At 38.0% G+C, this 72089-nt stretch overlaps 4 protein-coding genes and 1 pseudogene across 6 annotated transcripts in view; 3 read left to right on the forward strand and 2 right to left on the reverse strand.

The window, feature by feature from the left end:
• Positions 1 to 16814: 16814 nt before the first annotated feature.
• On the reverse strand, positions 16815 to 18945 carry fmodb (fibromodulin b). Its single transcript, XM_057357375.1, has 2 exons — positions 18015 to 18945; positions 16815 to 17010 (listed from the first exon to the last, which is right to left on the reverse strand). The coding sequence occupies exons 1-2, from the start codon at positions 18943 to 18945 to the stop codon at positions 16859 to 16861; spliced, it is 1083 nt and encodes a 360-aa protein (XP_057213358.1). The 3' UTR covers positions 16815 to 16858.
• A 4272-nt stretch (positions 18946 to 23217) lies between these two features.
• Positions 23218 to 30639, reverse strand: mapkapk2b (MAPK activated protein kinase 2b). The gene is made up of 10 exons (XM_057357208.1): positions 30382 to 30639; positions 28633 to 28772; positions 28196 to 28260; positions 28012 to 28091; positions 24868 to 24994; positions 24712 to 24787; positions 24500 to 24624; positions 24301 to 24386; positions 24134 to 24214; positions 23218 to 24000 (listed from the first exon to the last, which is right to left on the reverse strand). The coding sequence occupies exons 1-10, from the start codon at positions 30622 to 30624 to the stop codon at positions 23860 to 23862; spliced, it is 1164 nt and encodes a 387-aa protein (XP_057213191.1). The 5' UTR covers positions 30625 to 30639; the 3' UTR covers positions 23218 to 23859.
• Positions 30640 to 31318: 679 nt separating this feature from the next.
• On the forward strand, positions 31319 to 39009 carry eif2d (eukaryotic translation initiation factor 2D). Of its 2 annotated transcripts, XM_057356976.1 has the most exons (15): positions 31319 to 31543; positions 32089 to 32279; positions 32362 to 32445; positions 32526 to 32616; positions 32979 to 33086; positions 33239 to 33516; positions 33593 to 33710; positions 34312 to 34357; positions 34472 to 34578; positions 34735 to 34890; positions 37037 to 37126; positions 37304 to 37399; positions 38434 to 38554; positions 38649 to 38823; positions 38896 to 39009. In XM_057356976.1, exons 1-15 carry the CDS (start codon positions 31488 to 31490, stop codon positions 38964 to 38966), a joined length of 1788 nt encoding a protein of 595 aa, XP_057212959.1. In that variant the 5' UTR covers positions 31319 to 31487; the 3' UTR covers positions 38967 to 39009. The 2 variants fall into 2 exon arrangements, with proteins under 2 accessions (XP_057212959.1, XP_057212960.1); XM_057356977.1 differs by lacking the exons at positions 38649 to 38823; positions 38896 to 39009 and adding an exon at positions 38027 to 38083 and having other exon boundaries at positions 38434 to 38534.
• Positions 39010 to 39593: 584 nt separating this feature from the next.
• Positions 39594 to 42610, forward strand: LOC130568240 (H-2 class II histocompatibility antigen, A-U alpha chain-like; annotated as a pseudogene).
• A 27881-nt stretch (positions 42611 to 70491) lies between these two features.
• Positions 70492 to 72089, forward strand: part of slc12a5b (solute carrier family 12 member 5b) — a 59117-nt gene continuing 57519 nt past the window's right edge. Inside the window, exon 1 of one of the 2 annotated variants that reach the window (XM_057356633.1) lies at positions 70492 to 70886. In XM_057356633.1, coding sequence (XP_057212616.1) covers positions 70832 to 70886 — 55 coding nt within the window. In that variant the 5' untranslated portion in view covers positions 70492 to 70831. The remainder of the gene's footprint in view (positions 70887 to 72089) is intronic. The other variant, XM_057356634.1, reaches the window with a different exon arrangement.

Here is a 72089-nt window from a genome sequence, read left to right on the forward strand (position 1 = left end):
ACTCAATACTTAGTTGGGGCTCCTTTTGCCTGAATTACTGCAGCAACGCGGCGTGGCATGGTGTCGATCAGTCTGTGACACTGCTCAGGTGTTATGAGAGCCCAGGTTGCTCTGATAGTGGCCTTCAGCTCTTCTGCATTGTTGGGTCTGGCATATCGCATCTTCCTCTTCACAATACCCCATAGATTTTCTATGGGGTTAAGGTCAGGCGAGTTTGCTGGCCAATTAAGAACAGGGATACCATGGTCCTTAAACCAGGTACTGGTAGCTTTGGCACTGTGTGCAGGTGCCAAGTCCTGTTGGAAAATGAAATCTGCATCTCCAAAGCCCTAACGGGGAAACACGAGGGCGGGGCAAGTGACGCAGACAGAGCGCGTGGCGAACCGTCAAAACAACGAAGCGCACGCGCTCGACAAAAAACAAAACACCCCCGTGTCAGACAGCACCAAGACCTGACCGGGATCATGACAACTAATTTGTTTCCTTTTTAGAACAATTAAAGTTTTAATGCTGAAATTGCATACATTAATATCTGTGAAAATTAAACCCATTTAGTACATTCCATTGCCATATTAAATTCAAAATGCAATAGAATACAAATATATAAATAAGAAACATGAATAAAAATAGAAATAATAATTTCAAAGGTAAACTAACTTCAGCTTATGCATGATGCATTTGGTTTATATAAATTAGTCTTTTTTTACTATTAAATAGTAATATATAGCCTATGACTTTTAATTTGTTGTCGGAAGACGTAGTATGTCTGTTTCTTCACTCAAATAACATGTTCGTGAAATAAACTCAGAGCAACTCTGGGTGTGAAGTTCATGTCCTCATTCAGCGCAGACGCAGACAAATCCATGATCCATACATTTTGCTGCCTGTCTTTGTATCTTGCATTTTCACTTTAATTAAAGTGATTACAATAAAACAACTGTATCACTAAACAATAAAAAAATCATATATATATTTTACCTCTTTCCCTGTCCTCGGTGCTCTTTTTGTGTTGTTCAAACCACCCTCAAAACCAGGTTAAGTTTTATCACTCCGTGTATTTAAAATATATGATAAAGAGTCTAAAAAAATTCTTGTAAATAGTTATTTTTATTAATGTCTTACACACTTGTTTTAGTTTTAAAATTACACTTTACATACACATTTCTTGTTTTGCATTTTACGATTTCTTTTAACTTAACAGCTTCAATAACATTAACAAAGGAAACTTAACAATATCTTATTGTATTAAGAAATATGCACGTTCCATTAAAAGAATAATAAAAACATTTACAAAAGGCTAATATCCTCTGTTCTGTTTATCATTTGCATATTTCCCAACAAACAACAACAATGTACTAAAATTAGAACCAATAATTAGGGGAATGTATAAGGCTTTAAAAAGACATATAATATTAATAAAATAAGTGAATTTACAAATGTTATATAAAGCCATATAGAATTATCATAATAAAACTGAATTTACATGGAACTTAAAGGGGAAATAATTTAATAGAACAAGAGCAATAAGAAATAACTTTTTACAAGAGCTTTGTATGACATAATGCATGTGGCATAATAAGAACAAGTCAAATAACTATTTACAAGAGGGCAAATAGACCATGTTCTGCAATATGAATGCATTATGCATGCTATATACAGAAAACAAGAGCATAAGACAAAAAAAAGAGCAATAAGAAATAACTTTTTACAAGAGTTTGCTATTTTTGCTATATACATATTTACAATGTACATATATTCACAATAAAATTATTTACATTGGCGGAGGAGGAGGATTTCCTTCATTTCTCCTCTCTTTAAGCCAGTCCTCCACAGTCTTCCCCTCTGATGTGGCACAGAAGAATGTCCCTCCAATCCTGGTGTGCCCAAACTCTCTTCTGCGTAGTTGCCCACACTGACGGCACGTGTAGTCTTTGCGGGCTTGTTGCTCGGGCACGGGCAGTCCCTGTTCACGAGCCAAACTCTCTGTTGCCTTCCTTTTTCTCCAAAGCGTTGTCCTGCTCAAGGCTTTACTGGGAGATGCCCCTGTAGCAGAAAGGGGCGCTGCTGCTGGAGAAAAGTGGGGCGCTGCTGGTGGAGGAAAGAGGGGCGCTGCTGGTGGAGCAGAGAGGGGCGCTGCTGGTGGAGCAGAGAGGGGCGCTGCTGGTGGAGGAGAGACGGGCGCTGCTGGTGGAGCAGAGAGGGGCTCTGCTGGTGGAGCAGAGAGGGGCTCTGCTGGTGGAGCAGAGAGGGGCTCTGCTGGTGGAGCAGAGAGGGGCTCTGCTGGTGGAGCAGAGAGGGGCTCTGCTGGTGGAGCAGAGAGGGGCTCTGCTGGTGGAGCAGAGAGGGGCTCTGCTGGTGGAGCAGAGAGGGGCTCTGCTGGTGGAGCAGAGAGGGGCTCTGCTGGTGGAGCAGAGAGGGGCTCTGCTGGTGGAGCAGAGAGGGGCTCTGCTGGTGGAGCAGAGAGGGGCTCTGCTGGTGGAGCAGAGAGGGGCTCTGCTGGTGGAGCAGAGAGGGGCTCTGCTGGTGGAGCAGAGAGGGGCTCTGCTGGTGGAGCAGAGAGGGGCTCTGCTGGTGGAGCAGAGAGGGGCTCTGCTGGTGGAGCAGAGAGGGGCTCTGCTGGTGGAGCAGAGAGGGGCTCTGCTGGTGGAGCAGAGAGGGGCTCTGCTGGTGGAGCAGAGAGGGGCTCTGCTGGTGGAGCAGAGAGGGGCTCTGCTGGTGGAGCAGAGAGGGGCTCTGCTGGTGGAGCAGAGAGGGGCTCTGCTGGTGGAGCAGAGAGGGGCTCTGCTGGTGGAGCAGAGAGGGGCTCTGCTGGTGGAGCAGAGAGGGGCTCTGCTGGTGGAGCAGAGAGGGGCTCTGCTGGTGGAGGAGAGAGAGGCGCTGCTGGTGGAGCAGAGAAGGAAGCTGGTGCAGTGTGAGGTGGGCGTTGTCCCCGCCGTGTGGCCTGATTTGACATGTCCGGGTTCACAACGAAGTGGTAGGGTGGAATTGCTGTTTCAGCCCATAATGGCCCTGAAGGCTTCTGTCTGGCCACTGGAAGAAGGGTGTGGGACACCATGCTCACCTGAGGTAGGGGCACACTCAGTGACAAGATATCTGCCTCCATCCTCTTCCTGTAGTGGTTGTACCTATTTAAAATTGTACACAATTAAACCAAATCTAAGAATTGATATACTGAAATAAACTACTTACTAATTATCTCAGTGATGCTGTGTTTTACAGTGATGTTAAAACAGCTAAGGGGCTGTACTCCCTAATCTGTCATAAAATCACTGTAAAGCAAGACTTCTCAGGGCTTATTGCTTTTATAAAATGTATTGATATTAATAAAAAATACAATTTCCTCAGAACAAACCGTTTTATGAGAATTGGCATAACTGAAAGAAAATACATACCAAACAGAAAGTGTCCGTTGATTGACATCGAACAGCTGAATTCGTGTCTTTCCCTTCAGTGTAGGACAATTCCCCACCAGCCTCCTGATGGCCTGGTAGTCATGCAGAATGGCTGACCAGCGGTTCATAGTAACGCCCCACTTTATTTTACCCGCTGGATTTATGGAGCAGAGCTCCACACATACAGCCTCTACAATTCCACTGATGTTAGGCCATTGTGCATGGCCTGATCCCTGCCCTAGGACACACCTGTAAAATAAGGCAAGGATTTATTAAATATAAGATGTGTACTTTCTTGTCACAGCTTTAAGTGCAAATGTTTTACTTACTGCTTTAGGCTCTCTTTTTCATGGCAGGTGGAGGTTTTAAACCTGCCCTTGTGCCTGGGTGCATAGGAACCCCCCTGTTTGACGCTGTCCGGGAGTCTGTCCCACAGCTGGATAATAACAGAGGCTTCCCTATCCGAGAGACAGGGTTTTTCCCTGAGCTCGACCAGGTACCTTGCCAGCTCCACCACCCGATCACACCCCGGAGCCCCATCCGGTCCTCTGCACACCTACAAGCAGAAAGAAGAACATTCAAAATTAACTATGAAATACTCAAGTGAAAAAGTCAATGCAAATCAGGAAATGCTAAATATAAAAGATATATTTTTAATTATTAGTTATGCATGTAGTTCTGCTCCATTGATATCTTTTTATTATTTGTAAAATGGAAGGCATAAAACGGTTAGGGTTGAAAAAGACTTCCCTAAACTATTAGCATGGCGAAAGATGCCTGTACACTTACATCTCGTCTTTGAGGATCAAGTGGTGGATCCTGGGAGGATTGCTGTGGATCCAGAGACACCTTGGTGGACACCAAAGAAAGAGGGGAGACAGTGAGGTCCTGCTCCTCTTCCTCATCTGCAAATTCCTCATCTTCTTCTTCCTCTAATGTGTTTGGGATACTGTCTGGGTCCCGGCCAAAGTTTTCCCTGAACTCCCAAGACTGCTGAGAGCACAGGTATTCCACCCCCATGAGCTCACCTGATAAAACAATAATATAGAACACAAGTGTTTGAAAACAGAAGTCTGTAACTTACATTACACAAAGACAATAAGGAATGACATTATTGACATACCCGTGTACTCTCTCGGCTTGGAATAGTCTTTAACCAGACTGCAGCCGAGAAGACGCTGACTGAGCTCATTGAGACAGTGCTGGTAGGAAGCACTGTAACAGCGCAGGGACTGGGGGGCGTCACTTAAAGCAGCAGCCGCACGATCTTCATTCCACCGCTCCAAACCCTCGAGCAAATAAGCCTGGAAATTTTCCAGGTTAGTGCTTCTTCCTAAAAAAAATTGTCATAATAATTGTAATAATAATTAAAAATAAAATTTGTGTATTACTGGAAACAACATAAAAATCAATTATCCTAAAAATTCATGTCGGGGTAGATGCATGTAATCTTACCAGGTATGAAGCGGTTCAGGTGGTTGTGAAAGGACTCCAGAGAAGTGGAGCCCCGAGCACAGCGGTATACAGGAAGAGTCACCCCACCCTTGGAAAGACTTCCTGTCTGGGTGTACATCTGCACTCCTGGAGGGTCCTGGATGCAGGGAAGATGGCGTCGCTGGGTCTCCCAGACAGCGCTCATCCTCTCTTGATCCACCAAGGGAATGCCCATGGTTTCCTTGGCATCCTTGAAGGCCTCCAATGTCTCCGTAATCAGCTGCTCTGTCACTTCTGCGCCACGTGTGCGACGGCGACAGTGCTGCGCCAGCTGCTTTGGGTTAAGCTTGCTCATTAGCAGCTCATCTGTAAGGCCTGTGACGTCCTGGCGTTGCTCAAGCTCCCTCCTTTTTGCCTCCCTCAGCAGGGCCACATCTCCCTCATCCCACTCAAAGATGCAGGCAGAGAGCTTTGCCATAAATAGCCCGTATAGTGGGTGACTGACCGTGTGGAGACCTGCTGCAAAGCGCCGCACAAAGTGACACACATCTAGGCGCACCACCAGGTCATCCCAGCCAACAAACATGGCACCTGCTCTCGATGTTCCCATTGACGAGCAGCAGTCTCTGTCCACATAAAGCATGTGGGGAGGAGGCACCCCAGCCGACTTGTACCTGTTGACCAGGCCTGTAGTCATTGGGAGCAGCCCCTGACCCTCATGTGAGGTGAGCACGGACATTAGGATCTGTCCGTGCTCGTTACCCACATTGGTTACCCAGGCTGCAGTCCCAGCTGCGGCTCCTGCCAGTTTTTTGGTCACCTATTTTAAAACAGTAGATACAGTAAGCTTCAAATGTATCTTGGCATAAAATGTATATGCACATGTAAATGTATGTATGTAAATGTCACCTTTTTTGTGGAATCCATCTTTAGGATGGACCCAAAGACAGAAGTGACCCTGGCTTTGAGTTCCCCATACCGGGACCGGACATCCTCCGCGTGGACATATAGGAGCCACCTGGCGGATGGCACAGGCGGCATAGGTGGTGGAGGGGTGACGGGCCGTGCGCTCCCCTGAAACTGGTCGCACACAGTGAGGTATTGCATGCTCCTCTGCATCCAGTCCTCGCTGTGTTGTTCACATAGTTTTTTGTACAGCATAGTGACACTGTTTCCAAGAGAGCGCTCCCTCATCAATTTCACCACATGCATGTCACAAGACATCCTGTTAAAACACACAGACATACCAAAATAATTGAAAAGTTTCCCTGTAGATCTTTGATGTGAGGCACATCCTAAAATCTGACAAATTCACCATTTCAATTTGAAAGTACGTTATTTATTGGCATGATGTGTGTACAATTACAATTTTGCCAAAACATTTTACACAAAACATCAGGGTGGAATTAGAATAAGGGCTAAGTGACTGACTCTGCTGTGAGAGATTGTCATATTGAACTATCACACATTAGTGTGGAAGAGGTACAAAATAAGAATATTCTAAATCTGTTTTGTACTAGAAAAAATACAACACAGTAGAGTATTAGAAACAATGTTTGGATCAGTGCTTCCCAAACTGACCCTTAACAATAAATTGTATTGCAGTAGATTAATGATCTGACTATATAGATTTTGTTACACACATTTTCAAGTATACTTACAGTGTTAAGGATTTACAAAGTATTTGTTAAACATTATTATACATTTTTTATTAACTTATTAATATATTTTTTAATGAATTATAAATTACTTTATCAACATGTACACCATTTCAGTATAATATCAAAAGTATGTGACTCACCTGTAAGTGAGGATGGCTGGGAACATCCCGCGGTGAGCATGATCCAGCTGGTCCAGGACATCATATGACCACGCAGCCACCTTCTTATGGCAGCGTCGACACTCCAGATATTCCGTCGCGAGGTAATACCAGCCGTGCAAATTCAGCACCTGCCTCACCGTTTTGTAAAGCCCACAGGATGTTAGTCGGTGGCCAAAGCGTTTGCAGTTTGGCAAACTGCAGGTGAGCCTGTAGTTCCACATCTTGTAGGGCATCCACAGACATAGAGGCCAGGTGAAGAATGCGTCTGGTGATGCTGGCGGCTGATGATACTGCAGATGTGGCTGGGGAGGATACCACCACATCTGCAGGTCCTCGGTGAGCACCGCTTTTCCACCCCGCTGCCGGAAGAGGGCTTGACCGATCCAGCTGTGCTGCTCTTTAGGAAGCGACTGCTTCCAAGACTCAGGGAGAACAACCTAAACACACACACAAACCAAATACGTAAATATTAATTTCTGCATATTTATTGAGTCATGATAGCACAAATGTTTGATGTGAAAATCATACTTCAGAAGGCGCTGATGCCTGCCTCTGAGCGGTCCTCTGCGCCAGTCGAGCAGAAGAGATCGGTCTGGGCGTTTAAGGCTGAGGTACTGTGAATAACACAACAGAACTTTTAGATTCAAGCTGAAGGATGAAAATTTGAAGAAGGTTATGGCTACACAGCATCACAATATGATGTTAGTGAATGTACTTCTGATCACAAATACACAGCACAAGCCAAAGCAGAATGTGGTTTTAAAGCGTGAAATAAAAGCAGTCTAAATAGACAGCACATGCTTACTACTCTACAAAACAAATGATTTGCTTGTTTAACACTTACCTCATACATATAAACATAGTTAATAATGCTAGCAAACACAAAAAAGACCATAACAATTCTATTATTATAGAATATTATCATTTTTGTAGCCATACTAAACAAAACACCCAACACTCACCTTGGTGCTCCACCTCTATTGCTGAGGACTCCGGAACTTCATCTGCTGGCTCTTCATCTGTAGGCACCAAATTAAAATTGTTTATATATAATGACACTTAAACAAACAAAGATAAATTAGAACTAGATCTAAAAACTCACCTTGTGCTTCACAGCCAGATGAAGTGCCATCTCTCTGTCTGCGTTCTTTAATGGCGCCTGCGACGTCCTTAAATGTGCAGGCGTACCGGAGAAACGCCTCCTTGTTGGCCGCAACAGCACCTCTGTTCAGTCTGCCAGCTTCACTGTCTCGCTGATGCCCAGAAAGGACCATGAGGGCGTAACTGAGGTCGTTCTCCAGCAACCACCTGAATGTTTTTCTCCTGTACTGACCAAACTGGACAGAGCTTTGACTGGCCAGCAGCAGGTCATCTAAGGGATCCCCTCCACCATTGATAACTGTGACCTTGGCCTTCTTCAGCACCGCCTCTGGGTTCTTTGGCACAAATGGCACTTCCTTAACCACTTGGCCCAGGTGGACTTTCTGCACAGCGAGTGCCCTTTTAGATGGTCTCAGCACCAGTTTTCCAGCCTCGTAGCGCAGGTTGGGTTTGCTGTCCATTCTGTGAAAGTAAAATGCACATATGCATTGCAAAAAAAATAAAAAAAATAAAACCCATATAAATACACATTTCAAAATGGAAAATATACAGTGTTAAAGGAAATGATCTATCAAATTTTCTAAAATCATCAAATCACTGACTTTTAGCTGATTTCAAGTCAAGAGCTAGGTCTTATTATGCATGCATTTGACTTCATCTTTTCAAATGATTTGTAAACATTTGTTTTTTCTTAAACAACAATCCATTTAAACATAATTTCCCCCACTGTTTTTTTAAATAACGTTACAGAACTGAATAAAATCTGAAAAAAACAGAGAAAGAACATAATTTAAAATCGACTAAGTATTTTCCCCTCGCCAATGACACTAGGCCTGATTCTATGCAAACACTTGTAGCGGCAAAATGAGTCCGTCTGACAACATTATCAACTAAAAAATACACAATTATTCACATCACAACTGGAATCTAACTTCACAGTATTAAAATATAGCAATTATTAAACAGAAACATTACGAGTTAACTAAGGTTATTTACTTTCCTACACTTTAGTCAAACAGTCGCCGCCAGTAGTTGCTGCGACGGTCTGGTGGTCTCAGAACAATCTGACTTTTACGAAAATAAAGTATTATAGTTGAAAATAAAGTAATTTCGTCATTATGTGAACGCACTCACACAACAGCAAATTAACAACGAAAATTAAGACGAATCATAGTTGAAGTTACCTTATCGTTCAATAGTCTACTGGTTAGATTTGATTGTAAGTTGACGAACGACCGAGTATTCACTCTTTTCCCCCACCACCTCTGCGATTGCCAAGCTTTTTCAAAAACAGAGATCGTAAAATGTTTTTCTTTAAGGTAAATCATTACTTACCTGCATATAACAGAAGAAATCAGTGTAATATCGCAAAACACGTGAAGTTAAAATACTCGCCGCTATCGATCTACGTTTGACAGCTCCGCAGTGAGTTTAACGTGAGCGGGGACACCGTAAAAGCGTGTTCTCGCACATGGTCATGACCAATGATGAGACAGTTTCTCAGCAACGTCTTCGTATAACAGCCAATAAGAAAATAGTGGGCGTTTTAAACAATAAACTAGTTTCTCTACATGTTTTATTTTGTGTTAAGTAAAATAAAAAAAGTAGATCTTACGTTTTGTCTGGAAAAAAAACATAGAAAATAATTCTAAAATAAAAGAAAATAGCGTTTTAGCATTTTCTAGCTATAATAAAAATAACTGTGTTTGTATAATGCAGGTTTAAATCTTTTTTCTTCTGTAGCTCCAGGAGCATCATGTACTGAATTAACGTACTTTAAAATGACATACAACTGTTAAAATGACGATAGAAACTAATTATTTAGCTTTTGTAGCTCTGCCACAGACCTTGTGTATGACAGAAGTTGCATGCTGGAGGTGTGAGCCCCAACCCCCTCCGCCTTGGCTTTGCTAGACCTTTGAAAGTTGCCAGACAAAGCAATTTACATTTCAACACCTTGATACACATTTACATTTATTCTTTTGGCAGACGCTTTTATCCAAAGCAACTTACAAGTAGGAGAGCATATAAACATTTTGTCAAGAAGGATTAAAGCTGGAGTTAGCAAAGGAGAGAATGAACAACAATATTGTTTTAGACACAAGATATAGACAGTTATTGGTTAGTCAAATAAATGCGGAACAGGTATTTTTTGAGTTGTTTTTTGAAAGTTGTGAAGGATGCTGCAGTTCGGGTGGAGGCTGGCAGTTCATTCTAACACAGGGGAACCGGATGAGTAAATTTTGTGATGTCCCACCTCAAAGTAAAAAAATCAAGCGTTTTTGGAGGTTTATTATGAGACAGTTTAGCTTCGTGTCACATAAAAGCATGTGCTTGTTTCACTATATTAGTGATTAGTTATAATTAGTGGAAAAAGGTATTTCCGTGTTCTCAAACCTAAACCTAACATTACCCTCATAGAAGCACATGCACACAAATAGATTTAACAAAAAATATAGGTTGGTTAACTCGTAGGCCTTTTCATCTGAAATCAGTAAAATGTTCTTAATACATTTAATACATGTATTAATACTTAATACGTTTTTATTGTGCATTCCAATTAATATCAATCAAACTGCAGTTGGTTTGATTTGATTTAAGCCATAATAACTAAAAAAATACAACTAACTAACACAATAAAAACGTGATAACAAAATAAAAAACTTGATTTTTGAATTTTTTTAAATCTTTAAATTTTTGAAATTTTATCTGATTTTGGAACCAAACTTACATAATATATCATCATGCTACAGAATACAGTACATCCCTGACAAATATCAACCAGAACTGCCATGAGACTGGGTTGCAAATATGGCTGTATATCTACACCTATTTCATGGGGATATTGCATAAACACTACAACCTAACCGAAACCCCAAAATAAAGTTTTCTGCTATTTTAATATTAAATAATTTATAGTATATTTAAATAAATCTATAAGTTATAGTGTTTTTATAAACAAGGACGTCCCCAAAATGAGGTTTTCCTCACACACACGTTAGTTTATGTCTTTCCATGGACATAATGACTTTTACATGGCACATACATATTTTTTGTATATTCTTTCCAGCCCTTAACCTAACCTTCCCTGAAACTTTTTGCATTTTAACATTTTAAAATAAGCATAATTTTGTATGTTTAATAATTAATTTTCATCAGTGGCCCCCAGGTGGATCTAACGTTTACCTGCAGATGGCAGTTGTCTTTCAAAAATCAAACATAACATTAGATTATGTTTTGAATGCAAATTAGGGATGTAACAATATCAAAATCTCAACGTATGCCGTTCATGGTACGGTATTAATTGCACTATTTAAAATGACAAATGATGACTTGGGAATGTGCCATAAGCATCCTCTTTTCTTTATCTTCTAATCATAACTGCTTAGAGGTACGAGTTATGAGAGTTATGAGAGGTAACATCTATTGTTTTTTCTGACATTCCCTATGTTAGGCCCGGAAGTCCTATTATTTCATACAGTCATGACCACGATAATAATGAGACAATTTTGCTATTGCGATAACACGATATCTATATTATTATTACATCCCTAATGCAAATGTTTGTTGATTAAACCTTCCTATAATATTTATGAAACATTAAGTAATGGGCAAAAAATAAAACCTCAACAAAACCTTTTTTATTTAATTGTAGAAATGTGTTTTTTTTAAAGAAATTTCAGTGTCCAGGTTACAGGCTGGAATTTCCAACAATTTTATTAGTAGTTGATTTTGTGATGGTTTTCGTAACTAAAGTCATGACACAAAATTTTTCATAAAACAAATGATTAATACAACAAAAAATTATTTAAGTCAGTTTAAGAGAGGCATTACAAAACTAAAACTATCATTCTGTACAATGCAACAAACTGAACTCAGAACACATCTAAAACATCTCAAACACAAACAAATTAATTCCTTTGCATTTTAGTTTTGCGTACACATGGAAACCTTTGAGAGTTCTGTAACTATATGCATTATAGTAAGCATGAAAGTGGATAACACTTGAACATTGAACATTGGTCCATATCTACTCCTTATCAATGTTGATGTAAACAAATTATACAGATTTACAATACAAATACGAACATACATTTAGTCATACAGTTTCATTGCCATTGAAGAACAGTTTTTGCCTTCTTAAAGAAGCCACACATCACATCAGTGATCTCTTCATACTTCCTAAACTTTTGATCTCTCATACCATATACTATAAGTGGACTCATGTTGGTGAGAATAAAGGTACAGAAGTTGATTACATTCAGGTACTCTGGAAAGAGAGCTGAGTCCAGGACCGGTGTGATGAGAGAAAGTGTACACAGCACTAACTGGACCTTTCCTCGCGAAAAACGCTTAATTCTGGTTTGGTGTGAACCCAGTGTTACTATCGCTCGTCGGTTGACGTGTGAACGGGCTATTTTTTTCGCCTTGCCGAGCTTTTCTGGGAGAGTTGCCCAATAAAAGGAATAGCCCAGCAAACACAGAACGTTCCCGTAACGTTAGTTTTTGGTTCCTTTTTGGTCATTTTTTGGGAACCAAATACCAAAAAATAACGTTATTTTCAGGTTTTATTTTTTTTCAACCAGAAAATAACGTTCTCAGAACGTTGCAGGCTGGTTTTTTAAAAATAACCAGAAAATAACGTTCCCTGATGGTTATTTTTTGGTAATTTTTTTGCAACCAGAAAATAACCAGAAAGTAACGTTCCCTGATGGTTATTTATTGGTTATTTTTTTGCAACCAGAAAACAATGGTCCCTGATTGTTATTTTTTGCAACCAGAAAATAACGTTCCCTGATGGTTCTTTTTTGGTTATTATTTTGCAACCAGAAAATAACCTTAGATAATAACGTTCTGGGAACCAAAAACTAACGTTAGGGGGACGTTCGGGGAACCAAAAATTGTTAGCTGGGAGGATCCCTGTCAGACTTATAAAAAACTTTTCGAAAAAAGTTGGAGTGCTGGGGGAGTGTATCGAGCACAGAAATACTACGTCATACGTCCAACTCGTTTTTTAATAAGTTGACAATGTTAAGCATGAGAAGCCAGCACGTTTAACTTTGGAAAGAAGTCAGAATGCATGAAACAGTGTTAAATCACCCCTTTAAATTATGTGATATGATGAGTTTGAAACTTCGGCTGGTTTCTTCTGCTATAGACTGATTTCACTCGGCTGCCATGTTGAAATCGAAAGCGAGGCAGAGGTGGGAAGAAAACCGGAAGGACAGATAGACTGCAATGGTTTTGACTACCATGAATATACAAATGATACGCTTAAAAACAACGTTTTTAGATGTGTGCACGCAAATGAAACCCGCTTATGGCCGCTTAAACAGTCACTAATATTTGATGGTACAGCTAAAGTGGGTCAGGTTAAACAGCTTGTGTAACATATATTTTCACATTTAAAGCTACAGTTAGTAAAAACCGCTGCTAGAGGGCGCATGATCAAAACAACAACAATGGCGTAGCTTGATTACGCTGTGAATGAGTGTGGAATGATGGTTTCTACGTTAGTAAAGGCGGTAACAAAGGGTAACACGGATATGACGCCATTGACAGGCGACTGCATGGAGATTTTCTCACCATTTACTAGTAGTTGGAAACATTTGAAATATTGTAAGTACTCAGCTGAACAAAATATATAACACTGGCCTAGTGGTTTTGGGATATTTTACTGCAAAATTGTTACAAACTGTACCTTTAAGATCATAAATCGTTTTAATAACTACAGGTTGGTTGTCCAAACCAATGCAGTCTATCTGTCCTTCCGGTTTTCTTCCCACCACTGCCTTGCTTTCGATTTCAACATGGCGGCAGAGTGAAATCAGTCGCTTGCTGCATCCAAATCCGCATACTATCCTTCCTAAAAAGTATTCGAAAGTAGAATTAGTATGTCCCAAATCGTAGTATGTTGAAAAGAGTATTCCAAAGATTCCCGGATGGTCTACTACTTCTGGTAGAAATTTGAAGTGCAGAACGATGCGCACTCTAACGGATAATATTACCCACAACTCACCACAAATAGGCAGAGTTTAGTGATGCTCAACTGCATTAATAAATTATATAACTGATGTATCACTAAATTAACAAATGTAAGTATACAGTAAACATTACATACGAAATAATGAATGAATAAATACCTTAATTAAAAGAAGAGCTGTATTTTGATGTGTGACAGGTAATGGCCACAATGTTGTCTATGCAACAACGGCCACTTCCGCTTCCTGTTAGTATGTCCCAGTGCGTATATATTGTTTTGCTACACACTAAAATGTATGTACTTTTCCATTACAAAAACAGTACATACGTTTAGTGCATAGTTTAGGTTGGAGAATTGGGACGCAGCATATGAGAGCTGTTATGTGATTTTTAGACGATCTTTCTCTCCAACGTCTGCTGGAAAGTATCTCCATAGATATTCTGCTAAAAGCCTTAGTATCGCGGGTCTTAACGCGTCTCTGCTGGAAAGTCTTTATAATATTAACACAGGTCCTAGCTCCTGTCTGACTTTTATCCTTCTTTTTAAACTTAACATCCACAAACCGTTTATTTTATGTAATACATAAGTCATTGCTCTTTCTACAGTCTTTCTAATGCCCGCAAAATCTCTTCCCTGCATCAACATGAGAACGACATATTTTTGTACTGTGGAGGCCACCGTAGTGTTTGGACTGAGCGATTCGTGGCAAATCTATAATACAACGCTAGTGGCCGCTTTTAATTAAGAACTGCGCCTTTAAGGACTGCCTAAAGACAACCCAATGATTTTCCGATGCTTCAAAAACATTTTCTTAGTTCTTTATTGCATTTTTCATTGCAATTTTTCATTGATTTGTGAGAAATGTTGTACCCTATATCTTGAAAATGTTCCTTAGTTTTAGGGATTTATATTATTAACCTTTCAAAACAAAACAAAAATGTATAATTGCCATCTCAGTGTAAGTAATTTTCAAGAAAATCTTTTTCCTCAAACAGAAACCCAAAGTTTCCCAACCACACCATTATCTGACCAATACCTTTACCAAAGATACATCATCATATTTTTATTTTATGTTTTAGTAATTAAAGAAAAATAATGTTAATCTTTTAAAACAATCCTATGATCACAATGACTACACAAGGACATTTGAATTAGCATTTAAAATATAGTCATACGCCACTTATTGCTTGACATACACTTTCATCTCATGCAAATAATCATTACATGTTACTACATGCTCACAAATGTCTTATCTACTGTATATATACACAGTGGTGTGAAAAAGTGGCCCCCTTCCTGATTTCGTATTTTTTTGCATGTTTGTCACACTTTAATGTTTCAGATCATCAAACATATTTAAATATTAGTCAAAGATAACACAAGTAAACACAACATGCCGTTTTTAAATGAAGGTTTTTATTATTAAGGGAAAACAAAATCCAAAACTACATGGTCCTGTGTGAAAAAGTGTTTGCCCCCTAAACCTAATAACTAGTTGGGCCACCCTTAGCAGCAACAACTGCAATCAAGCGTTTGCAATGAGTCTGTTACAGCGCTGTGGAGGAATTTTGGTCCACTCATCTTTGCAGAATTGTTGTAATTCAGCCACATTAGAGGGTTTTCGAGCATGAACCGCCTTTTTAAGGTCATGCCACAGCATCTCAATAGGATTCAGGTCAGGACTTTGACTAGGCCACTCCAAAGTCTTCATTTTGTTTTTCTTCAGCCATTCAGAGGTGGACTTGCTGGTGTGTTTTGGGTCATTGTCCTGCTGCAGAATCCAAGTTCGCTTCAGCTTGAGGTCATGAACAGATGGCCGGACATTCTCCTTCAGGATTTTTTGGTAGATAGCAGACCATTTATCACAGCAAGTCTTCCAGGTCCTGAAGCAGCAAAACAGCCCCAGACCATCACACTACCACCACCATATTTTACTGTTGGTATGATGTTCTTTCTGAAATGCGGTGTTACTTTTACGCCAGATGTAATGGGACACACACCTTCCAAAAAGTTCAACTTTTGTCTCGTCACAGAGTATTTTCTCCAAAGTCTTGGGGATCATCAAGATGTTTTCTGGCAAAACTGAGACGAGCCTTGATGTTCTTTTTGCTCAGCAGCGGTTTTCTTGGAACTCTGCCATGCAGACCATTTTTGCCCAGTCCCTTTCTTATGGTGGAGTCATGAACACTGACCTTAACTGAGGCAAGTGAGGCCTGCAGTTCTTTAGATGTTGTTGTGGGGTCTTTTGTGACCTCTTGGATGAGTCGTCGCTGCGCTCTTGGGGTAATTTTGGTCGGCCGGCCACTCCTGGGAAGGTTCTCCACTGTTCCATGATTTCGCCATTTGTGGATAATGGCTCTCACTGTGGTTCGCTTTAGAAATGGTCCCAAAGCTTTAGAAATGGCTTTATAACCTTTTCCAGACTGATAGATCTCAATTACTTTCTTTCTCATTTGTTTCTGAATTTCTTTGGATCTTGGCATGATGTCTAGCTTTTGAGGATCTTTTGGTCTACTTCACTTTGTCAGGCAGGTCCTATTTTAGTGATTTCTTGATTGCGAACAGGTGTGGCAGTAATCAGGCCTGGGTGTGGCTAGAGAAATTGAACTCAGGTGTGATAAACCAGTTAAGTTATGTTTTAACAGGGGGAAAACACTTTTTCACACAGGTCCATGTAGTTTGGGATTTTGTTTTCCCTTACTAATAAAAACCTTCATTTAAAAACTGCATGTTGTGTTTACTTGTGTTATCTTTGACTAATATTTCAATTTGTTTGATGATCTGAAACATTAAAGTGTGACAAACATGCAAAAAAATACGAAATCAGGAAGGGGGCCAACACTTTTTCACTCCACTGTATATAAAGACAAAAATGTTTAAAAACTTTATAATCATGAATTTCTTAAATAGAAATAGATGTTATATGTTATAAATGTGCCTGTTTGTTTTTTAACATTCCACAAGAAAACACCACATATGACATTACAGTGATGTATGAACATGTCCTTTCACATGCCACATTGTTTGAACGTTCATTTGCATATTGTGAGATAATCACAATCAAGGTAAAATGGGTTGTGTTTGACACAGGTTGTGATTCATATTTGACAGCAGTATATCCCAGGCCTACACGTCAATGTTGGTAGCCAGGCGCAGACAGAGTACAGCTTCAGAGGGGATGTCCTGAGGGCTTATTTTGTTGGCATCCAGCCGCAGTACACGCAGATTGGAATAATTGTTCCTGTCCACAGCTCTGCAGAAACTGCTCAACGAAAATTCTGAGAAATGCAGAAAAAGCATGCGTTATTCACTAGTTGCATAAGATGGTGCCAGTGAGCTTTTGCGACGCCAGACTCGGAAGTATGTTCAGGTGGTATAACACTGTATGGGAAAGGAAGGAATTTTGGCTGGCAAATATGGGTGTTTTTTCGATAAAAAGGAAGAAAATCATACATCAGCGATATGATAGATTCTCTTTACATTGCTGAGCACTTCGTTAAGCCAAAACAACTCGACAGTGTTATATGACTCTGGCGTCACCGGCACCATCTTGTGCACTTATCAAGCAGGATAAAACTGCTTCCAAAAAATTTCTTTTCAAACCTGTACGACTTTCTTTATTTTGCAGAACACAAAAGAAGATATTTTGAAGAAAGTTGGTAACCCAACAGCGGTGGCACCCATTCACTTCTATTATATGGACACAAAAAGGGGCAATAGATGTCGCTGCTGTTCGGTTACCAACATTCTTTAAAATATCTTTTGTTTTCTGCAGAAGAAAGAAAGAATACAGGTTTGAAATGACAAGAGTAGGCTACATGATGATAGAATTTTAATTTATGGGTGAATAAATTTTAACAAGCATTAGGCTTTCCCCATGGATATGAATAGTCAGTGTGTAAAATATTGTATTCAATATGCATTATTACAAAATAATTTTTGTGATTGGCTTAAAATGGTAAATACAAATAAATTGGCTTTACGAGCCATTACTTCAACGAATCAAAATAACAATTTTAACTTATTTTTTATTAATTAAAGCAACTTATTACTGTCCAGAATTTAAAATAATGACCTGTAAAGCCAATTTAATTTAACTTAATACTTTCTATTGGTTAGATATTTGCAAAACCCAGTGACAAACATAAAGCGTGACTAATAATAATAATAATTTCTTCCAGAAAATAGAAATCACAAAATATGGAGATACAAGGTTTCATAAGGAAAGCTGCAATATATAGGCTATAATATTCATTTGTAACATTTTGTTGTTTAACATTACCTTTGATCTTGTTGGCCTGTAGATAGAGATTCTCTAGACTGGTGCTGATAGTGGGAATCCTCTCCAACTTGTTGAAGGACAAATCGAGTTCCACAAGTGTGCTGACATTGAAAACATTGGCTGGTATTCCACCATTGGTGAGCTGGTTGTGCGACAGCCGTACAAAGCGCAGCTCAGGTCGGTCGTTCAGAAAGCCAGCAGGTACGCTAGATATATGGTTGTACTCGAGGTAGAGTTGACTTAACTTTAGCGGCAGACGTTCTGGAATCTTCCTCAGTCTGTTCCCACGCAAGTCTAGAACTGTCAAGGATGGCAGCCCATCAAGAGCATTGCCAAGATCTTCAATGGGATTCATTTGGAGATGCAGGGCCATCAGGTTGCTCATGCCATGGAAGGAGTCAGCTGGCACCACAGAGATATTGTTGTGGTTCAAGTGTAACACACGCAGGGAGGGCGGCAAACCTTTTGGAAAACGGTTGAGGTTGTTGTTGTGTAAAAAGAGACGCACTAGGTTCGGCAGTTTGGCAAAGACTTTGTCACTGATCTTGTCGGAACTCAGTTTATTCGAGTGGAGGCCGATCCAAGATAAATTCGGGGCATTGTCGAACACCCCGTTGGTGATGCCCGTGATCTGGTTATTTTGCAGGTAGACGTATTTGATGCGAGATGGGACGAATGGCACGTGCTGTAGGTTGCGGTTGTTGCAGTACATGGCGTAGCGGTACATCGAAGGGCAGTCACACTCCAAAGGACACTCAAGCTGGGAAGAGTCATCCTCTGCAGTCAGAGAGGCCTGACTGTGACTTCGGCCGTAACCGTGACTGTAGGCCCGGTTGCGCAGGTAACTTAACCAGGTCAGGGAGCTGCTTGATTGTGTCGTGGATATATTGACAAGCTTTGCCAGCAACAACAGTACAATCCAGCCTCTCATTGTCACTACAGAAAATATATATATACAGTATAGTGAATTCATCTTTTGTAATATATTTTGCATTCTTTTATAACTAAATATGCATTTTAATACATTTGATGTGAAACTTGATAATAACTGACAAAGTTAAGCTTTCCATAGATTTTTTTGGAATGTCCCTCTTCTGTTTAAATGACAGCATGCACTTAAGCTGTCCTGAGCTCCACAAGTTTGTGCAAAGCATGATGATGTTATCCAGTATAATTTGAGAATGTTCCCGCGTTAAAGATAACATGTTCTTTAATGTAAGCAAGAAAATCGGACTTTAGGTAACACGGAGTTAAAATGGGCAAACTTTTTTTGCATTCACTTAACCTAGAAACAGTGCAGTTTTAACATATCACCTTCATTTTACAGCATTTCACAACATTCCTTTATTTTAAACTTTTTTTGTGTATTAAAACTATTTTAAATAGTTTTTAAACTTTTTGGACCCCTTTGTATTTGATAGGAGACAACATTTTATGATTTCCTTTATGAACAACTATAGGCCTACCCAAATGACACATGCAAAGCTTATGTAATCATACCATTTATAAACTATCATTACAATCATCATTATTTATGTGCCATGTTTTATGTCTGCGAACATGGTTGTAGTTTGAACATAAATCAAGTTATTATGCAAATTCTGTCAGGTCTGGGCAAGTATGTTTTTTTTCTTTATGTCGAAAAACAAAAGGTTTCTAAAGCTGAGAAAAGAGTGTTTCGCTTGAGGGAGTGTTACAGATATGAAGATTGATTCATTCAGCTCTCAGTGCTGGCAACAACGTCACTTTTTTTGGAACAGATTCAAAAATCTGTCTTCATTTTATCACTGTTTAAACTTACTTAATACACTTTGACTAATGGATTTTGTCATATTTATGGATAAATTGTTTCTTCAAAACACATTAAAATACAATATCAGAATCATAAAAAGCTATTGTTTCTTAATTAATAATCTGATAGTAAATAATTGCAAGATGATAACTGTTTCCAAATTAAGATTCAAATGAATAATGAATAAGATGCAAAATTAATACATGTACATGTAATGTAATTTAGAAATAAACATCCTTAAAAAACTAACAAAATTAACAAATTACATTTTTCCTTATTCGTAGTTAAACATAATTATGTATCAATTAAAACAAACAAAACTGATATATAATCAAAAAGAAAGAACAGAGAAAAAATATTTGTTGCTACACAACGAAAGACAAAAGTCTTTCAAGGTAAGTACAACAAAACTGTACCTTTAAATCAAATGTTTAATTAACGTATAAACATTTGCTTTTATGATAAAAAAGGATTAAATACATACTTTTTTTAGCAGTCCCTGTTCGTATTTGTGTGTGTCTCTGTCACTGAGGGAAATACTGGAAAATGTGGGGAAGGAATAAGAAATGATATTGGCCACATTTCCCTGCTGCATTCAAGAATCAGGACTATAAAATGAATTAAATAAATTACATCTCAAAGCACACAGACTTTGCGTTCCTTAAATGAATTCCACATGCATTCAACATTTTACTTCACCCTCTAATTGTGAGACACATACATTCACATGCATATGAAACCCTACCTTATATGTTGTCTCCTTAGCTTGTGTTCATTTATCGATCTCAGGCCAGTAAACCGGTACAGTAGCACAGCACCGATGTCTTCACTGTGCACCTACTGTATACATTGAACCTTTGTCTAATTCCATACACTTACATGTTTTCCTGTGTTTTGGCCTAAGGCTGTGTGAATATAAATGCCATGTGTGTGAAGGCAAAACATCTGCATTTTAACAGCCCTACTTCATACATTCTGTCAGTTGGGACCCCTGCCCTATCATTATCTAACACAGGATAAGTGTGTGAGTGTATGATGGGGTCATGCATGCAGTTTTTGTATGGATCTCAGTTCAACATGTAAATAATTGAAATCACAAAATGGATTAAACGGAGAAAACCAAAGTACATATTCATTTTTAACTCTAGTCTGACAAAAATCAAGCCATTCGCTGTGTCTGCAACTTTCTGCAATGTTTATAAAAAAAGAAGTCAATTTCCCTTAATTATTAAAACAAGCAGAATGCATAATAAAATTAGGCTTTTTACAGGAAAATAACTCAAATCTGTGGATATTACTGTAAATAAGTATGCCAGACAAAAAGGTAAGCTATTAAGCGCTCACTATTAGAAACCCATATGCTTTTAAAATGCTTGATAAATGGAAGGTGTTAATCTTTCTGCTGTATTATTCTAGGAATAAAGCTACAATTATCAGAAAAAAACCCATCTAATTAGGTTTTATAAAAGACCACATTGTTTTAATGACATCATGATGGCAGAACAAACGTAATGTGGAAAATACTCACATGGAGGCAATTATTCTTTCCTTCCCTCATTCATGTGCAATGAGGAAATTTGCAAACATCTACAGTATGTATTTAATGCCAGTAAAGACCTAAGACCATGCAGGGTTAATGCATATGTTCATGTAATTGGTATGTACTGTATGTATGTTGTATATTGTAGCCTATACTATGGTGATGTAAAGCTCTAGTACACAACAAACATTACAAGACTATTGTTGGGTAATCAATATAAAGCATTTGTTTTCTAGAGTGTAATACATTTATGCATCTGACAGACGCTTTTATCCAAACATTCAAGTTATACTTTTATTCATCAGTATGTGGAGAGACGAACCCACAAACCACAATTGCTCCACTAATAGAGTGGTGCAGGGATGACGTGTTAGTCCCTCGACCAAAAGCCAATGCATTTTTCCAATAAACTTTTGGAGGATCGCAATTACCAAAGGTTTATGAAGTTTACACGTTTTGTCTATCAAGATAATCTATACAAATTAACAAAACATTTTTTTTTTAGAGTTTTTAGAGATTTGTGCCTATGTTGCATTATTTGTGAGATTTATATGCGCAATGACGTCTCCACCAAAGGCTGTAGTCGCTTTTAGCACCGTGTTAGCAACCGCTACTTTTAAGACACGATAAAACTTTTTTAAAAAATCACAAGAAGGGTTTTAACTGGATGCTACAGTAGGTTCAACCAACAACTTTCAACCAAAAGTGAAAAATTATGTAGTATTATGTTATTCTTGAGAAACATTCGGGCAATAAATATACAAACATAAACATGGACAATCGATAAACATACAGTTTATTCAATTCATTCAGTATAGAAAAATCCTGAGAGACTTCAAGGTGTCCAGAGGCAATATCTCTTAAAGAAGATTTCAACATGTATTTATCTCTCAAGACAAATACATTATTCTATGCTATAAATGTCTCACGGCTCGTTGGAATGCTTGATTCTGATTGGCCAGTCGCTACATTTGCAGGTTTGTTATTCCCAGATAACAACCTCTCAAAACTAATAACACACGCACGGTGTCCTGGATGCAGCAAATCATTTTGACAGTTTTTTTTGACAAATTAAATGTAAATTTATCTTTTAATAACATATGACATTATATTTACAAATGATTAAACCAAATTGCCTGTTTGTGACATCTTAATGTCGTTTCTTAACTTAAAACCGAAAGTAAACAGCTTTTCTTTGCAGAAGGTCTGCATTCGGTAAAAAATATCTAATCAAATATTTCTAATTCACATTTCATGTTCAGTTTTTTTCTCATGTGGTAAGTAGTCATGTAATAAGCGGGATAATGTACAAGCAGCTGGCTGTTATCGCAAAATAAGCCCCTTCAATGTGATACAAGACCCTCCTCTTTGCGTTGGGTCCTGATCACACTGTCGGGGCTTAATTCTGCGATAACCGGCTGCCTGTACATTATCCCTTACATATGGCAGACCTTGAATGATAAACGACAAGTCATGAAAAGGCTAAATGTTTTCATGTTCAAAACATCTAGGCTGGGTTTCCCGAAACCTTCGTATCACTACGTCGTTCTTACGAATATATCGCTACCACTCTTAAGGTATAACTTAAGAATGACATAGCGTTAAGAAGGTTTTGGGAAACTATGGTGGTTTTTCTAGACATATTATTGACTTTTCTTATATTCTAAATATATTACTGAGTTTTCTTATATAAAATAAAGGTAGTTATAGAGTTCATGTACTTCTCTGATTGTAACAAGGGCTATGGGACTCATGTATGAGTTTGAACACTTGAACACCTGCGTACACAACAAATATCTTATCACACTAAGACAGGAACTGCACGTACACCACACACACGTTTGTAGAGAAGTTTAATTAAGAACGCTGGGTTGTTTATCATTTTCACTAAACAATGAGCTCATTTTTAATAAAACCACACACTTTTGTAGAGAAGTTTAATTTATCGCATACAGCCAAGGACGCTGGGGTGCTCATTATCAAACCATGAGTTCATTTTTAATAAAACCAATGTTAAATCATGTATCGCCCGAAAGCCCCCAGAAAGGTGTCAAGATAAAGAGCACATGATATACGTATGTGTTGATTGAGAGGCGCTCCCTACGATTAAATCCTAATATGGTAGGCTGGAAATATAACTGTAGCAAGTGCAGGATGAAATGTAACTGTAACGAGTCATACGGGGATGGACTAATAAAAATAAGTGATGTCATGCAGAACCTGATTGGGAGAAGGTGATGTCAGGTAAATATGATTGGTTTAAACTGTGATAACGACTTGAGAACAGTGTATAAAAGATGGAGTCAGAAGTGTAATTGTTAGGCATCTACAGATGAACTCTGTGTGTCTCACTTTGCTTGCTCGAGCAAATAAAGATTGAAACCTCTTGAAACCTGGCTCTCTGGTCTTTGTGAATTCTTTCAACATTGGCTGATCAACTTCTTGCCACGACAAAACCCAGCAGATATTTACGATTTTTAAAGGAGCCACAAAATAACGTGTCTTTGTCTTGGTTATGCTGCCTCTTTTGTGGTTGTTACTGTCATTCTCTTTCTTCTCCTTGCCAGAAGAGGATTGGATGAGTCTTTGATCGCTTTGATCTTTATTTGTTCATAGTCCACTCTTATGGTTGCCAGGGCATTAGTCATCTCCTCCTGTGGATTTACACACCAAACTTACCAACAAAAGTTTGACATGTACATTTATCATATTATGCTGATAGACACCATACTAACCAAATAAAATGTGTTTTTTTTAATAAATATTTGAATGTTCTTTTGGATTTACCTTGACCTTTTCCCACACATGACTCTCTTCTTTAAGAACTTGACTTGTGTGTAAATGCGTCTGAGGGACAGTTAGTGATTTCTGTACATATCCAGAAAAAATGATCCGGATTAGACATCCAGTTAAATTTAGTTAAGAATTATGCTGAGGGACATTTTAATTCTCACATTAATCCAAGAATGGTTCATGAACTCTGTGGTGGTCATTCTCTCCGTTGGATCAGTTTTCAATAACTGGCGAATGAGCTGCTTGGCTTTAAATTGAAAACAGTGATATGAATTGTAGGCTACATAATGATTTTTAACAATGAGGTTTGTGAGCTCTAATGATGTTTTAAAACCAACAAAAAAACATCCTAAAAATCACCTTCCTCTGACACTGCTGACCATTCAGGCCTAGAAAATTCATACTGGCCGTTCCTTATGCGAGATCTCATTCCTGGGGAGATTGGTAAACCATGGTTTGAGTAGAAAGGAGGATATCCACATAACCTATACCATAAGAAGTAGAAAAATGTTGATTGTGATTAAACATAAAAATGTGGTGCACTGTGTGTCATGTCGAATGTTTGCACTCACAGAAGGTACATGATGACTCCTAATGACCACATATCGCATGACTTATCATATTTCTCTGGACCAAACACCTCTGGGGCTTAAAATAGAAACAAATATTTTTAACTATGTTGTATCATCATACTTAGGAAATTCAGCGACTGTGACTTGTCTGCTTACCCACATAGTAAGGTGTGTAGCATGGGGTTGTCAAGCATTTGTTAGTTGTGGTTTCTTTTGCAAATCCAAAGTCTGTGAGCTTGAGCTGGGCATCAGGGTGCTTCGATGTGTACAGCAAATTCTCTGGCTATTGGTTAGAAAAGAATGAATGTTAATTCAGAATGATAAATATTTTGTTTTTATGCATGATAGCTTCATGATGAGCAATATAATAAGAGAAACCTTGTGGTGTCAAAGTTTCAGAACCTTCAATTGTTTATTTGAACTCTTAAACATGTTTGATGTACTGTCCCGCTGTGCCTTTATATGTATAATTATTGTCTGTCAGTGTTCTCCTGTTTGTTGTGGACTTTTAGTTTGTGTTTTGATTTCCTGTTTCTTGTGTAGTTCTTTAGTTATGTTGGTCATTGGGCTCTTGTTGATTGTTTCCCCAGGTGTGTCTTGTTACCTTGTTAGTTCTCAGCAGAGCCACTGAGAGAGAGTTGCACCAACGGAAGTTCAAAATTATAAGTTCAAAGGCTATATACAGTATGTCAGTGTCCGAAATCACTCACTCATTTTCATTCACTTCTTCCCCATATAGTGGACTCAAATGTGTCAGGGTCGGTGGGAAGGAACCCAAGCGCAGGCAGCAATGCAGAAAACACTTAACTTTAATAATAAAACAAAACACCCACAATGGGGAAAACTATAACAAAACACAAACTTCAAACAAAAGCCCATGATGGGGGTAAAACAAGAAAACAGGACTAGGGAATGAATGAGATATCAAAACACAAGGTAAGTCAATTCAACAAGGCAGGGTAATAAAATCCAATAAGGCAAAGTGACACAGCAAACATCCAAGGCAAGAGACAAGGCAACATAGCAAAACGAACAAGCACAAGACAGCAGACACAAGGGCATTAAATAGGGGAACTAACAAAGGATAATTAACAAGGGACAGGTGTCGGGAATGAACATGAGGCTCTGTCATGATCCTGCCACTTGACCAAGAAAGACATGACATGATGAGGCAGAATCATGACACAAATGTTATTCACTATATACAGTGAGGGAAATATTTATTTGATCCCACGCTGATTTTGTAAGTTTGCCTGCTTACAAAGAAATGAAGGGTCTATAATCTCTATGGCAGGTTTATTTTAACTGATAGAGACAGAATATAAAAATATTAAAAAAAGGGAGAAAGGTATTATATAAAGGTTATAAATTGATTTGCATTTCAGTCAGTGAAATAAGTATTTGATCCCCGTGCAAAACATAACTTTGTACTTGGTGGAGAAACCCTTTTTGGCAAGCTTAGAGGTTAGACATTTCTGATAGTTGGTCACCAGGTTTGCACATTTGTCAGGATACATTTAGTCCACTCCTCTGTCAATCTTTAAGGTTTCTTGCCTGTCGCTCAGCAAATTGGAGTTTTAGCCTCCTTCACAGATTTTCTATAGGACTAGGGTCTAGAGAGACTGGCTAGGACATTTAATATGCTTCTCCTTAAGCCACTCTTTGGTTGTCTTGGCAATATGTTTTGTGTCTTTGTCATGTTAAAGGCACATCCACGACCCATCTTCAGTGATGAAAGGGGATTCAGTAGTTAAGGGGAGGAGGTTCTCGTCCAAGATTTTACAGTACATGGGCCTGTCCCTCAGCCCCTCAATGCGGTGAAGTCATCCTGTACCCTTAGCAGAGAAATAGCCCTAAAGCATAATGTTTCCAACACTGTGCTTCTCTGTAGGGATGGTGTTCTTGGGGTCATAGTCAGCATTTCTCTCCCTCCAAACACAGGAGTCAATTTTGGTCTCACCGCACTTTATCCAAACCTTTTCTGAATCATTTTGATGTTCATTGTCAAACTTCAGACGAGCCAGTTGGGTCTTCTTGGGCAGGAGGACCTTGCGGGTGCTTCAGGATTTCAATCTATTGTGGCATAGCGTGTTACCAATGGTTTGCTTGCTAACTGTGGTCCCAACTGTCTTGAAATCATTAACAATCTTCCGTGTAGTTCTGGGCTGATCTTTAACCTTTCTCATGATCATCTTTACTCCAAATCTTGCAGGGAGCTCCAGAACAAGGGCAATTGATAGTTATTTTGTATTTCTTCTATTTCCAAATAACCGCACCAACAGTTGTCTCCTCACCAAGCTTCTGTCTGTAGCCTATTCAAGGTTTGTGCAGGTCTACAATCTTGTCCCCGACATCCTTTGAAACCTATTTGGTCTTGACCATGGTGGTGGAGAGGTTGAAATGGAAGATACAGATTCTGTTGGCAGGCATCTTTTATATACATAACAAGCTGATTTAGGAGTACTTTCTTAAAGTGACAGGACTAATCTGTGGTCCATATAGGCACATAACCAATCTGTGGAGTCAGAATTCTTGCTGGTTGGTAGGGGATCAAATACTTATTTCACTGACTGAAATGCAAATCAATTTTTAACCTTTATATAATTTTCCCCCTGATTTTTTGGTTGATATTCTGTTTCTATCAGTTAAAATAAACCTACCATAAAAATTATTCACCCTTCATTACTTTGTAAGCAGGCAAACTTACAAAATCAGCAGGTTATCAAATAATTATTTCCCTCACTGTAGGGAATAGTGAAGGACTGAACGAGGGAGTGGTTTCAGACACAGTGCTAGTGTTCCTTTGTTCTTTGTCAGTTGTTGGCTGTTTCTCAATATGCGTTCTTCAGCAATCTTGCATCCTTGTGTTCTGGGTCTCTGTCATCATTAACCGTCAAAGTCCAGTTTCAACTTCCAATACTCAAGATCAAGGATGCTTCGAATGCAACCTTGCTCGTACCAAACCCACTGGAATTACCAGAAGTCATTGCGGCCGAGTTTGATCTTCCGAGGCTGCCTGCAAATCTGTTATTTGCGTTCTTGGAATTGAGAAATGGATGTTGTGTCTGATTCATGTTCTCTGTGTTGTCTTGGATTATTTGGTTTCGTGTCTCTTTGTTATTGTGTTGCTTTTTAAGAAAACTCTCAACTGATCTTCTGCATTGCCTTCCAAGCAAAGCCTGGTTTCTTCACGATTGTGACAAATATATATTTACATGAATAATGTATATGTACAGTATGTGTATATTATCATCAATATATAATGCTGTTTCCTAATATAAGATGTACTGTATAGCTCACCTTGAGGTCTCTGTGTGCAATGTTAATACCATGCAGAAACTCAACAGCTTCTCCAATACTCCTCATTATTTCAGAGGCTTCTACACTTGGTGGAAAACAAAATAAAAAACAAAACAAAATGAAAACATAATAAACACAAAAATATCAAATGAAGGATGAAAGTTAATAGCGAAGTGAACTGTACCTCTTTCAGTAAAACCTTGATCACCATGCTCCTGTATGCGGCGAAAGAGTTCTCCTCCCTCCATACTGTTTAAAAAACAAAATAATTAAAATGCGGTGACAATGTTGTCATAAATGTTATACATGTTTAGTAAAGTTTACTAGAAAAACCATGGTTTAAATTAGATGACTGTAGTGAAACAACTGCAAATTACTCTTATTTTACTACAAACACCACAGGCTACACATCACATCACTATAAGCCTTCAGAACACAAACAGCGAACACACAAACACTGCAACAACTAGAAAACAGAAGTTTAATATATAAATTATCAGGAGAATACAAGACAAAGATGAGAAGGGACAGGACTACTAAACACAAGAATAAAACTACAAAACAAGATGGCTAACAAAAAAATCACAATAGGTGGTAGTGAGTGGTTAAATAAACCTTTACCACTCCATGATGAGAAGCAAACACTTTTTTCCTTGGTAGAGATTATCAAAGACATCTGCAATTTCTACAATACATGGACAGGCCGATGCCCTGCAGTGAAGCTCTACTTCTCGTCTGGCTTTAGGGGTGTCCTGCAGCATCTGAGAGTGGGTGAACAAGAGCACACTAATCAAATAAAACCCTTTTAGACGGTCTACATAAATCAATGTAATGTAATTGTGCATTAGCTAAAGATCAGGCACGTGCACAGATAGGGCTCAACCTGTGCAGAGCACATGCTCTTTTTGCCTTCACACTCTGAAGTGCCCTTCTATGGTGGTGTTTTTTTGTTCAATAAATCAATGCTATTGGTCACCCTTTATGTCCGTCTGCCTGTTTTACAAATATTTAGCCAATGAAAGGTTAAAAAGAGCTCGTGACTAAATCTTGTTGGATACGCTCAAACTGTCAGTAAAACCTTGTGGCTCCACCCCCAGCAGCTGGACGTCTTTCAAGGGTAAAGTTGTTGTTAAATAAAGTTATTGTTTTCTTAATGCAAGAAACATTTTTTCTAAAATGTTAATTTTTATGTATTTGAGGTCTGAGAATTTGGGACTGGAGAAGGGAGAGCATTTGCCTGCACTTAATAGCTTTTTCACACAGTAGCATTTCATATTTTATAAATTAAATTTTGGCCAAATGTATTTTACAACAAGAAAACAGCAGCCATATAGCTACAACAACATTGTAACCTGTTGATTAAAACGGTGATGTAACCTCGCCGTTTTAATGATGCCCTTTTTCAGTTTCAGCACATGCCCCTCAAAAGTTCTGTGCACGGCCCTGCTAAAGATGAAAGGACACAGAGAGAGCACGAGAAATAGAGGAGAGCGATTTGAGACTTTCTTTCTTCTGCCTTACACACAAAAAACGAGATATTTTCAAGTACAAACACCACTGTTCATTCAATTTGTTCTTTTGTGCTCAACATAAGAATAAGTCATATACCGGTTTTGAATGACATGAGGATCAATAAATGATGTAAAAATGATGAATACTGCTTAAATAGTGTAACTGTGCCCAGTTCTTACAGGTTGTATGTGCAATCTAAATATAGATACTCTCTTCTTTTTCGCTTCTGTGTTTTCCCAGATTCCGATGTACTACTGTTACTGTAAATTCCAGCAACAAACATGTTTTGGCAAGTAAAGGCGATTTTGGTTCTGATCCAGATGCGCATCAAACATCCTGTGAAGTCATTTTAATGGCATTAAGTCAAAAGATAATGACAGAGACAAGTTTATGGAAAAACACTCCAGGATTAGTGGTAATGTTCAGAAGAAAAAAATCTGGATGAATAAAATGGAGTCACCCAGTGGGTTCCCTGCACATTAATATATTTGTATTACTTGCATGCTGCATTATTATGTTGGACTGTGTTTTGAAATGCAGTATACAAATACACTAGATTTGATTTTTTAAATTGAGCCCAACAAAATGCTTTAGTTTACCTTTAGATTTTTAGGTTAATCTTAGTTTACATTGAGGAAGCCACAACAGATGTCAAGTTTAGCGTTAACAATCACTTCCAGGAATGCCAGACTGCTCTCCTCCCCTTTGAAAAACCAATGCCTTATGACTGTCACTTTAAAACCCCATGCTCACTTAAAGAAAACAAGAAAAGATTTGTGTGTATTGAGAGGGAGAGAGAGATTTCTTAATGCATTAATGTAATTCATTCTTAATTTTAAACCTTGACGAAATAAATACCTTTAAAGCATATTTCTGGCCACTTTTCTTCTGTAAAATCGCCCAGACTTTGCCGTTGATGCCTAATCCGAGCACCTGTTCCGTAATCTTGTACTCTTCTGTTATGACAGTCTTTTTTATCTTCGCTGTGGATTTCGGCGGCGGAGACTCTTGAGTCGCGCTGTTGTTCATCTGCTGACGCTGGATCTCTCGCTGCTCATCGGAAATCGCTGAATCATTTTTACTCTCTGTATCATCTAACATATTGATGGAGTGTTTGTGTCTTTCCATGCAACAGAAAATACTTCTTTAGAGCCGCTTAACGGATTTTAAAAGGACCCAATTAACTGGGCTGGAATACTTTTGCTCCCATCAGACATACATCTGTAGCTCTTCATATTTCATTTAAAGGCTGTAAGCAGTATGAAATTGCTTCGATGTGATCTATTTATATATGATATAGGCTGGTTTTTGCTTTGAACTTAAAAGTAACATGACACGTGGTTTACGCAATGCCCACCGGATTTTCTTCAGGGCAATGCACCTACCACACAATAAATACATGAATAATTTATCGTGATAGCTTCCACCTCAAGTGATTTAGGGAAAAGGTACTTTAAAATAAAACGTATTTTAAACAATATACCAGTGAGTAAAAGTAGCTATTATTTATTTCATTCATTTATTCTGCGACAGTGACAACTTATAATAAATTATGATGTTATTGTAACATCAAGAAAAACAACGATCATTGATACACTGTAACGACGTCTCATCAACTGCTTCTGACATAACCCTCGGTCAACAAAAATCATTAATATAAACTCTTTTCTATGACACAACAACAAACACGAAAATGCAACATTTATGTCAAAATGTGTTCAAACAATTTGCAGCTGTTGAATTGCTTTTTTATACAGCGAATAGTGTTGCGGTCACTTCGACAGGCGCAGGTGTTTCCACCCGGTCATGTTTAAACGCGGTACCTACATGCCGCTCACAGCATTAGAGTTATTTAAAGAATATTCGTATCATGTCATTTTTATAATATAGAAAGGTGCATACCAGCACATTTCTAGACGTTTTTAAACAGCTTCGTGTACATACGTAGTTACTGGAATATCAGGATGTTTGCAAAAGCGTTTCGTGTGAAATCTAACACGGTTATCAAGGGATCTGACAGGTAACGTTATTACTACTAGTAAGATTTTTGTAACTGAGTTAAAACGGCTAGACCTTCATTTGCAAAGCCTGTCTGATTTGTAGTTGTTTAACTCATAAATTAAATATGTATAGGAAAGAGATTGAAGCTTACTTTATACAGATATACTGTGCAAAAGTTCCAGATTTAGACCTTTGCACTTACATATAAATAAATGTTATATATTTTATGTAATCATTTATGTGTGTTGTTTTTTTTGTCCAAGGTCAGACAACCTTACTGTTACAAGAAGTGCCTTACAAAATAATTATATCATGGCCTATCTTCCTACAATTTTATTGGTTTTATATTGTTTGTATTATTTAGTTTTTATAATATAGAACCCCTTGATAAAGAATTGCGATGTTGAAGCAGATGGTAATATTAAAGTTTAGCACAATATATGTAGTTGTAAAACATTGGATTGACTATGCTTAATCTCAGATTCGTTTTCGAAATTGGACATTAAATCATTATATTTATTTTCATGTCATCCTAATCCACTTTTTTGTGGTTCTGTCATACAGGAGGAAGCTCAGAGCAGATATCTCCACTGCTTTTCCTTCGCTGTCAGCGGAGGATCTCAATGAGCTTGTCCCAAATAAAGAAGAGCTGAATACTGTGAAGATATACGCACATAAGGGAGCTGCAACAACTCTATACGTCCTTCATAAAAATCCCATTTTCTTTCAGCTGGAGAAACAGCTTTTTCCCACAGGTGGGTCTGCATGCTTCATTCTAATGTCCATTTTTTAACTCTTAATGCTGTTTTGGTTTCTCATTGTCTGTGTTGTTGTCAGTGTACACACTATGGCGATATCCTGCCATGCTCCCAACGTTCACCACATGGCCACCTGTCCTGCAGAAGTTAGCTGGTGGAGCAGGTCAGCATCTTTGGGGTTTTTATTGGTATTTTGTGTCCTACTATAGAATGTGTGTCTGAGTGATTTGTCTCCTCCTGCAGATCTTATGTTGCCGGGTGTAGTGGTACTTGCTAGTGGCGTTCCTGAGGTATATCAAGGAGACTGTTGTGCTGTCAATCTGGTCATGAACAGGTACCAAATTTCACTCCGATGTACACATTTACTTTTTTCTTAATTTGTGCATCGGATCATAAAATAAAAAAATATATATATTGACCACTTCAGAAGACGTGAACGAAGCTGTTCCAACGCTAATCCCAAAGAACTTGCCATTTCAGTTTTTAATACTACACAAACTTTTGAAGAAAATACAACCAACAGAACATGTATAATAGAAACAAAATATTTTGAAGATGTAACTATATGTATCTATAAAAAGTAATAATAAAAACCGAAAGTGCTTTTGGACCAATGTTAATATAATAAAAATATACACAATAATAAACACGATATTACTGCGTGTCTGTATACCATGTGACTTTTCTATGTTACAGGGCACCAGTCGCTGTTGGTACAGCTGCCACGTCGAGTGCTGAGATGAGGAACAGTGGAATGAAGGGGAAAGGAGTGAATGTTTTGCACACATACATGGACCAGCTGTGGTGAGCTTTGCATTAAGGCATCGTCTTTCACTATATATTCTTAATCACAAAATGCCACTGAAATTCAAAATGCTTTATGGGGTGTGTAGTAGACACTCGTACAAAGACTCAAGGATCTCATTTAGACTTCCTTCTTTCTCAAATTCCCGCAGGGCATTTGGGGATAAGACAAATCCCCCAGTTATACCATTCATAAACTCTTCAGCACAGGTTGAGACCGAGGAATGTGAAGAGGGGGTGAAAGCAGAGGGGCAGGTGAGTGATGGACAGGACAATCCTGAACCAAATGCAGTGGAAACATCTTGTCAGGGCATGCAGGAGCTGAGACTGGCAGATCAGGACTCGGAGGCGCTGAAGGACAAAGAACCGGTTGAGGATGGAGAGGGAGAAGACATTGACGAAGACGATAACGACTCTAGATCTCCGCAAGGTGAGATTCTTGACTGCACATGGATTTACCGTCTCATGTCTATCACGCATGTTAACATTTATGTCTGTCTTTACAGAGCAGACGGATGCATTATTGCTCCAGTGCTTTCTTCATGCACTTAAGGCTAAAGTAAAAAAGTCAGAGCTCCCCCTGCTGACCAGCACCTTTCTGCGCAACCATATGGCATCCTGCTGGTAATTGTCCATTTAATAATTACCTTTTAAAGTTCGAAACTGGGATTGTCTCCACATATTTTTATGCCAATTTTAGGATTTGTTTTTAAATGTAGGTGATTAGATTTTTTTGTTTTTACTTTGTATATTATTCCTGAAACCAGGCACAAAGACACTAGAAATATTCGTTAAGGAGGTAAATGAGGTCAGATTTGATTTCATTGATTGCTTTTACAAAGCTGCTATGCTATTCTTCTTAGGCAAACATGATTTCTGATTTTGTATTTTTTCAAGCCTTGATGTATCAAAGACCACATAAGGAGATGTGAGGTGCTTGGAGTTCACCCCACCTTTTAGTTGAATCTCATTTTTTTCTGCAAAGGCATCTTCAGCTTTTTTTCATGTGTATAAGGTTCAACCTGAAAAATATTTGTTTAGCCCAATTTGTATCAGAGCTATAAAACCTATGATACCAAGTGGAAATGGTTATTTAAATGTTGGTATGTTATGTCAGGTTGGTATGTATGTCATGTTTAAGTTATTTAAAACTTTCTGGAGATTTTTTTCTTGCCATATTTTAGTTGTTATATTCTCTACTTTTTTTCTTAACTCTTTCCCACAGTCCTAAAGGAAAGCAAATTGACATCAGGAAATCCAGTTATAAAAAGGTACTCTTATCACATACTTAGTGTTTCAGTCCGTTTCAGATTATTGGATCACTTTTTTTGTAGGTCTCAACTTTTTGCTCTCTCTTTGTCTTTTTCTAACCCGATGCTCTCCAGCTCTCTAAGTTTCTGCAGTGCATGCAGCGAGATCACAGTCTGATTCAGGTGAAAGAGTTGAAAAAAGGTGTGGAGAGCATTGTAGAAGTTGACTGGAGGAACCCTGAGTATGCAGTACTCTCTCTTTAACTAATAACATGTCATTGATACACTTATTATTTATTGCAAGGCCCATATGTCATTCATACAATTGACCATTTATTACAAGCATTTATTACAATTCCAAGAGCTTCACTTGAGCGTTACTCGATACATTTTTCCAGGTTGTGCTCCTTCAGCATCCCAGAAGATTGTGGGCAAGAGAAAGACTCTGTGGAGGAGGGCGGAGCTTGTGAGGTCCCGTTCCAGCCCCCTGAAATCACACCCCTGTATGGGGTCACGGCACATCTGGAGCCTCTCTTTCAGGATGCCAAGAAAAGGTACAGTGAGGGAAATAAGTATTTGATCCCCTGCTGATTTTGTAAGTTTGCCTACTTACAAACAAATGAAGGGTCTATAATTTTTATGGTGGGTTTATTTTAACTGATAGACACAGAATATTAAAAAAAATCAGGGGAAAAAAATGTTATATAAAGGTTATAAATTGATTTGCATTTCAGTCAGTGAAATAAGTATTTGATCCCCAAGCAAAACATAACTTTGTACTTTGTGGAGAAACCCTTGTTGGCAAGCACAGAGGTCAGACATTTCTGATAGTTGGTCACCAGGTTTGCACATGTGTCCGGATACATTTAGTCCACTCCTCTGTCAATCTTTAAGGTTTCTTGGCTGTCGCTCAGCAAATTGGAGTTTTAGCCTCCTTCACAGAGGTTCTATAGGACTAGGGTCTAGAGACTGGCTAGGACATTTAATGTGCTTCTCCTTAAGCCACTATTTGGTTGTCTTGGCAATATGTTTTGCGTCTTTGTCATGTTAAAGGCTCATCCATGACCCATCTTCAGTGACCTAGTTAAGGGGAGGAGGTTCTCGTCCAAGATTTTACGGTACATGGGCCCGTCCCTCAGCCCCTCAATGCGGTGAAGTCATCCTGTATACCTGTAGCAGAGAAAAAGCCCTAAAGCAGAATGTTTCCAACACTGTGCTTCTCTGTAGACATGATGTTCTTGGGCTCATAGTCAGCATTTCTCTCCCTCCAAACACAGGAGTCCATTTTGGTCTCACAGCAGTGCCAGCACTTTCGCCAAAGCCTTTTCTGAATCATTTTTATGTTCATTGTCAAACTTAAGACGAGCCAGGCGGGCCTTCTTGGGCAGGAGGACCTTGCGGGTGCTTCAGGATTTCAGTCTACTGTGGCATAGCGTGTTACCAATGTGTTACCAATGTTTTGCTTGCTAACTGTGTTCCCAACTGTCTTGAAATCATTAACAGGCTTCTTCCGTGTAGTTCTGGGCTGATCTTTAACATTTCTCATGATCATCTTTACCCCATTGGGGAAATATTGCAGGGAGCTCCAGAACAAGGGCATTTGATAGTTATTTTGTATATCTTCTATTTCCAAATAATCACACCAACAGTTGTCTCCTTCTCACCAAGCTTCTGTCTGTAGCCTATTCAAGGTTTGTGCAGGTCTCCAATCTTGTCGCTGACATCCTTTAAAACCTATTTGGTCTGGACCATGGTGTTGGAGAGGTTGAACTGGAAGATACAGATTCTGTTGGCAGGCATCTTTTATATACATAACAAGCTGATTTAGGAGTACTTTCTTAAAGTGACAGGACTAATCTGTGGTCCATATAGGCACATAACCAATCTGTGGAGCCAGAATTCTTGCTAGTTGGTAGGGGATCAAATACTTATTTCACTGACTGAAATGCAAATCAATTTATAACCTTTATATAACATTTTTTCCCCTGATTTTTTTTAATATTCTGTGTCTATCAGTTAAAATAAACCCACCATAAAAATTATAGACCCTTCATTTGTTTGTAAATAGGCAAACTTACAAAATCAGCAGGGATCAAATACTTATTTCCCTCACTGTAAATGAGAGGAAATTGTCAGATTTTTTTGATTTTGTGTTGAAGTTTAAAGTGATATTTACCCCGGCAAATCAAAATGTCCCCATGTTTTACTCACCCTCAAGGCATCCTGACTGAATATGACTTTCTTCTTGAAGAATAATGCAGTCGGAGTTATAATACCACGTATCATTTTACTTTCAAGCAGTAGAATGGGAGTGAATGGGTGTCGACTTTTTGAAGCGCCAAAAAGTGCATCCATCGATCAAAGAACTGCTCGACACGGCTCTGTAGTCTTAACAAAGGTCTTCTTCTGTGTTTGTTTAAGAGAAATATGGCTTCAGAAGACCTTTATTAAGACCACAGCGCCGTGTTGAGCAGTTCTTTGAGCGATGGATGCACTTTTTGGAGCTTCAAAAAGTCAACGACCATTCACTCCCATTCTCCCGCTTGGAAGTAAAATGATACGTGGTATTATAACTCCGACTGCATTATTCTTCAAGAAGAAGGTCATATTCAGTCAGGATGCCTTGAGGGTGAGTAAAACATGGGTAAATTTTGATTTGCCGGTGAAATAGCCCTTTAAGCATGTGACTTTGTGTTTCAGAAAGGGAGCGACTCTGAAGGCAAGTGAAGTGAGGAATATTATCACAGATTATGTGAAGGAAAATGAACTTGTTCATGAAACCAACAAAAAGTAAGTTCCTAAATACAGTAACTCACTTTTAATGCAGTTTCACTCTGTTTGCTATGACATAGGATTTCTGCATGGGTTTAATGGACAGTGTGCTTTCAGTACTTTACCAGTATAGACTTAATATTTGCAGTTTTCAAGGGTTGCATTGAAAAGAGTTGTTTTTTTCTTGTTCATCAGTTATGTTAATATAAACCCTACACTTTGTGACTGCTTGCTGGAGAAATCTGAGTACCAGGAAGTAGAGAATCTGAAATGGGATGATCTCATTAGCAGGTAGGCTTAATTTCTACACCGAGACATTTACGTTTCATGGAAGAGTTTTTCCAAGCAGCATCATTGTAGGCTTCTTAACTCTTTCCCTGCCATTGACGAGTTAAAATTCAACGGTTTGTACTGTTGTACAGCAGGTGGCGCTGTTACACATCTTTGGAAAGAACGCTTATATTTGATCTGTTTATGGGGAAAAAATTGTATCGGTTTTTAATAATAATTTTTAATCCAATTTGGGTTGAGTCTTTGACAAAAAAAACTAATTATCTCAGCTGTTTAATCAAAATGAGGCATTTTTGAAGAAACCTACCCACATATAAGAGGTGATAAAAAAGAACACATGAAGATAGAAGAATACGGTTTCTTTTGTTTAAAAGCAGAGACTCTGTTCTTTCATTTGATATATTATTTGTCCATATATTCATTACTGAAAATGTACTGTGAGCCATCACATTGTAGTGAAAATGTTCAAAATGCTGGCGCTGACTGGCAACTTTAAAGAAAAAAAAGCTGGCGGGGAAAGAGTTAATACCGGTAAAGAGGAATATGCTGTAAATTTCTCTACTGTATTTAATGCCAGAGGCTTCCGTTAGTCTGTACCAATCCAGCTGTGTGTGTAATTGCTAACAGATGGTTTAGAGACAAGGGAGCAACTTTATACTAAACGTTTATCTTTTCTGAAGAAATGTAAGTAATGTCTTCAATGTGTTTTGGGTATTTTTTTCATGGTTGCTTAATGACAAAAGTCAAGAATAACTGCTCCCTAGATATAGCTTGACCCTCCTTCAGTTTAAATCATTAATATTGCCTTAACTATCAAACGTTTTTACAGCATATATTAAACTGGGTTTGTGTAATTCATAAATACAGTATATTCTTTTTTTAGTTTCAGTTTGTAATACATTATAATTGAAAATATATAAATATATGTAAAAATAAACATGGTTAATAATTGCTGTTAAAATTTATATTTTATTGCTTTAACCAATGTAAATGAATTGAACCGGATTGTGAAGTGGTACTGTCTATGTGTGCAGAACACTAAGTAAAATGCAGGCATGCCATGAGGTGCTGTTTCCAGGTCAGCCCCCTGTGGTTAAGAAAGGTCAGGTGGAACCCATAGACATTACCGTTGCCACCAGGGGCTCTAATAAGAAGGTATGAAGGTCATGAGTATAAATAAACTGTCTAACGCATATAAATACAAAGGCTCTATATTTAAGACCAATTACATTTTTTTGTGTTTACTAAGGTCACAATTGTTAAAAACCTGGAGGCGTTCGGTTTGGACCCAGCTGTGGTAGCAGACACCCTGCAGCATCGGGTCCAGGCCAGCTGTTTCCTCCAGGATTCCCCAGGCGTGAAAAACAGAGTCCTGTTACAGATCCAGGGAAATCAGATACAACATGTTGGCAAACTGCTGCTGGGTATGCATCACAACAAAACTTCCACTATTTGCAATCTTTTACTTTAACATCACTAACCTTTTTTTGTTACAGATCAGTATCACATCCCACGGAAATATGTACAAGGTCTTGACAAAGCTCCCAAACCAGGCAAGAAGAAATAGCAGATGTTCAACATCAGACATTCACATCAAATAGGTTGCTGTAACATATTGAAGAACTCCCGGTCAAGCCAAAATGTCATTTGTGCAATAAAGCAATTCTGAATTTATTCTGAGTGATCTGTAAAGTTCTTTTAGCATGAAGATTTAAAAATGACTAAATATGAGAATTAAGTAGGAATGAACTATGGACAAATCCAACTATTGGATTTAAATTAAGCTTTAAAATATGGACTTATAGGTTAACTTAGGAAATCTTATAGGTTCATTTAAACCACCAGTTGAGTTTGTCAATATTTGCCCAACCATGAGTTGAAACAACCCAGCATTTTAGAGTGTTTTTTATGTCAACGATATGTACTTTAAAATGTTAGTAATTGGAATTACTGTACAATACGAATTGGCCACATAAAATTTATGAAAGTATGCAAAATACTTGCATACAGGTTTACGTTATCCTCATAGGCAACAACATAGATGGTTATTGTTTACCTCTGTTAAATGACATTTGTAGAAGAAATGTGCTATACGTTTTTGCTATTAAATGTATTAAAAAAACATGTATTTGACATGTTTATACTGTAAATACGAGTTAAAAACGGAAACAACAGGCAATTTTTTCATCTAAAGTTTTTCTTTTTGCTTTGTTTCTTCATATTCTTTACAACAATTATATGATTTTTATATTACAAAAGTAAATCTAATCATTTTAATTTTATTTTTTTGGTCGCTTCAAAGTTCAAACTACTTAAAGCGACACCACGCTATTCACTGAAATGTGGAAATGGCGCCACCACGTGGCCAGAGGTAGAAACTGAGAAATCATTGTTTGGATTTGAAACATTAGGCTACTATTCTGCATGTATTGATATTTATATTAAATAATGAATTTATTGTAAAAGATTATATATCCAGGTAGGGTAAATAATGTTTGTGGAAAATGTGCAAGGTGACGATATAAACTGATGGCACTGCGGCATATCAAAATACAGGACTGTAATGAGCAGAAAATACATGTTAAACAATTGAAAGACGCTAAAACATCATAACTAAGCAGTGCAATTTATTGTAAATATACAGTACACATAATCGAGCAAACAATTGGTCTTAATACAGAATGTGTTTTTGTGAAGTATAATATTGGAGAGAACATTCGTTAGGACAAAATTGTTATCATCACTTGTGTCTGTAAGCTTCAAACATTTGTCCATAGGCTTGAGGTTTCATGCACATATTTGATTACTCACCTTTATATTGTATGAACCTGTACGAGCCTCATTCAACAAAGAATGTGACTGACAGTTTCAATCTCTTGATTATAATTGTTTGGATTTGGATTAATTGTTTGTTTTCTTGTGTTCCAGAAGAAAGTGATTCACACGTTTGTAATAAAAAGTAAATACATTTTACAATTTTGTGTGAACTAAAACAAGTGTACATACAGTCAAGACTATTAAGATGAAAGATGAGGCTGAAAATATGTTTGCCTTAGATACACATTTCACAGGTGGGTTGATTTTCTGATTGGATAATTTTCATGTGACCTGAATTACATTTGTCAGATTGAAGACCTGTAAAACAAGCACTTCTTATAGGGGCCCGGGAGCGCAATAAAAAAACATTGTTCTACATTACCAGCAGGGTTTTGTCAGTATAGTATTGCTTCAACAAGAAATGTTTCCTACACTGGCTTCTAACAACAATGGTGCTGTTTGTGTTTCTTCTCGTGCTAACAGTTATTGTCAGCATTGACACTCAAGGTAAGTCAATTATTCTCATAATAATATTACGTGCACTTATGTGTAATGACAGCAGCTTTACTTTATCTTGTTTAGACGGTTTTTTATTATAGTGTAATATTTTGAATTCTTGACTATTCAGACTAAACAACAAAGCTTTTTGATGGAGTAAAAGATGGATCTACTGTATGTCCTCATCAAATGTAAAAATGTAACTTCTCATGGTGTTTTAAATAATGCAAGTAACAGGATTCTGTGAATAATGATATCTATTACATTTGTTTTAGTTCCACATATGGACATGCAATGTACCGGATGCTCTGACATGCAGCGAGACTTTACATATGGTCTCGACGGTGAGGTGTTATACCATTCAGATTTCAGTAAGCATGAAAGAATAGTGACAGCCCCCGATTTTGCAGATCCAATCACTTTTCCTGGATTTTATGAACTTGGTGTGAACTTAATAGAGCATTGCAAATCAAACCTAGCTTCAACTACTAAAGCTCATAACAACCCGAAAGAGCGAACTGGTAAGACAGACCATAAAAGTTTTGAATTATGTATCCAGTAAAGCTGCATCACCTGCATACATCCGCATGAGTCTACATGTTTTTCTATGTTTCCAGGTAGACCTGAGACATCTATCTATTCAAAAGATGATATGGTGCTTGGTGTTAAGAATGTCCTCATCTGTCATGTAGACTCTTTCCGTCAACTGTCACGATAACCTGGTCTAAGAACAATGTGAATGTGTCAGAGAACATAAATCAAAGTCAGTATATCAGCTGAAAAGTGATGGTACCTTCAACGTCTACTCCAGTCTGAGGTTCACACCTGAGGAGGGAGACATTCACAGCTGCATGGTGTATCATAAAGCTCTTGAAGAGAAATATGAAACCAGAACCTGGGGTGAGAATCAGTGGACGTTAGATTTGTACTCTATGGCATATGCGTGAAACTGCAAACGTCATGATCCTGTGTTTGTATGTTTCAGAAGTTGATGTTGCACTGTCCAGTGTTGGTCCAGCTGTGTTCTGTGGAGTGGGTTTGACTCTGGGGCTGCTGGGAGTCACTGCTGGTATTTTCTTCTTCATTAAAGGACATCATCAAACATCTCATCTCTTTTTGCAAATGTAATTTGTTTTTTAGATTTTCATGTATTTTGTGAGTCATATTTTTTAAAGTACGTCTGCTGTTGTTTATTAATGTATACAAACAAATACATTGTGTCTGGCACTTTCTGTAAATATGGGGTACAAAATAGGGCTACATTTTTGTAAGCGGTCAGTAAATGGACGTATGTAGAACCGAAAATGTTCACAGGGTCAAAATATTAAACAAATAAAATATAAAAAATATTGTTTCATTTTCTATTCATTCATAATCTTTGCAGAATTTGGGAGATGTTGAAATAAACAAAAACATGAAAATGGAAATAGGTCGATGACATGATTATGTGGTGTGAGCAATCAATAATTGTATTAAAGGACCATTGTATCATTTTAGCAGCATCTAGCAGTGAGGTTGTGAATTGCAACCAACAGCTCACTCCACCCCTCCCTTCAGAAGCACTGTGGAGAGAGGACTAAGATGTCGTCATGTTTTCAGTTCTTTCCCAAATGAGATAACGTATTTATGAAATGCACTCTGTAGAGCAGATTGTCCGTTTAGGGCTACTGTGCGCGTGCGTCTGATAGCATACGGTGTAAGGAACAGATTTTGTAAGAATATTTATACAGGTGAAATTATACAATAGGCCTATGTGTTCAACCTCGCACGACCTGGCGTCCACATGTGTGGACATCACATTTTTGTTGTGTGCACGATAATACTTAATTCTATGTAACTGGAACCTGTTATTCACAAACATGGACCTTTACACTGCCATCTGGTGGTGTCAGAAGAGAAAAACACTTTACATCCGCGAACACATCTGAAAAATAAAGGCAGCTATGTCAGGCAAAACGTCCAAAAGGTAAAAAATGTAATAAAATGTCATTGTTGCTTCTTGTTAAGTTATGCGTAGTAGTGTTGTATGATTGATATGGCATGCAAATTTGACACATTTTTGCAACAGTAAAGATGTACTATGCCTCTAAACTTGATATCCACACATGTGGACAATGGGACTTTGCCAAGTTGAAAATGTAAAAATGTATTAAAAAATAATGAAATAATTAATGTTTTTAAATAACTGTGAAAACGTAGTTTGGGAAGAATTTGTTTGAAAACATCAATTTACACAACGACTGCAAGCAGTACCATGGGGCCAAGCCCACACTTTGCCCACACTTTACCAAGTGTACCCACACCCAGCCCACACTTCCCCCGGGGTGCCCATATTTCCCCGGTGTACCCACAGCATTCCCACACTTCCCCCCAGTGTACCCACAGCATTCCCACACTTCCCCCAGTGCACCCACAGCATTCCCACACTTCCCCCAGTGTGCCCACAGCATTCCCACACTTCCCCCAGTGTACCCTCAGCATTCCCACAGCGTACCCACAGCATTCCCACAGCGTACCCACAGCATTCCCACAGCGTACCCACAGCATTCCCACAGTGTAACCACAGCATGCCCACAGCATTTCCATACTTCCCCCATTGTACCCACAGCATGCCCACACACAGCACNGCATTCCCACACTTCCCCCAGTGTACCCTCAGCATTCCCACAGTGCACCCACAGCATTCCCACAGTGTACCCACTGCATTCCCACAGTGTACCCACAGCATGCCCACAGCATTCCCACACTTCCCCCATTGTACCCACAGCATGCCCACACACAGCCCACACTTCCCCCAGTGTACCCACAGCATTCCCACATTTCCCCCAGTGTACTCAGGCTGTTAATAAAATAGATTTGTACTTTATTACACAATGGTGTCTTGACTGTTTTCTGTGGATACAGACCGATTGTCCACATGTGTGGACATCGTTTTTTTCAAAAAGTGCTTCATGTTCAAATATAATATTTGGTTATTATATTTATTGGTTCCTCCTAACCCCAAATAGCTAGAAGAATTCTAAAATGCATGCCAAACCAAAGCTCGGGTCTTAGGAGGTTAAATATTGATCTTTTCACCATTTCACATAATGTAAGTTACCACCAGTGTTGGGTAAGTTACTCTGTAAAAGTAATTAATTACTAGTTACTAATTACACATTCGATAATGTAATTAGATTACTGTACAAGTTACTCTCTTCAAAAAGTATTTAATAACTTATTACTAATTACTTTCTATATCCTACATCAACCTTGATTAGTTAAGTGATTCAAGGATAGACATGAAAGGGCTCTTTTAATTCATTCAAATAAATAATATAAAACTACATAAAGTATTGTTATTAATTACAAATGTGAGAATTATACATTAAAGCACGGATTTTAAAGTTAGACTTTGAATTTTGATGTAAATTCCTCTTCTCCACACACACATATTACACAAAGTATTTAGTTTAATTACATCAAAAGTAACTGTAATTAAATTACAGAAAAATAAAAGCAATCCATTACTTTACTTTTTCAAGGGGAAAGTAATTAAATTACAGTAACTAATTACTTAGTAACTAGTTACACCCAACACTGGTTACCACACAACAAATAGCCTACATATAACTCAGAATTTACATTATGTTAATTTTTAACATATTTTTTAACTAAAAGCATATTAGCTATTTTTGTCTTTAAATTGTCTCACCCCATCTCATTTTAAATAGGAATTACGTCATCACGTCAAAGAAAATTGCACAAATCAATTGCATTTTAGACCTAAATGTTTCTGGTTGCACTTACTTCATTTCTGGTTTAAATGTAATACCCCTCGTATTACTTTATGGTTTGTTTTTAATGCAATAAAATGTATGTAGGCTACATTAAGCGCCTAGTTAGAATAGTGTAGATTGGCGAATGAATCACGCGTTTCAGTCGAATCTTGTCAATGAATCGCAAAATAGTTTATTCAGAACAATTCATCCACGCACTTAATTGTTTGGCGCGCATTTTATTTTGTTAAACAGTTAACGTTACAATGAAAATTACAGCGCTAAACCTGCAAGTTCATCCAGTCGTTTGATGATCTTTATTGAGTTAAACACTTGCATGTGTGCACACGTGAACGATTTTGTTTTGCATTATGCAAAGCCAATCAAAACACTAAAACTACACGGAAGCAGGTATAGTACCGAAAAGCATTGCATTAAACTTGCTTTCAAGACATTATAAATTCCTTATGGTGTGTGATAATCATTCATTTGCACATGTCGAAGTAGTTTAGTTATCATGCCATGTGATTGTATTACTGTAAGTTAACGCTAACGTTACACATAACGTTAATGCAGATGTTCCGGAAACCGTTTAAACAAACATTACTTTTCCAGCTGTTACTTATTTAACACACTTTTAATACACAACGCCTGTCAAAAGAACACTGCAGCTGTTGTCTTGTTTATCAAGAAAGTGCAGTTTTTCCACACAGACAGCTCGTTTCTGGCACAGTTCCTTTATGTCTCACTAAGAAGCTTAGCCAGAAACATTGCCTCTTGGAATGGTTTCTCTTGTAATCTGCTTTATCAGATATTCCTGACCACAGAAAGAGATCATGGCTTTGTTTTGCCTGTGGGATAGAAACCAATGTATGTTCCAAATCAATCCGACAGGAAAACTGGAATCCAGTCAAGCTCGATGTGACACGTGTAAAAACTCCACAGCAGCACTGTGACACATTCAGGTGAGTACATTTGCAAATATTGTTGTAATTAATCGTATTTTTGTATACATTTTAGATGTGCATAGTAATGATTCACATGACAATTCATGAGCACAAACAGCACACCAGCAGGTGGCGTCCTTTGAAAGTATTAGACAAATATGACTGGAGGGGTCATCAATGTACTGGCCACATCTGAGTAAATCTGGCAAGCCACACAAAGAGGATAACAAAATCGAAATCCAGGCAGTGCAGAATTAAACATTATTTATATATTTATTTATATAAAACATTATTGCCAATAAAAATATATGGTTTATTTAAAACACATCGACCAATAGCCGGGCAGGTTGTCGCACTATGTGGGCTATGTTGTCATAATGGGAACCTACCCTGTACATCTTTGTCAGGTGTGTGGTGATGTCTAATCAGATTCAAGGAGATTCTCCGGAGTCAGTTGCTATGGGTTTTACAGATACGGGAGGAGGGTTGTGAGTACAGCCGATTGGTATTCTGCACGTCGTGCAGATGCGCTGCCGTTTTCTCCGGCTCGTGCAGTACTCCAGCAGTCAGCTGATGGGCTAAATGACCCCTCGCTCTACTATGGATTTGTGCGCAAGGGAATCCTGTTTGTCTATATTTCCTTTGGGACAGTAGTTTCTCCTGCATAGACACATTAAACTTTTCATATGCCCAAGTGAGAAAACCAAATACACCACATATAACCGCTGCTGATAATATATACTAGGGCTGTGTATTGGCAAGTGCCTCCCGATACAATACATATCATGATATATGGGTCACGATGCAATCTATTGCTATGTATTTCGATACGATACACATTTGCGATATATTGCAATACTTTAAATAGAAAGTGTAAAAAGTAGAGCTAGAAATACAACATGCTGTGCACCACCGGGGGTTTTCTGTAAGGATAAGTGTAAAAACATCCCTTACCTCTGCAGAGTGGCCATGATGTGCGATGCATGGACCTTTAGATCAGAGCTTTGGGTTCTCAAATAGGTGGAATAAGGTGGCTCACGCAAGTCACTTGGCTGTTGTGGTGCATTACAGTTAAAACACTGAACATGGGCAGTATAAAACCCCTGCTTCATCCGTGCTGTAAATGTGCTGGTGTCACATCCGTGAAAGCACAATAAATGTCATTGTTACTTTTCTTAATAAACTTTTTGTCTAATGCACTGCAGTAGCCAAGTGACTTGTGTCATGACTTGCGAAGCCTACAAACAGCATTATTTTATATAACTCATTACTCCATGACTTATTTTGAAAACCTAAGCACACCCACACATCAGCTCTGAGAGCTCCAAGCGTTCTTATATTTTTCGCCATGCTCACTTCCACTTACTTTTGGCCGTATGTATATGACATGATTTAAAAAAATATATCGATAGTAGCGGTATCACTATCCATACACTATTGAAAAAAAAAATATTGCGATAGTTACATGTATCGATATTTTTGCACAGCCCTAATATATACGATATACACTGATTTGCAAACCATTCTGTATGACTTAAGAGAGAGACCTTCTTATCTCACTGCTCTGTCATGTTATTGATTTTTATTTTTATATGAATCTTGTTTGAATCAAGGTTACGCAAACATGCCACTCATCTGTTGAACCATATAAAGCACTATGCATTTTCAATCGGCTATTATTCCGGATGGGCCAGAAGCACCTTGTGGCTTCACTCCGGTTTGGGATTGTGCGACTCCATCGCTGGATGGGAATATTATTTTGCAAGGAGACAGATTTAGCCCCACACGAGTTGTTCATATGAGATGCCCAGTGAGCTCAAGAGATATACACACTCATCCATCTTTCAGATTATGATTGTGGTGCTGAGAGGATTGCTGGACAAAAATGGATTACGCCCTAGACTTTTTTCCATTTAGGTTTTTTCCCTGTTGCCCAAAACTGCTTAACCAAATTCGTGAAAAATGGAAGGAGAGTAAAATCAAATGACCTGAAGCTAGGGGGTCAACATTTAGGCCTACATGCTGTTTGGGTCACATATATTTCATGTCAGCTCGACATCCGTCCACTCTGTATTTGTGGGAGAAATAGTGAGACAAAACTGTTGTGCTGCAGTGTTTTTGTGTCTCCAGACGGAGATCAATGATAATAGTGTTATTTAAAATAGTCGCTTTGGGCTTTTGCAGAATTTCATATCCTACCTAGCTGCTTTTAATTTGCCTTGTTTTTCCTGACTGTAATCTCTGCTTGAACTCCCAGTGCTTCATAATGTAACATTGCATGAGTACAAGTTACAAGATCTCAAAAGCACTTGAATTTTGTCTACTCAGACGGCGCTTAAGGATAGTTTTGAAGAAATAGACTGGGATATCATTTACTCGCCATCCTGTTGTTCCAAACCCGTATGATCTTCTTTTCTCAGCAGAACACAAAAAGAGATGTCACTCAAAGTATTTGCAAATCTGCAGCCTTGAAAGTTTTGTATTTTTTAAGATAAGACATTTAGTTTTGTAGTCGTCATGTTTTATCTACAATGGTAGTAGGCTAAACATGCTTAATTGTATTTCACATGCATATCTTGTATTAAACAATCTTAACATCAGAATTCCTATAACATCCAGATGTTTGTCCAAAAACATTAATCTGCCTTTTGAATCTTTAATTAGCCTTTTGAAACATTAATCTGTTATCTCTCAACGTTTTAAGTTCTAATCATTTATCACAATCATTTCGGTGGCATTGAAATTATGTCTTTTCATTGCCTATGATGTTGTGCATAAAAGAGCAAACATAAAAACTGTGAAATATAAATAGCATACCATAACTGTAATAGATACATATACAGTCGTGGCCAAAAGTTTTGAGAATGACACAAATATTCATTTTCACTAAGTTTACTGCTTCAGTGATTTTTATATGTTTTTGTCAGAGGTTACTATGGTATACTGAAGTATAATTACAAGCATTTCATAAGTGTCAAAGGCTTTTATTGATAATTATATTAAGTTTACGCAAAGACTCAATATTTGCAGTGTTGACCCTTCTTTTTCAAGACCTCTGCAATTCGCCCGGGCATGCTGTCAATCAACTTCTGGCCCACATCCTCACTGATGGCAGCCCATTCTTGCATAATCAATGCTTGGAGTTTGCCAGAATTTGTAGGTTTTTGTTTGTCCACCCGTCTCTTGAGGATTGACCACAAGTTCTCAATGGGATTAAGGTCTGGGGAGTTTCCTGGTCATTGACCCAAAATGTTGATGCTTTGGTCCCTGAGCCGCTTAGTTATTACTTTTGCCTTATGGCAAGGTGCTCCATCATGCTTGAAAAGGCATTGTTCATCACCAAACTGTTCTTGGATGGTTGGGAGAAGTTGCTCTCTGAGGATGTTTTTGTACCATTCTTTTTTCATGGCTGTGTTCTTAGGCAAAATTGTGAGTGAGCCCACTCCCTTGGCTGAGAAGCAACCCCACACATGAATGGTCTCAGGATGCTTTACTGTTGGCATGACACAGGACTGAATGTAGCGCTCACTTTTTCTTCTCCGGACAATCTTTTTTCCGGATGCCCCAAACAATCGGAAAGGGGATTCATCAGAGAAAATGACTTTACCCCAGTCCTCAGCAGTCCGATCCCTGTACCTTTTGCAGAATATCAGTCTGTCCCTGATGTTTTTCCTAGAGAGAAGTGGCTTCTTTGCTGCCCTTCTTGACACCAGGCCATCCTCAAAAAGTCTTAGCCTCACTGTGCGTGCAGATGCACTCACACCTGCCTGCTGCCATTCCTGAGCAAGCTCTGCACTGGTGGTGCCCCGATCTCGCAGCTGAATCAACTGTAGAAGACCATCCTGGCGCTTGCTGGACTTTCTTGGGCGCCCTGAAGCCTTCTTCACAACAATTGAACCTCTCTCCTTGAAGTTTCTGATGATCCCATAAATGGTTGAAGTAGGCGCAATCTTACTAGCAGCAATAGCCTTACCTGTAAATCCTTTTTGTGCAAAGCAATAATGATTGCACGTGTTTCCTTGCAGGTAACCATGGTTAACAGAGGAAGAACGATGATTTCCAGCACCACCCTCCTTTTAAAGGTACAGTGCGGGATGTTTTGTATGATCTATTAACAGAAATGCAATATACTGTAACATACAAAACTGTGTCTTTAGATGTGTATAAAAACCTTACGTAATGAAAAGTTATGTTTTTATTACCTTAGAATAAACCAGTTGTATCTACATAGGGAGCGGGACTATCTACATGAAATTTGTTATGTTGCTCAGCGATGTTTTTTACAGTAAGCTCTAACGGACAAACAGCTCTACAGAGCGCGTTTCGTATATGTTGGTCTTCGTGTGTGTTTTTAGACGCTGCTTGCGTCATCACTGAGTTGAAGACGCACAAAGTAGTAAGTCGTAGTACGGAGAGGTGGAGGAGTAGTCGTCGTCTAGCTGAAGCAATTGATCGTTCTGTCTTAGAAGTTTTGATAAAATGGAGGACCATGCGTATTGTGCACAAGCGCCGACAGAGCGTGAATCTCCGTCGTCAAAGAAGCGCAAACGTGATGCTGCCAGACGAATTAGAGACAAACGGCGGCAGAAATCCAGGATAAACATCGGTGTATCTTTTACCAGATGGAAGGCACTGTTGAAAGACAAATGTTTTCAAGGCGACGCCAAAGTTGCCTGTTTTCTGCTAGACTGGTAAGATAATTCAACATTTTCAATGTTTCCACTTTTTCAATGTTTACCAAACAACTGTTTTGTTGAAACGGTAACGTTAGCATTTTATACAAATGGCCATATAACCTCCAAATAATAATGTTTTTCCGTCCCTGCGGTACGTACTCCGGTTGTTCCTGACTTTACAAAGGGGGAGACAAACGTCTACTAACTTACACCTAACTGCCTATGTCCTCAAAGAGTCTTGGCCTCACTGTGCATGCAGATGCGCTCACACCTGCCTGCTGCCATTCCTGAGCGAGCTCTGCACTGGTGGTGCCCGATCTCGCAGCTGAATCAACTGTAGAAGATGATCCTGGCGCTTGCAGGAATTTCTTGGGCGCCCTGAAGCCTTCTTCACAACAATTGAACCTCTCTCCTTGAAGTTTCTGATGATCCAATAAATGGTTGATGTAGGTGCAATCTTACTAGCAGCAATAGCCTTGCCTGTGAATCCCTTTTTGTGCATCGCAATGATGACTGCACAGGTTTCCTTGCAGGTAAGCATGGTTACCAGAGGAAGAAGAATGATCTCCAGCACCACCCTCCCTTTAAAGCTTCCGGTCTGTTATTCTAATTCATTCAGCATTACAGAGTGATCTCCAGCCTTGTCCTCGTCAACACTCACCTGTGTTAACCAGAGAATCACTGACATGATGTCAGCTGGTCTTTTTGTGGCAGGGTTGAAATGGAATGTACATGTTTTTTTTTGGACTAAGTTCATTTTCATGGCAAAGAGGTACTTCACAATAAAATTCAATTCATCTGATCACTCTTCATAACATTCTGGAGTATATGCAATTTGCCATCGTAAAAACTGAGGCAGCAGACTTTGTGAAAATGTATATTTGTGTCATTCTCAAAACTTTTGGCCACGGCTGTACATCTGCGGAAAAAATTAAGAGACCATTTCAAAATTACTTTAAGTTTTTCTGAATCTACTTATAGGTGTGTGTTTAGGTAAAATTATCACTTTTGTTTCCATTTGTGAACTACTAACAATATTTCTCCCAAATTTCAAATAAAATTATTGTTTCTTTTTGCGTTTATTTGCAGAAAATGAAAAATGGGGAAACAGGTCAAAATAACAGAAAAATGCTCTGTATTTTTTAAGCAAGTGCCTCCCGATACAATACATATCATGATAGATGGGTCACGATACAATATATTGCTATGTATTTCGATACGATACACATTTGCGATATTTTGCAATACTTTAAATAGAAAATGTAAAAAGTAGAGCTAGAAATACAACATGCTGTGCACCACCGGGGGTTTTCTGTAAGGATAAGTGTAAAAACATCCCTTACCTCTGCAGAGTGGCCATGATGTGCGATGCATGGACCTTTAGATCAGAGCTTTGGGTTCTCAAATAGGTGGAATAAGGTGGCTCACGCAAGTCACTTGGCTGTTGTGGTGCATTACAGTTAAAACACTGAACATGGGCAGTATAAAACACCTGCTTCATCCGTGCTGTAAATGTGCTGGTGTCACATCCGTGAAAGCACAATAAATGTCATTGTTACTTTTCTTAATAAACTTTGTGTCTAATGCACTGCAGTAGCCAAGTGACTTGTGTCATGACTTGCGAAGCCTACAAACAGCATTATTTTATATAACTCATTACTCCATGACTTATTTTGAAAACCAAAGCACACCCACACATCAGCTCTGAGAGCTCCAAGCGTTCTTATATTTTTCGCCATGCTCACTTCCACTTACTTTTGGCCGTATGTATATGACATGATTTAAAAAAAATATATCGATAGTAGAGGTATCACTATCCATACACTATTGAAAAATATATATATTGCGATAGTTACATGTATCGATATTTTTGCACAGCCCTATACAACAGTAATATTTGTACACGTATTTAGTAGGGGTGTAACGGTTCCAATTACTCACGGTTCGGTTTGTGTCACGGTTTTAGGGTCACGGTTTCGGCTCGGTTCATGCTATGTTCAAGGAAAAGGGACTACTGACAAATATAATAAGAACTTTTATCAGATATTCCTGACCACAGAAAGAGATCATGGCTTTGTTTTAGCTGAGCTTTGTCAGTCTGTTTTACGCATTATAATTTCTAACGAACCATATTATAAATGCGTTGTCAGATTTAAGATGAGCCGCGGTCCAAGCGCGTTGGATCGTGTGCCGAATCGTTGGTGGAGAACCGTGCGGTTCAATTTTTTACCGAGAACCGTTAACCCCTAGTATTTAGGAAAAGTTAGGAAAATGTGATAACCTTTTTTTCACAGTTTTCATGTGTCTGTCATGCTGTCAGTCTTTCAAATTGCTGTTGGATGACTTTATATTACTCCTGAGGTTTGATTTTTGTTGGAATTCAACAGACACTGGACTGGAATGACCACAATGCAACTACAAATGCTGATTAAATGATAATTTCGAATGGTTATTTTTTCTGTGGCTGTATATCAAATTAAAAGGAAGGAAAATTGACTAAAAAGTATAGAATATACACAAAATGAATAGACAAAATATGAATGTAGTAGCTCATCTCATTATTCAGTAAAATACACAATAGGTTTACAATATGATAGTATCACAATATTCTGGATAATGTGTTTAACTAACACATTTATTTCCAGAAAATTAACAATTTTAGTAACATGTTTTGTACTTGTTGTATAATTGACATTATTCAAGGTTTGAATAGGACAGAAAAATGTATTTTTTTAAATTAGTTTAGAAAAGAACTAAAAAAGCTAGACCCTAAAATATAAGTTCTTAAAAGAATGAAAGCATAAAATTAAAAAGACAAAACAATAAACATTATATGCAGATCATGTTTTGGAAGACATATCATAAAAAATCACCATTCCACCACACATACTTTTTTGTATTGTGATACTGAATTGCACACACTATTGTATACAGATGTTTGCGTATTTGGAGAGGTGTTTTATTGTGTTCTGTAGTGTTAACAGGACATAAATAGTTAATGAGAATGGCCGTCGGCAGTACTTTCATTAAGGATCTGTAGGCTTGAAGGGGGGAAGTCTCTCTTGAGCGTGTGTGTGTTGGCCCTGTGGCTGCGGTAGCTACCTTTCCAAAGCCTCCATCCACCACGCTCTATTGCCATATGCCCCATAGTAACAGCCCTGCCACGTGTGTGATGCCAAACGTAGGGTTTTGCAGACATTAGTGCCTGTGACAGGCCTCAACTGGTCACTGCCGCTGTAACGAATGCGTGGTGATGTGCTGCAACAGTTCCAGAAGATGGATGCGGTGCATCTTTATACAGACACACAGCTTGGACCCACTGAGGGGAATCTAACAGAGATAGATGGGCTTTTGATGAATGGTGTGTGCATGAGGGTTTGTCTTGTCAATGCTATGTGTTTTGCATAGCTTGTACAGTGAACGTTTATTTACATTTACGCTTTTTTCCAAATCGACTTACATTGCGTTATACTACACTTTTTTCTTCTAAGTATGTGCAATCCCTGCCATCGAACCCATGACCTTGGCGTTGCTTACGCCATGCTCAAACCACTGAGGCACAGTAAAGGTTTATGGTAATTCATTCCACCAGCGTCGTTCCTGTATGGATTGTGCTTACATCACTCTTGTAACCAGGCACGATCGGGTGTGTTAATATATCAATTTAATTACGTGAGTCTAAAGTGCGTCCCTGTTGAATCACGATATACAGTAAACAGATTTGGTGGGGACTTTTTGTTTTCTAAATGTGATTTAAAAGGTTGTTACTGAATAATGAGGGTTTGCTAGGAGCTGTTTGTGCTGGGGTGAGAGAGACAGGCACTGTTTTACTGTCACCGGTCACGCACAAACGCACACACAAACACACAATGACGTGAGTTTAATCTTTACAAGGTTAAAATAACGTTACAGGACATACATAGACATATGTGCAATTCATATTAATTTACAGTATTGGCAGAGGTAGCGGTCTTCTTAGAATTGAAAAAGCACAAATGAGGCATGCAGCGTTCACATGCAATATTTATGCTCACCGTGACTGCAGAGAGGAAGATGGGGATTGCTCAAATTTCTCAATGCTCAAAAAGACTCAAATTGTCTTAAGAAGCTGTATGTCTGAATTTTAATATAATTGGTCATGGTTTTCTGAATTGTATAATACTATTTTTATATACCTTTTGCCAATGCAGTTTTGGTGTTTATTATACAGGAAGAAAATCTATATGTGTGTCTATAAAGATTAAAGAAGTTTTCAGTACCTCAAGTTGTTTTAGAAATGGTGTCAGGACTTTTAACCGGTTATTTAAAAAAAGTAGTAATAAGGAGTAAAGACAATTTCAATGCACATAAAGACCGAACACATTTAGTGTAACCGTGGACATAATTGTCATCCTGAATATGCCTCAGCTCCCTACTGCATCATTTATTCACCGGGAATCCTTCCTTTATCCTTGATCTATTTATAAACACTAGTCTTGATTCATTACTCAACTCATTCTCACACAGCACACACTTTCTTCTAACTATTTATTTTTAATAAACTGTAAAGAATGCTTTGGCAGATAACCTCAAAAAGTGCTTCATGTGGTAACATCTGAATGTGCTGGTTTTATGCTGATAAAAATATTTTATATGTCTGAATTAACTTAACTACATCATTTTACGCCCAAAAGTAAATTTTAAGATTAGAAAATTAAGAAAATGAAATGGGGAAAGAATAGATATTCAGAATAGCAGTTCATCAATATGAGCTTTTCATGATCGACCCAATATTTATTACATAGCACACTGAAATACAGTGTCATAGAAGTTCAATAGTGGCAGATTGTGCTGTATACTTTTAAAAATAATGGTGCTTCACGATGCCATAGAAGAACCTTTTTTGTCCACAAAACGTTCTGTGGCAAAAAAAAAGGTTTTTCAGATGATAAAAAGGTAAGAAAGAGATTACAATCTATCTTTAGAGAACTTTTGACTGAATGGTTCTTTGTGGTACCAAAAATGGTTCTTCTGTGGCATCGCTGCTATTTTTAAGAGTGTTAAGCCAAGTGTGATGAACATTAGGGCTGCACGATATTGTCTGTACAAGTCTGTAAAATCGGTTTAAACTTTATTAAAAATATATTTAAAAACACAGTAGCTCTACCTCAGAGTGGATCTGCATCAACTTGAAAATGTTATTAAAGATAACTTTTAGATTTTTTAAAATTATTTAGTTATTGCAAACCATTGCAATATGCATATTGCGAAATTTTGATAATTTAGATAGTGTGCAGCCCTAATAAATATGCTGAAGTGAAATAAAAAGGTTTAAACTGACAATTTATATAACTGATTATTAATTGAGACAAAAAACTTTCTGCAAAATAATTGTGCTTATCATTTTATCCATTATCATGCATCCCTATGATGTATTTAGTACCATATGTCATTCTATCATAAAGCTAAGTTTTATGGACAACAATACAGTAGACAGGGAATTGTATTTAATGCTAATACAAAATACAAAAATTCACAATTTGTCTCTGTGTTTTGTACTTCCCTCCAAATTCAGATTCTGTGTTTGTGTGAACACTGCATCCCTATTCATTTCTGTGTTCATGATTTATAAATGCTGTGCTAATGCTTTAAGCCTGCACTCCGTCTACACTCCACTACTGTAAAAAACATCCTGAGACCTTCTGCTCAGACACAACTTTGAGAGCTTTTAGAAAAGCCTTACCCAATTGCAGCTACAGTGAGAATCCAGATCAAATACATTTTTATATAACAAGCGATTTTCTGCATAGCTTTACAGCCCCCATAAATGAAACTGCATTGTCACAGAAGTGGCATGTCTTTAGACTCATGTGTGACTAAGAATGTGGGCTGCATGAGGCGTTTGTGACCCTCAGCTTTATTTATCACTGCTTGGGTAATTAGCATTAGCATGAACTCCTCTATAGATTCTCAGAAGCCTCATTTATCTTCACCACATCCATGAAAATGGATCACCTTCTTGACTGATTTCTTATCCCCTTTTGGAATTTGACTCTGGAATTTAATATTTTTGTCCAAAATATACAATATTATATTAAAAAGACACTAACACTGAGCATGAATGTCTAGTCAAAAGCCTTATACTATCATATACAAAAGCATATACTATCCCTTTAAGTGTCACAACATCAACACACCCTTTACTGTTGCCATGTTGGTTCAGACATGAGAGACTGGAAAATCCCAGTTCGAGCAGTTGTCCCAAATACACTAAATGTTTTGCTTCTCAGCAATACATAGACAAATAGGAGGGTCAGAGTCCCTGCAAGAGAGAGAAAGATTCAATATGCCCTTGACTTCCTCCAGAGTCACATCCAGCACAGGCTCATTTCTCGTTCGGTCTTTTCTTGAAAACCGCTGTTCCTCTCTCTTATTCCCTGGCTGCTCATAAATCTCAGCAGTTCTCTGTAGTGCCAATAACAGGCTTGTAGACTGGGGTTATAATAAAAGGCGAAGTCAGTATTTTAAGCAGCAACCTCATATTATAGCACCTGTATAAGATATATGTAACTGCAGTCTGCAGTATATGTAACTGCAGCGATGTCCAGCCAGATGGAGGAACAACGTTCCTGGATCATTGATGAAACAATTATGAAAAAAAATTAAGTTGTCATTCTTGATAAACCTCTCTGCCATGGGCACAATTTGAAAAATCTAAATAATTAATTTGTAGTAACATTTGTGTTAATGGAAGAACAAAATACAATCAATATATTTGATGGAAAAAAAGTTATTTTAAGACAAGGTCATTCAGAAAATAAAAGAAACAGAGACACCCATAGACATGAGGTTCCATGAAATATTATAAAGAAAATGAAAAAAGTATACTTGGTAACACTTTACAATAACATTGTATTTGTTAACAATTAGTTAATGCATTAGTTACTGTTAATTTCAGCATTTACTAAAACTAGTGCTGTCAATCGATTAAAAAAAATAATCTGATTAATCGCATCATTTTCTGTGATTAATCACGATTAATTGCACATAACATTAATGTTTTTAAATAAACTTTTACATTCTAATAATTTCAAATTTAATCTTTAAATTAATGTAGAAACAACAGATTTCTTTAACAGCATCATTTTATGAATGAAAGCCAACATTCTGATATTAGAACTGCAACTTTTTTCTTTATTTTAATATTAATTATAGACATTTAATATTGAAGTACAGTATTACTGAGAGCTCTCATGTCTAACAGGTAGGAAATATACAGAAATTGAATTAAGTTCCCAAACACTTTACAGTCTTTAATGCTAAATTCTAAATTAAATACAGAATTAAAGCCACAAAACTGTCACGATTTTCAGACAGAACCCAAAAATCTTTGATTAACATTAGTGACAGGAGTCACAGCAGCAGGTTTAAGAATCAGGCCCCTTTAAGAGCTGCCGCTCTATGCAGATCTGACGCCTTTTCCCATTTTAAATGGTTTAAAGGCCTTTACATGAATAAGAGTGTGATTATGTAATGTAACGCTAGACAAAGGATGACAAAATAAACGGATGCTACATTAATTGCGTTAAATATTTTAAAGCGTTAATGTCATGGCTCTGCTTCATTTAGTCATGTTTTTCTTGGTCCTGTAGCAGAGCCATGGCAAAGCCTTTGGTTATGTGTGGAGGGAAACATGTTATTGTCCTTTTGACAATAATATACGTTCTCTCCAGTGTCTTGTCATTGGCCCCGCTCCTCTCGTTTCCTTGTATTGCTTTCCTCTCCTGTCTTATGTTCCACACCTGCCCTCGCTCGTTATCCCTCCTTTGTCTTCCCTTTAAATACCCTCTTGTTTCTTTGTCTTGTGTTCGTGGATTACGTTGTATGTACTGTGTATGTTTCTGTGAGTTTCTGTGAGTTTTTGTGTTCTACCCTGTCGTGCTGTTTGTTAAGACGTTGTGTCGTTGCTTTATAGTTAGTTTATTTTGTTCCTGTCTTTTTTTTTGGTCCCACGTGGGGAGTCTTTATTTTATATATATATATATATATATTCTTAGTTTCGTTTTTTCCCCATCGAGGGTATTTGTTTTGTTAAGTATTTAAAGTCTTGTTTCATTAACCCCTTCACTGCCTGCCTGCATTTGGGTTCTTCACCACGCCAGTCGTGACAGTTAATCTGAAAAAAATGAATCACATGCTTTAACACGTTAATGTTGACAGCCCTAACTAAAACATTTTTGAAATGCAAAAGTTGTAACTCTTAATGTTAGTTAATGTACTAAGATGAATAATTGTTTTGACATTAACTAATATTAACAAAGATTAGTACTGTACATGCTGAAAATGACTTTGCTCATTGTCAGTTCATGCTATGTTATGCATTTACTAATGTTAACAAATACAACCTTACTGTAAAGCGTTACAGAATATTTCAACATATTTATTTTTATAAAACAGAACATTTTTACACCTAAACTAACAGCTTTTACACCTTTTACATCAAACTAACAGTTCACAGTTCTTTGCAATATTGATGATATTACTGTAGCAATACTGTTGGTGGGAAACATAATAACTGGTTTTAAAGCTTTATTGTCTTTTCCTTCTTTTTTCCAGATAGCATTAGATTAGGAAAAAATAGGACAGATCAATTTTAAAGTTTGAAATAGCTTTAAAATAACTGCTTTATAAGCATTCCATTAGTATATTGAACGTAATACTTCACTGTGAAATGAAAATTCTGTCGTCATTTACTTTTTTCCAAACTGGTTTTCTCTCTTCTGTGGAACACAAATTTTAAGGACGGACAGCACCAGCCAGTTCCCATTTACTTTTAGAAAAGCAGGCTTAAAGGGGTGATTTAACGCTGTTTCATGCATTCTGACTTCTTTACAATGTTAAACGTGCTGGCTTCTCATGCTTAACATGGTCAACTTGTCAAAAAACGAGTTGGATGTATTACGTAGTATTTCTGTGCTCGATACACTCCCCCAAGGTTCATATAGGTTTCGGAAAGTTTTTTTCAAACATGAAAAACCATTACGTAACAACTTTTCTTAGTCCCTTATTGGGCAATACCTACTCTGAGCCAGCGTGTCACGTGTGCTTATCTCAGATGTGCGGTAGAGAGAAGTCTCTGTAAGAAAGGGAAACACAAGACACAATCTGTGTCTCCACGCGGTTTACAATGTGTCTTTTTTTTCTTCAAAATTGCCGGTAAAACACAGCAAACGTGAAGCATGACTGCTGGCGAGTCACCCAAAAACTCATTTCAAAGGCAAGCACAAACGTTTTTATATGCTAATGTTAATTTATCCGCTAACGTGAGCTGCTGAATAATGTGAAATGCAATATAAAGTAAGCCAAAAGAAACCAGCGCTGTTCTGATTAGAGAAGTAATGAAGTGAGTCATACTGTACATTACAAGATTGAATGACATGCTAAAGATCGAACCAAGTATGAAATTTGCATGATTAAAAAAGTTGCAGGTGTCCTGAAATTTCATCCTACCCGTCAGATTATCCTACCAGGTATGCGCACATCAATGTTATGTCATTTTTTTGCACTATAAAATCATCCTACCTGTTTATTTTATACTGCTACGGGAATATGATAGTGTATTTTCGTTGTTAAATCATTCTACATACAGTACAATTTGATAAGGTGTTGTGCTGTAAATTAAACATTTTTCTTTTATGTTGGTAGTAGGGATGTAACGATTCACTCAGCTCACGATGCGATGCGATGCGATTCACGATTCTGATCTCACGATGCGATTTATTCACGATTTACTCACGATTTATTTTGAAAAAATGAGTTGAAACCAATTAGAAATGAACAACGTCCCTTGCATTATTTCTTAAATGCTTCACGTTTCTTTGTATGATAAAATAATGTTTTATTTCAAATAACAAAACTAAACTGCAATTTTATAACAAATGAATAAAGAGAAAAAGTCTCTTTAATATAAACAAACTAATACTGTCTGTGCTTGTCTTGGATTTTTTTGCATTTAAGAAATATCAGCATCCACGTTTAGGTTTGCAGTGAAAATAGCGGCCCCTGCTGTTCAAAGAATGTATTGCGATTCAGTTCAAGCCTCAACCGATTTGAATCGTCGCTCATTATAACCGATTTTCAACCGGCTCACGGTGAATCGTTACATCCCTAGTTGGTAGGATCTGACAGGGTATTTACGGTGTAAATTTATTTTGTGTGTTTATTTTAAGATGGTAGGACTATCTGACAGGGTGTTTTGCATTGTGAAATCATCCTACCTGTTTATTTTGTCGATGTGGTTTAGATAATATATAGTTTTGCCCTGCGGTAGGAAAATCTGACAGGGTAGGACAATTCAAACACCGGTACAGCCCCGCAAGCGTGAAGTTTTGCTTTGCCGACGCAGCTCGTCTTTCTCTTGGTCTGTCTGTGCAGCGACCGGCAGAAAACAGCAGCACTTTCAACTGACCGAACAAAACAGCGTTTCCAAAATTCTGTCACTGTTACTGACTGCCTGGGCATATGAACATGAACGTTCACGCTAAAGCCTACATCGCATGATAATGTTATAACGCGTATTTTCCATTATTGTCGATTATCATCTGGTATCTGTCTGTTGTAATCGACATCGGGATATTTGCGAGACATTGACGATATACGATAACATCGTCACATCGCCCAGCTCTATACAGTTTATCTAATATGTCTTTTTGAAATATTTCTCATTCATTACTGTCTCAAGCAAAGACAGTGCAGCTTCAAAGATACGTGAGCCAATGGCGTTTGAGTGTTAGCTCTGTCAGAGCGTTTCATTGGTTGAATGTACTGAATGAACACGCCCTTCACTGAACGAACGAGTCAATTGAGTCAAAATGAGACTGATTGAACTGGTACATGTCGTTCATGGTCTAATATTCTGTGTGTTGCAATGCATATCCATTAGTTACTGAACTTTTCTGAAAAATAAAGGTAATGACCTGGTTTAATTTAATTCTAAGGTCAAGTAAATTATGTCAAAACAGTTAAATCTTTGTATTAGGGATGTTCATATTGACCGTTTAACCATTAACCGATAGTAAAAATTTTGACCCATAATACTATCAGTTAAATGATTTACAAGGTACGTTTAATTGTTTTAGTTAAATAATATTAATAATATTTTTAATTATAGTAATAATAATTCAATAATACGTTTTTAAATAACTATTAAATCATACATGTTTTTTAGTTTTCTGTATGGGTAAAGAAAAATATGCTATACGTGTGTTAACTCACGCAGCATGCAGACACGTGCGACCAGGTGTAAATGCCCTCCGAAACATTTTCGAGACAGATTAAAATCCGATCACGCAAACCACTTGACGAAACTGGACAAGTGTAGTTCATTTGATTGTTGAGGCCACATTTGTCAGGGCTTTACTCCTCCTAACAGAGTGCACTGGCAGCCTTGCTCAAGTTCTTTGTTTTAAAATGTAGACGTGCGACAATCGCGCTCACAATGCGCTGTGACATTCCCTGTCTTCCCGGCTTGTCTACACAACAGCGAAATGAAGCTCAGTAAAGCGAATAGCAGAGCTACTGTAAGGGAATTTCTGTGCTAGCAGTCAATTTATCCTTTACATAAACTTATCTCATCATGGATGCTTAGCATCGGCAGCCTCCCGTGCGCTTTGGAAAGGAGGAGAAAACGGCGCGACCTGTGGTTTCCCTGCCTTCTTTTAGACATTACGTAAAAATACGAATGTGAAATATGAATAAGTAATAAATTATGTTTTTATTTTGCGCGGGTATAGGAGATCCGATTTATGTTTAGCTAAGACACATTTATGTGGCCAAGTGCCCTCTTTCAGGGCTCTACACTCATTTTTCCCACTGGTCGCACAGGTGTAACCCACTTTCTCAGTTGGTTGCACCAACTTACAATTTGGTCGCACTCTTTTTTATAGTAATACTAAAAACCTTGCATAATGACCTCAGTTGATAAATTGTTCTGTTAAATGTTAATTAGTCTTTTAAAATAGTCGGCTATAGACCACTTCATATTTGCGCTTTAACACTTGCGAGCCCAATAAATCCAAAATAAATGCAAAGAAACTTTGTATTTGTCATTTTATACAGTTGTTATTATTTAGTTTTATATTCAAGTTACATTTTGGCTATGAAATGATCTGACACATATACTGTATAACCTGTCACTTTTCACAATCCTCCTTTATTGCCCTCTTTGAAAAAAAAGATGTAATTTTGCCACTGGCCTTCTTTATTTTTACCACATTAAATTAAATTAGCTAGCTCAAAACTCAAAAGTACCTCAGAACAAAATTTTTATATATATGTACCTTACTACACATTGTCATAAATAAACTTTAAATACTAAATCTTACTAACCACTCTTGTTAAATGGTCTAAGCAAACTTGTGTTCTGAGGTGTTTTGAGTGACTTGACTTGATGGGTTCAGACAGTAAGTCTCGTGAGTTCAGTGTTTGTCATATGAGTTGTTTCAACTAAATGAATCGGTTCAAATGAGTCATTACATCTGGTGTATAAAGACCTTACGTAATGAACCATTAAGTTTGTAATACCATAGAATAAGCTGTTTATATCTACATACAGAGCGGGCCTACATACATTGAATTCACCCTAAATGGACAAATAATTCTAAAGCGCCCGTTTTCTCTTCCTCTCCGCTGCGGTATCGTGGTGAAACCGATCGCGGGAAGATCTGTGATCCGTATGGATCGTGCTCTCCGGTGCGGAACGCATGTGACCCGCGGATTAACTGAAAGTTTATTCATCATCGAGTAAAACGCGCTCTCGCTCGCTCTCCAGTTTCAGCTCCAAAGCGCGCTCGTGCTCTCTCTCCAGTATCTGGACGAGCGGTATTAAATATTAATATATAAAAGCGATATTAAAGCGGTTCCAGATAAACAATGACGCTCAAAACTGCTCCGTCACACAGCTAATATTACAACAACAACATATCTTGGTAGTATGTTACTCACGTACTGATCCGAATCAAAGCAACCTCCTCGGGGATGATTTTAAGACGATCTTTCTCTCCAACGTCTCTCTCTGCTGGAAAGTATCTCCATAGATATCTGTGAGTACATATCTGCTAAAAGACTTAATCCTAACGCATCTCAGCTGTAAAGTCTTTATAATATTAACACAGGTCCTAGCTCCTGCCTGACTTTTATCCTTCTTTTTAAACTTAACATCCACAAACCTTTTATTTTATGTAATAAATAAGTCATAGCTCTTTCTACAGTCTTTCTAATGCCCGCAAAATCTCTTCCCTGTGTCAACATGAGAACGACATCTTTTTGTACTGTGGTGGCCACCGTAGTGTTTGGACTGAGCGATTCGTGGCAAATCTATAATACAACACTAGTTGCCGCTGTTAATTAAGAACTGCGCCTTTAAATATAAAGTACTTTTAAAATATGAATAAAAATGGCCTTTGACCTTCGGAAGTAAACGGCACATAATTCAGATGTGCGTATATACACAGTAGGAGACATGGCGGAGGGTGAGCAGCGACCGGTGCTAAAAAATGCACCAACCGTTTTAAAAGCTGACATTTGGACACATTTCGTATTTTACGAAGACGAGAAAGGGTTACATAAAAGGTATGCAGTGTCCAAGAAATATCTAACCAGGATTAAATACGTTGGAAACACAACAAATATGAGGAATCACATCTCCCGTTTTCACTCAGAGCTAAAGTTACCATTAGCAACCCAACAAAACAGAGCTGTGCAGCCAACAATAAAGCAAGCAATAGAGACAGCTTTACTTCCGAACGGGCAAAAAGGATCACAATGCTGTTACAGAATTTTATGTTCATTAGGTTGAAACCTTTTGTTAATATATTTACTTTGCAATATAAAGGGGTTTTGTGTTTACATACTGTTACAGACAAGTCAGGGTTTTTCCTGCATTGAGAAATTGGAGGCGGCCGCCTCCGTCAAATGTCTTGCCGCCTCAGACTCTCGCCAAAATTATGTCGGGTGTCTTCACAAGAAATGCTGCGTGCATTTAACAGACTGTGATTTGTAACTGCAGTTGCGGCATTACGCCACAGTGGAGGCGCTGTTTCGTTATCAGCACACTGAGGCACTAAAAAAGAGTTGCAGAACAAGAGCTAGCTGTGTTTCACGGCTGTTTGTTTTGCATCAAAGTACGTTTAATTTCTTAACATGACGTACATCATTGTAATGTCTTTAGCTGTGCAGTTGGATTGTTGAATCAGTGTATACTGTACACAGCGAGTTCGCTAGTATGAACGCACATTGCGTTCAGAAGGACTCGCACACGAATGTCTCATTTGAACCGATTCATTTAAACTATTGAACTTTTCAGTCACTAGCGTATATAAGAGATCATTGAATAATTTAAAGTGAACCACAGAGAATGAAAGATGTGAATGAGCTTTGCTCATTTAGTAAGACTGGTTCATTTAGTTGGCTGTTGTGGGCTGAAAATTTAGTTGAAAATGATAAAAAGTCTTGAGAAAAAAAAATTCTGTTTGGTTGAATAAAAGTAATGTTTTATATAACTTAATAATTTTCATTTTCGTCTAATTTTATTAGAACTGTTAATATGTCAAAATCACTTTGGTTAAACCACTTAAAGGTACGTTAGGCCTTCGTGTGTGTAAAAGATCAGGATGGCACCACCTCTGCCTCATTTTGAGCCAGGAAAAACCCTGCAAGTTGTCATGTAATTTGACATTGTTTTGTTTCAAAAGCTGCTAAATAAAATAAATTGTAAGAGAAAGAGGTTAAATTATTTATATATTTTTAATAACAAAAAATGGCGAACAAGATGCATCGAATTGTGACCCTCTGAATCGTAATCGAATCGAATCGTGAGGCAGGTGAAGATTCACAGCTCTACTGACAGGTACGCCCACCTTACTTGCGTGTACATTTGGGCGGTCTTAGTCAAATCATACCACGAACTGGGGGTGTGGTTACACGAGGCTTTTCAGGCAGGTCTGGGTGAGCATTCGCTTTTAGATAGAATGCATCTTTTGTCCCGACACTTTAATTTTTGCAATTTTACGTATCTAATACTTGCATTGGCAACTTAAAACACGTGTTAGCGCCATATGACCCCTTTAAATGTGCTATTTTGGTTTATTTCTCGCATAAAGCTATCGAATGACATAAAAAGTGCATGAACATGATAGTTAGTCCTTTTTGATGCTTAAGAGTAACTTAAGCAGGGTCACAATCTGCAAAGGTTCACATACACTAAGTTACACTAGTACAATAGCGTTAATGTAATTATTCATGTAAAGCATAGTGTTAAGATAAAGTAATTTATTATGAAAGTCTACATCTGCGTTCCCCTCTCCGTCCGTTTGTGATTGCGTGTCCATACTGTGATGATCCCATTCCGGGGGAATCCCTCCGTCCATTCACCAACTTACTGTGTTCGAGAATCGCGATCGCTGTTTGCCGGGTATAATATACTTTTTCTTGTTCTGCTGATTAACTTACACACGCCCGGAACAGAAACTGCCATGACAGCAGATAAATGTAAGTAATACGACGCGTAGACGCATTTCACGCATGTTTAGTAGTCAACGTAAAATACCTAAGATTAATATGACATTGGCAGAAACTGTGTGTTCACCCAGACCTTTAACAATCAAACTTACTCATTTATACTTACATGACATACTAGCAAGGGAATAGTTCACCCCAAAATGAAAATTATTGTATAATTTACTCACCCTCATGTCATTCCAAACCTGTATGACTTTCTTTCTTCTGCAGAACACAAAATAAGATATTTTAAAGAATGTTGTAGCCAAACAACACTGGACCCCATTGACTTCCATTGTATGGACACAAAACCACAAAATATCTTATTTTGTGTTCCACAGAAAAAAAGTGTCATATACACTGTGCAGACTCTAAATGAAAGAGGTTGAATAAATGTGAATAAATGAATTTACTTTTGGGTGAACAATCCTTTTAAAAGCCTGTATTATACATAGCTCACTTAATATAAAAGCTGCCCTTCTAAATAACCTCAAAGCCATTGCAGCCAATTGATGACATCATTCAAGGTCATCATTACATCACTACAGAGTATCAAGCAGTTTTTGGATGATGTCCATCCTATGCTGTGGCATTTCACCTTATGCAATATCAGTTAATAACAACCTGAAAGCACTTTGTCTGATCATCATTAGAAAGATCAACCTATGTCCGCATTTTAATCAGTACCCTATAGCTTATCCTTATACACCAGCAGTTCAATTCCATCATTGACAGGCCCTATTAACATACGACATCCTCAAGTTAAATGCTATTTATACTATACCATTGGTCACAGTGAAGTATAGCTTATTAGGATCCAATTTCACTGCCGTGTATTGTAAAATCAAGCAGGATGAATCTTCCATTTTGACCTAGGCTTGTTTCATTTTTGGCTAAAATGAAAAAGCAAATCGCAACATTTCTGTATGGCCTTAATCTGTGGATTAGGTCAGCATTTGCAGTCGACGAGCATTGTGCGTGTGTGTGTGCATGCGTAAAGATGGGAGGTGCCTCCTGGGTTAAGCGCTAAAGCCGCTTGCGCCCAGATGAAAATGGTATTCAGGATGGATGCCAATCATGGTAGAGCTCCAGACTCTAGCAGAGATGATCAGTCCACATCTGGACAGAGCCTTTACATTTGCACTGCACAGGAGTTGTGTGCTCTTAGGAGATTCTGGAAGAAGCAGTTGTTTAGCCACCAGGGTCTGTGTATTATCTTCAGGGCAGCAGTGACATCATCGATCGTGGGTGCCAATTGCAAAATTGTGAGGATGACTGGAAAGTCTGGTTTTTAAATTCTAAGACAATTTTAAAACACCACACACGATTTTATCTGCCAACTGTGAACAATCGCTAAGTCTTACGACTTAATGCCCAGCTTCACTGATTGTTCTTAGTTCAAAGTGTCAGAGAAAAGACAAACGATTTCATCTGACATTGGCATTAAAAATACATTTAAGTAATGGAAAATGGCACAAAATCACTAATCAATGCATATAAAGTTACGTACATGCTGTGTAGTGACTGTGTAACTGCGTTGGTACCAGTCCTGTCTCATTTTCATCTGACACTGTGTACACTGTAAAAGATGAATCCGTGTCGTAGTAGATTTCATGAAATTAATTGAGTAAACTTTACTTGATACAATTGTGTTCTTGTTTTTTATCCAAAATTAAAAAGTTAAAATTATAGAAAAAATCTCGGAATTCTAAATGCACAAATTCAATTTAATTTGATCATGTTCAACCTACTTAAACTTGTATATAGGATCTTCACTTAATTATTTTGTGGTGGGACTACATTCATTATTTTAGTTAATTTCACTAACTGAGCAGTGAATTTAGAGTTCCGCATTAGTAGAGTCATTTTTGTGAAAAAGTGCTATTTTATGTGCTTTACAATAAAATGAAAGACTTAATAGTGTTTATTGTTCAGTTGTCTTTAAGATGTAGAAGAGATTATTTTTGTATTTTTGAGTTTCGTGGTTACCATTGTTCAGAAGAGTGGTGCTTGTGGTTATGGGAGAGCTCATGATGTGTGTTATTTCACTCAGTGAACAGGATTGTGCTAATGCCAGTACTGAGACAACTCTCAGCTTACATCAAATATGTTGTAAACAATAATAAATGTTAAACTGAAGTTAAAAAATATCAAGAAGTTAACTCCAATGCTCAAATTAGTAAGTTTATCATGTGACGTGCTTAAATAATTTAGGTACGTTTACTTGATTTATTCATGGAATATTGCGTTAAAAATAAGCCTTAAAGTACTTACAAATATTTTGTGTAATATTGTTACCATCGTTTTTTTAACTAAATATCCATGTCATTTTTTACAGTGTAGTGTCTCCTGCAAATGGATCAGATTTACCCGTTTCATTCTGATAATGTTTTTTTAATGGTTTAAAAGGTTAAAAAACGTTTTTTTCTGGAAAACCCTTTTTTTGATACGATGATTTGAATTTGGTAAAATAGTGATTAAAAATAGAGGGAAATGAAAAACAAAGCAACCAATTTACTTCACATTTGTGTATGTCAATCTGTGAAATATTCAGATTTGCAAAATGCTTCTTCAGCTATATCACAGACTCACAGTAATATTTTGTTCAGTTATAGACCGAGAGATGAGAAATGAGAACAGGTTCTTTAATCAAAGACTTCAAAGACTTTCTGTGTCTTGAGCATATTTTTACATACAGATGCTAAAAATAAGTGAGGTACGGCACTTATATGCTTTTAGGTGAAAAAAGTAGCAGTCTCAGTGGAGATTAACAGGATTCACAGCAGGAATACAGCCAGGCCAGCATGTTCTCCTGGTTCTCAATATCTCTCATTTTTTTATTAATCTTTCTTGGTTGGAACTTCATACTTAGATTCCGATGCATCTTTTTTCTGTGACTCTTTCGTTCTCTCTTTCAGCTTTTTATTACAGATTTTTATTGCCGAAACATTACCATTAGGTCCTACGTACAGTAATATATATATATACAGTACATACTGTTATACACATGCAATGCAGTTTAAAAATCTGACTACATTTACATTGTCATTTAGCAGACGCAAGCGATTTACAAAGAGTTCAGGGAGCAATAAGCGATATGTCATACAGGAGCAATAATACAATAAGTGCTTTTACAAAGTTAATAGTTTCAGCAAAAGCTAGACCACTACCTGTTGAGAGAAAGAGAGAGGGTTAGTTATTTTTTTCTTACTATTGTTATTTTGATTATCATCATAGTTCTATAATGATATATTTTTTTGTATTTGGTATGGTATTATACATTTTTTACACAAATAAGCAATTTTACTTTTTCTAAAAGTCTTCCATCTGTATACTTCACTTTATTCTGCTCTGAAGCATCACACTCTACAGAGCTGTAAGTGCATTTCATCATTTATATGCCCCACCATTTATGTGTCCTTCATCCCTATGTGCCCTCCTCACAATCCCGATGCACTTTTCAAAAAGGTCATAAAAATAAAGAAAACATCTTCCATACCTTAATTTATTCACCATATTTATAGAAAGCTCTCAGGAAGCCAGACTCAGTGGAGTTTAACTCCGAGGTCAGAAGGAAAGTGTTGATAAAAGACAGAAGAGAGCAAGATTTCCACATCACTTAATCTCACATGCGTTCCACAACTTGTAGTGTGATATAGGGCTTGTAAAAGCCCCCGGCAGTCTTTTCTTATACATAAGTTGTGCCTCATAAGTATTTTATCTCATAAAGCAACATTGAGAGTGAACTTTGAGGTATTTGATTCAAGGGTCTGGAGTGGAATTGGAGTTGAATCTCAGATGCTCTTATGTGGTTTGGTGTCATAGTTTTATAGAAAAGGCTGGAAAAACGAAACATATCGCTGCCGTCCTTCTAAAATCTCATATCTCCATATTTTCAGATTTTTTTTGTCATAAATCATTATTATTAGTCACCCTGTTTTTGCCATGTCTGGGCATGGAATATAATGAAGACTTGGGGATGGGTTTTTTATTTGAATCACCAGAACACCCTAGCAACTACTTAGCAACCACCCAGAACAACCTAGCAACTGCATAGCAATATACTAAAAACAACCCAGGACACCTAAGCAACCACAGCATCAAAACCAGACCAACCATCCTCATCAAAGTAGCAACTATAAGTTCTGCAACGGACAAATGCTGCTCATATTTTCTGTATAAATTTAAAGAAATGTGACCCTGGACAACAAAACCAGTCTTATGGGTCAATTCTGAATAAATGAGCTTTCCACTGATGTATGATTTTTTAGGATCGGACAATATTTGGCTGAGATAAAACTATTTAAAACTCTTGAATCTGATGGTGCAAAAAATCAAAATACTGAGAAAATCACCTTTAAAGTTGTCCAAATGAAGTCCTTAGCATAGCATATTACTCACAAAAAGAAAGTTTTGATATATTAAAGTTAGGAAATTTACAAAAGATTTTCATGGAACATAATCTTTACTTAATATTGTAATGATTTTTGGCATAAAAGAAAAATCAATAATTTTGACCCATACAATGTTTTTTTGGCTGTTGCCAAAAAAATTCCTGTGCTACTTATGGTTTTGTGGTCCAGGGTCACTATTGAGAAGGATCTTTGTTACAGCTAAAGCTGATGGTGAATTTAGACCAGGGGGGAAATTATCCTGAGAATAAAAGCTGGTAAATCTTTTAAAACTTTTAATTTGCCTTCCTGTCTATCACCTCCAACCCTTCCAGCACCAGTACAGTTTGAAACATTTTGATGACATGAAAATACAGAGAGAATTAGAATGACAATGAGCAAGCAAAGATAATTCCTCAGGACCGCGTGCTGAATTTTAATGGTAAGGCACGGACAGGCTGTGATGCTGTAGCGGAGAGAGCGAGAGATGACATGTGTGCGGGAGAAAAAAATGTGCTCTTAAGCATTCCATCATTTATGTCCCTGCAGCCTCTCTGCTCTCAACCCCTCCTTCTAGATAGAAAGAGAGAGAGAGTGAGTCCATACGCAAGGCAGCAAACGGCAAAAGAAGTCTGCCGAAGCAAAGCAGCTCTGCTCCTTTTCTTGAGAGGAGAGCAGCAGAGAACCACAAGGCTTTTCCATCAGTGCGTGAGTGTGCCTGCGCGAGGCTGCTTTTCACCGGTACACGCGTTGGCTGGTGGAATCCCAGCTGTGCTAGCATTAGCTGAGGATCTGCGCTGTGTCTTCCAAAATGCTTAACAATCTCACCGAGTGTGAAGAAGGTGATGGGGGACCCAACAGTCAGGGTGAGTGAGCCTGTAGCAGCAAGTGTGTGTGTGTGTGGAGGTGCAGTGAAGAAAAGAGCAGAGGATGAGCAAATGTGAGTTTTTTTCACTGATACCGGTCAGTTATGATGATGACAGCGGTGTGTGTGTCTTCTGGAGGAGGGTAATTGAAGACCAGTCATGCACCAAATATTGAAGCTCGTAGAAGATTGTGTGTGTGTGATGTAAGAGTATTCACTGTCAGAATAGCATGAGCATGAATATTCTTGTATAATCATAATCTCATGAACGCTGTCATGTGTTTGTGTGCGTACAATGTTGCGTTGAAACAGGACAAATGCAGGGATTCAAAGGAATGATATGGTTGGGAATCCTTGTGTGTGTGTGTGTGTGTGTGTGTGTGTGTGTGTGTGCGTGTGTGCGTGTATGTGTGTGCGTGTATGTGTGCAGCTCTGGCACAAACTCGTGCTGCAAGGTTGCTGTGAGGAGAATGATAATGCTTTCTGTGTCTGTCTGAGGAAGTACAGACAGCAGTGTGTGTGTATGTGTTTGTAGATGGTCCAGCATCGTCACCCCCCTAGGGGACAACCTGCTTCTATCCACCTCTTCTGCTTGTGTGTTTTTCACTGTCTATCTGTCCGTGTGTCCCTCCATCGCTTAATCTCATTTAGTTTTAGACAGTGGATTTGGTTCCCTGTGTTCCTTGGTAGTAATTGGAATAATTGGAACATCTTGGTAAAAGCAGACCCGTCTATGCATTTGATGTCTTTAACCCTTGAATGTATTAGAAAAGGGGTCACACGCAGAGCTCGGTTTGTATCGTAAGAGCCTGCACGATCATAGCTCCAACGCATGAGAGAATGAGAGAGAGAAATTCATGAAATTAGGTAGCAATCTCAATAAATATGTTCTTATCAACCTCCTGCAGTAAAGAAGAATTCTGTCCAAAACCTAGACTGATATGTCTTGGGTGATTTGCATTTGCACACATACACTCATGTATGTTGTAAAATAGCTTCTGTTGAACCAGTGTGACACAAAACGTGATGCTTTGCGAGCCTCATAATTGGATTGCAGTGGTTCTGTCAGATGCTCTGTCCGTGGTGCTGAAATCAACACAAATAATCTGGTATCAGTGTTGCTGTCCGTGGTCCTGAATCAGCCCTGAGCAGTCAGCGATCGCATTCTATTTCACACCGTTCTGAATGTAAGCCTGTTCTGAGG

The sequence above is a fragment of the Triplophysa rosa genome, linkage group LG17 (genome assembly GCF_024868665.1).
Source record: "Triplophysa rosa linkage group LG17, Trosa_1v2, whole genome shotgun sequence".
Taxonomy (NCBI): domain Eukaryota; kingdom Metazoa; phylum Chordata; class Actinopteri; order Cypriniformes; family Nemacheilidae; genus Triplophysa; species Triplophysa rosa.

What these genes read in the sequence shown, in the direction of transcription:
- mapkapk2b (XM_057357208.1), bottom strand. Translation starts at nt 30,624, where the DNA reads ATGTTAGATGATACAGAGAGTAAAAATGATTCAGCGATTTCCGATGAG. An exon ending in GCCAGAAATATGCTTTAAAG is followed by an intron (nt 28,773 to 30,381) that starts GTATTTATTTCG and finishes ACCCACTCTCAG; the next exon opens with ATGCTGCAGGACACCCCTAA. An exon ending in GGAGTCATCATGTACCTTCT is followed by an intron (nt 24,625 to 24,711) that starts GTGAGTGCAAAC and finishes CTTATGGTATAG; the next exon opens with GTTATGTGGATATCCTCCTT.
- fmodb (XM_057357375.1), bottom strand. Translation starts at nt 18,945, where the DNA reads ATGAGAGGCTGGATTGTACTGTTGTTGCTGGCAAAGCTTGTCAATATA. An exon ending in ACAGGCCAACAAGATCAAAG is followed by an intron (nt 17,011 to 18,014) that starts GTAATGTTAAAC and finishes TGCATTTCTCAG; the next exon opens with AATTTTCGTTGAGCAGTTTC.
- eif2d (XM_057356976.1), top strand. Translation starts at nt 31,488, where the DNA reads ATGTTTGCAAAAGCGTTTCGTGTGAAATCTAACACGGTTATCAAGGGA. An exon ending in GAAGTTAGCTGGTGGAGCAG is followed by an intron (nt 32,446 to 32,525) that starts GTCAGCATCTTT and finishes CTCCTCCTGCAG; the next exon opens with ATCTTATGTTGCCGGGTGTA. An exon ending in GGAAATCCAGTTATAAAAAG is followed by an intron (nt 34,358 to 34,471) that starts GTACTCTTATCA and finishes GATGCTCTCCAG; the next exon opens with CTCTCTAAGTTTCTGCAGTG.